Source organism: Thrips palmi, unplaced genomic scaffold (genome assembly GCF_012932325.1).
Source record: "Thrips palmi isolate BJ-2018 unplaced genomic scaffold, TpBJ-2018v1 HiC_scaffold_11, whole genome shotgun sequence".
NCBI classification, from domain to species: domain Eukaryota; kingdom Metazoa; phylum Arthropoda; class Insecta; order Thysanoptera; family Thripidae; genus Thrips; species Thrips palmi.
This window is the reverse complement of record NW_023144622.1, coordinates 2,493,345-2,558,975: the sequence shown is the minus strand read 5'-3', so window position 1 is coordinate 2,558,975 and position 65,631 is coordinate 2,493,345. Positions and strand designations below refer to the sequence as shown.

At 58.3% G+C, this 65,631-nt stretch overlaps 4 protein-coding genes across 6 annotated transcripts in view; 2 read left to right on the top strand and 2 right to left on the bottom strand.

Annotated features, from left to right (window-relative positions):
• Positions 1–28,836: 28,836 nt before the first annotated feature.
• Positions 28,837–40,923, bottom strand: LOC117639266 (mannose-P-dolichol utilization defect 1 protein homolog). The gene is made up of 5 exons (XM_034374768.1): positions 40,824–40,923; positions 40,280–40,345; positions 39,439–39,571; positions 38,442–38,646; positions 28,837–29,885 (listed from the first exon to the last, which is right to left on the bottom strand). Exons 1-5 carry the CDS (start codon positions 40,921–40,923, stop codon positions 29,646–29,648), a joined length of 744 nt encoding a protein of 247 aa, XP_034230659.1. The 3' UTR covers positions 28,837–29,645.
• Positions 40,924–41,076: 153 nt separating this feature from the next.
• LOC117639264 (guanine nucleotide-binding protein G(i) subunit alpha) lies at positions 41,077–45,497 on the top strand. 2 transcript variants are annotated; one of them, XM_034374766.1, is made up of 7 exons: positions 41,077–41,348; positions 41,482–41,726; positions 42,102–42,286; positions 42,376–42,662; positions 42,751–42,845; positions 42,933–43,121; positions 43,231–45,497. In XM_034374766.1, exons 2-7 carry the CDS (start codon positions 41,606–41,608, stop codon positions 43,419–43,421), a joined length of 1,068 nt encoding a protein of 355 aa, XP_034230657.1. In that variant the 5' UTR covers positions 41,077–41,348; positions 41,482–41,605; the 3' UTR covers positions 43,422–45,497. The 2 variants fall into 2 exon arrangements, with proteins under 2 accessions (XP_034230657.1, XP_034230656.1); XM_034374765.1 differs by having other exon boundaries at positions 41,077–41,383.
• LOC117639265 (deubiquitinase OTUD6B) lies at positions 45,172–47,118 on the bottom strand. The gene is made up of 5 exons (XM_034374767.1): positions 46,929–47,118; positions 46,551–46,696; positions 46,200–46,468; positions 45,892–46,117; positions 45,172–45,811 (listed from the first exon to the last, which is right to left on the bottom strand). Exons 1-5 carry the CDS (start codon positions 47,011–47,013, stop codon positions 45,620–45,622), a joined length of 918 nt encoding a protein of 305 aa, XP_034230658.1. The 5' UTR covers positions 47,014–47,118; the 3' UTR covers positions 45,172–45,619.
• A 4,908-nt stretch (positions 47,119–52,026) lies between these two features.
• Positions 52,027–65,631, top strand: part of LOC117639768 (probable G-protein coupled receptor 158) — a 16,692-nt gene continuing 3,087 nt past the window's right edge. The window contains exons 1-12 of one of the 2 annotated variants that reach the window (XM_034375660.1): positions 52,027–52,148; positions 52,761–52,872; positions 53,122–53,258; positions 60,613–60,763; positions 61,622–61,690; positions 61,774–61,883; positions 62,281–62,516; positions 62,618–62,874; positions 63,188–63,355; positions 63,449–63,574; positions 64,094–64,114; positions 65,524–65,631. The exon at positions 65,524–65,631 is cut by the window's right edge and continues 3,087 nt beyond it. In XM_034375660.1, coding sequence (XP_034231551.1) covers positions 52,057–52,148; positions 52,761–52,872; positions 53,122–53,258; positions 60,613–60,763; positions 61,622–61,690; positions 61,774–61,883; positions 62,281–62,516; positions 62,618–62,874; positions 63,188–63,355; positions 63,449–63,574; positions 64,094–64,114; positions 65,524–65,631 — 1,587 coding nt within the window. In that variant the 5' untranslated portion in view covers positions 52,027–52,056. The remainder of the gene's footprint in view (positions 52,149–52,760; positions 52,873–53,121; positions 53,259–60,612; positions 60,764–61,621; positions 61,691–61,773; positions 61,884–62,280; positions 62,517–62,617; positions 62,875–63,187; positions 63,356–63,448; positions 63,575–64,093; positions 64,115–65,523) is intronic. The other variant, XM_034375661.1, reaches the window with a different exon arrangement.

The window sequence follows — 65,631 nt, the reverse complement described above, 5'->3', positions numbered from 1 at the left end:
CGGTCGCAGCCGCGTCCAGGTGCCCCCCCCCCTCCCCGAGCATCCTCTGCGTCGTCGCCGTCCGCACCGTTCTCGCGAACCCCGAGCCGGCTGTCTGTCAGTGCTAATTGCCCGATGAGCTGGAGGCGCTGGCTGGACTGCTGCTGGACCCCTTGCTCGTCGCACTTGTCCGCCTTCTCCGAGTACTGCAGGGCAGTGGCCTACAGTGCCCGGCTCGGTTCCGGCAAGTGCCACTGCCAGCAACCTAACGGCACCGAGTGCAGCACGCTGCCCAGCGTCCGTCTTGTCTCCGTGCTGCCAGTGTGCTGCCACCAGGCGCGACAGGTGTCGACACACGTCAAACGCGCCGAGCACTGCGAAGTGTCTGCGAAGCACGGCCCAGATCTGAGAAGCGGCCGGGTCAGAGCCCTTCCGTTACTCCCAGATGCAGCAGATGCTGTGTCCGAACCACGATGCGTGTCGGACAGGGGAGGCTCTGCTGCTAGCATGCACAGCAAATAAAAACAAAACGATCATAAAGATGAACGCGCGCACGAGGCTTCTGTTTACCTAGTAAACTTATCACGGCCCCATTTTCTTCTTTTTTTTTGTTTCCAGGGTGTGAGTTTGGGCAAGTGAGGTTAAATTGCTGCTGTTTTGTTTTTCCCGGTAACTGGAGCACGCGGGGGCGCGGCGGTGCGCGGCGGGGGCGGGGTGGGGGGGGCGGGCGGGGCGGGGCGGGGCGGGGGGGCGGGGCGGGGCGGGGCGGGGCGGGGCGGGGCGGGGCACGCAGGTCATTGGTGCCCCGGGTGATTGCACCCAGCCATAAATCCGGTACGAGGACACACTGTCCGCCGCCCTTCTCCGCACCGTGCCGCACCGTGCCTCTCCCGTTCGAGACCCCCGTCCGGGACTATACCTGCGGTCCTGCCCCCGTTGCAGCATTACGCGTCATTACAGTGCCGTGGCTGCCGGTGGCTGCAGTGCTTGCAGTGTGTGAAACTCCCGCCACGGAGCCAGCGCGATTGGCGCTATTGGCACCACTGGGTGGCACTGCCAACTTTACAGCCGCCTGTTGAACATCCTCTGCCACCAACGTAAACACGATTGGATGAGTGATAGCTTTCACGCGAGGCGTCCGCGGTGCGACGCGGGGGCTCTTATGAATTCGTGTTCGCTTTTTGGTCGTTCTAGACCAACATTGGCGTGTGCTTTATTTTTGCTCGTCCCCCGCTAATAGTTTGTACTGGGAGCACATGTGCACCCGGCAGCACCAGAGTGCGCCACAAATCAACATGTCACTCATTTATATATCTGTGTTATGTCAATAAATGTAATAAATTACCTTGTTGTAAAATTAGTGACAAGCCGTAAAGCCGGGTGTCCTCCAAGGTCGATTTATAGCACCGGAGAGAGGGAGAGAGAGAGAGAGGCAGAGGAGGGGCGTAGGGAAAATTACCTCACCCAGTCCCAAAGACATACAGTACCGTACACCACTTGCCCAAATTCGACCTCAACCTATTTAAAACGACCGCTAAGTCGAGCACCTATTTGTATCTTTTTCGCGTCTCTCTCTCTCTCTCTCTCTCTCTCTCTCTCTCTCTCTCTCTCTCTCTCTCTCTCTCTCTCTCCGACTTGACTCTGCTGAACTTGGCGGCCGGGGGGCAGCAAAGGGCGGCGGAGGGAATGAATACAAACTCGAGCGGCGCAAAGTTTCGCACTGAGATAGATAATTCCGTGGAATGCAGTGCTGCCGCTGCTGCCTTCCCGCCTTTCTGCCACCGATCGGGAGAAAAGTTTCCTGCAGGATTCATTTCAGCCGGAAGCGAAATTCTTCCCCGTCGCGGAGAGAATGAGTCGCCCATGGTTTTGAGGGAAAAAAAATAGAAAAAGTTTTCTGGGTGATAATAGCGTTTGTAAGCGCCGTGGTTTTCGTACCCACCGGAAGACGCGTGCCAGTGTCCGATTTACTTCAGCAAACCATTTCTTTCATTTATGGATGTGTTTATTTATCTTGGCACGTTTCTCTCCGTGCATTCAGGGGCATTTAGTCGGATTGATGGTTTCATCGTCTCATCGGATCGCCGTGTTTGGAGAGGCTGAGACAATGCCGAGACAAAGGGTCTGTTTGCAGACTGCCACGGTGCGCCACAACATGCCAGCGCCATTCGACACACTCCGGCAACTCAGCGACAAGAAAGCGCGCGAACCCCATTCGACGGTCATCACGGACTCCGGTTTTGAACAAATTCGAACAAAGTTGACGTGTTTGGACTTGTGTGTCCATTTCTTCCCTCTTGCTCCTTTTTTTGCCCCTTTTATATGGGCATACTTGCCTAACTCCCGAGATGCGTCGTCGTGGCCCGGCGTGGCAAAAGGCAAAAACGAGACACGCTTTCGGTGAACCGTGGCCGATGTGATTTCGGGTCCTGGAACGCACGAGGCACAGGGAAGGGACTGTCCTGCCCTTCGGTGATTGACGTGCTGTAAAGATGGCCGAGGAGGGGGGGGGGGGGCATTTTGGAACAGTACAGCCACCCACAACTCATTCAGCGTTCCACGAAAGGCACCCAAACACCGCGGCCCACTCGCGTTCAGACTGAGCTGTTCTCCCTGAATTAGGCAGGACGTTCTGAGAGGAGAAAAAGAAGACTGCCGAACCGAGATGAACAAATTTACATGCAAAAAAAGAAGGGTTTTATTTTACTGCTTTCGATTGTTTTTCTGTGATTGTGACTCATTGACGCTGGCTTAGGATCGTCTCATCGGACCCTTGGCTATGTCGCCCGATTGAGCTCGGTACTCAAGAGAGAGAGAGAGAGAGAGAGAGAGAGAGAGAGAGAGGAGGAGGGGGGGGCACGCTCACACACACCGTGTCAGCTCAGAGGGCCCCAAAGGGGGCTCTAATAAACCAACCTCATTTGTCACCTTCACCTTCACCTGCAGCAGCCCCATGGCAGCGCGCCTGGCACGCCGGCTCCCTGCTCGCCGCCCGCCCCGCCCCGCCCCGCCCCGCCCCGCCCCGCCGCGGCCGAGCCCGTACCGGTCTGATGGGCCCTGCGCGGCCCGGCAGCCAAAGGTGACATCCAAATATTACGTCGACTCGTTTAGGCTGGGCCCTGGCCCGCGCCGCGTCTCGAGCTCGGCCCATATCTCATACCTTTTATGGTAATAATCATGAGCGCTCACACACACACTCACACACGCACACACGTGCGCACGGCGTTAATACATATCCCGGCCAATCACAGTGCAGCGGGCCCGAGTGAAATTCACTGATTACCAGTGCGTAAATCCACGCCTTACTCGTCTGTGCGACAATTATCGCCAACTCGTCGCCCCTCGCGTCACACGGGGCGAGTTTACGGAAAAAAAGGGGTTGCCCGACTTTTATGGCCAGCTGCTGTTTTATAAAGTGCCAGGGCCTCGCCTTTATTCCGAGACCCTCAGGTTAATTATTTTACAGGCCCCACCCGAACAGTGTGTGAGTGGGTGTGTGCGTGCGAGTACATGCGGGGCCAAAAGGGGCCTGACCAATTTTTTCCGTCCGAAATACTATAACGGCGAGGGGTTGCGGCCTTCGGGCCTTCGGGGTGGGTGTCAACCTAACCAACCGGGGAATATATCATGGCGGGGCTGTTTACAAGCTGTCAGGGTGCTTCCCGTCCCTTCCCTTCCCTGCCCGTCCCGCGAGGGCGAAATAATTCGTTCTGCTTTTCGGGAGAAACAAGAGGGACTTCGACGCGGACGTCTTGGACACGCCGACCGTCGTCTAATCGTCGTGCGTCGCCAATCAGGGAATGGACACTGCCAACGAGAGTGGCGCATTGAACTAGAGTCCCAGACGCGTCTCGGACTGGCGCCGGCGGCCAAAACTATAGACGCGTTTTGAGCTCCAGTCGCTCGACAGGACTCGAACCGATCGTGTGCCCCGCCAGTGGATTCCTCGTTCGGAGAGCAATCCATTGGTGGGGTCACACGCTCGCACTGTGCGAAAAAACCACAGTGAATCCCGTTAATTTTTTTGCCGGGATTTAATGTAGGTCAGAACACAGGATTTACCGTGCCTGGCTACAGTATCTACTGTACCTGGTACAGGATATTCCGTACTCCACTCCTGTGGTACAGTAAACCCCGTAGAAAGTACAGTAGATCCTGTTACAAAAGTACAGTAAATCCTGTACTCTGAACTACAGTGACCGCTGTACTAATCACTACAGGATTTACTGTGATTTTTTCCCACAGTGCGGTTCGAGTTCCATTTAGCGACTCTGGAGCTCAAAACGCGCCCGGGATTTTGACCACCTCCCGGTCTTCTGGCCCACTGTGCGTCCGGCCCTAACCTTCAGGGTCGGCTGATGCAACATAACCTCACCAGCGCGCCGCCGGCCCTGCCCCGTTTGTCACCGCAGCGTCCGTGACCTGCAACACTGCATGCCAAGACACTGTCCGGACTCAGGCCGTACAGGTTGGCTTCCCCCGCGTTCCGCGTCCGGGCTCTCGAGTCCCCGTCCAAGTAAGTGTCCAACTCGAACGCGTCATGTTTCGGCGCTCTTCGGCCGGACGCCAAGTCCGCGGCGCTTCCGAGAGCCTCCGGGAGCGACGCCATGGCGCCCATTGGTCGCCTCAAGTCAGCCCAGTAAATCTGCCGATGAAGACGAAGGCGATTGAAAAGAGAGAGACGGAGCTATAGAGGTCAGCGGGGCTGTCCGGCACACTGGCGGTGCACTGGCGGGCCCTCCTGGCGCCGCGCCACCACCATGGCCACCGCGGTGACTACTTGTTTGGACAAAATGCCGGACCATATTTCCTGTCTCCCCTTGGAGAAGGCAGTGGCGCGGGGGAGTTACAGTGTAGTATATCACGCCGCGCTGACATGCCGCGCGGATTGGCTCGCCGCTGCTCGAGTTGAAACCGGAAGCAAAAACCGAACCGATGCGTGCACTGTAAAAACGTATGTTATCACTGCGCTTTGCCGGTCCGGGTCACAGGCTGCCGATGAAGCGGCACGCCCTGGCTGCCTGCCTGGCTGCCTGCCTGCCTGCCTGCCTGCCTGCCTGGCTGCCTGCCTGCCTGGCTGCCTGCCTGCCTGCCTGCCTGCCTGCCTGCCTGGCTGCCTGCCTGGCTGCCTGCCTGCCTGGCTGCCTGCCTGCCTGCCTGGCTGCCTGCCTGCCTGGCCGCTCGGCCGGAAGGATGCGCGCAATAAAACGGACCGATCGCATCCGGAGCGGTGACGACAGCGCAGCCACTGCAACGCCGCCACATTTTCCGCGTTTCCAAACGTCTCCATCGCGACGCCTCTCGGATAGCCGCACAGTGGGCCAGAAGACCGGTGGAGGCGGCCAAAACACTAGACGCGTTTTGAGCTCCAGAGTCGCTAAACAGGCCTCGAACCGAACGTGTGACCCCACCAATGGATTCCTCGTCCGCCAGCAGACACGGCACATGAACCTGCACCGCGATGACTCACCGGGCCCGCTAAGCACACTGCTAAGTGGCCTCCTTCGGGTCGTCCTCGGCCAATAAATTGAATTGTCACAAGCGGGGAAGACAATGCAGGACGGCCGTGTTGAGTCAGGTAGGGGTCAGGTGTCGGCCACGCACGGCCGGCGGGGGCAGCGGGGGCAGCGGGGGCTACCGAGACGTAACCTCACGCGCCATTCAGAGTCACAACAACACAATGGATCCAGTTTTCATTCATTGTCATTCCCTCACAGATTTTAATAATCGCACCGCACAATAAAGCAATCGACACGTTGGGCTGTGTGTGTGTGTGTGTGTGTGTGGCTGTGTGTGGCTGTGTGAGAGTGTGTGATCCTCTTTTAGAAGTCTTGCCGCACGCGTCCAGGCTTTTGTTGGAGGCGCCCAGACATTTAAAAGGCGTGCTTGCTGCTGCTGTTGTTGTCGTCGTCGATACCAAAAAGGGTACTCCCCCACCTGCAGCCCGACGACACCTGCCCCTGCATGCCGTCGACGACGAGCCGCCCTCGCGAGTTGCAACCCAACCAACCCGTTGGCGTCGTACAGACGTGCTGTTTCGAGCTTTCTTATCGTTTTAATGTGGTTTTATTTTTTCCTCCCGGCAAAATTTGCTTTTCCAAAAAGGCCCGCGCCACAGCGCAGGCGACTGCTGTTATCAGCATCAGTGACGTCACGCTGGACTGCGGTTTCAACAACAACAACAACAACAACAACAAGTCGGGCGGCGGCGTCCGGCGGTCTGGTCCCCGGAGGCCCCCGTCCGCGCTGCCGGCTGGTATCGGGTGACCGAGCACACGGACCGTGCGCGGTTCGGAGGTCCGGAGTCACACATGCAGACACACACGCACACACATACGCGCACACACACACACACACACACGTGCGACGCGCGGCACACGCCGAAGGGCCCCACGCGGGGCGACACGCCCCCCAAGCAGCACACAAGAAAACAAACACTCCGCCCATTTTGTGCGGTCGGAACACATATAAGAAACAGGCGAAAAAGTGCCACCACCAACCAGCGCGCGCGCGCCGGCCAGCGTCCATTCATTTGGGGAGGCCCTCCCCCCCCCTCCCTTTTCCCTTTCTCCCCTTCTCCCTTCCCTTCCAGGTACTAACACTGACGGGGGCCTAGCTAGCGTGCGTTAATGGGTGGCCGAGCGACTTCAAAGGCAACCCCGGGGCATTCCCTCGTGTGTGTGTGTGTGTGTGTGTGTGTGTGTGTGTGTGTGTGTGTGTGTGTGTGTGTGCGTGTGCGCGGTCCACTATCAGTGACCTTTGGAGTCCCTTTGGAAAAGTAGTGAGAGGGCCGGACGGCAAAATAAGCCAGAACCAGAGACAAGGTGAAAATTAAATGTCGGCCTGGTCGGCGTGTTGTGCCCCTTGAGAGAGGCAGGAAGGGGCTGCTACGCCACGACGGGAGGGAGAGCAAGAGAGAAATACAGAATCGATTTTTGAGGGCGTGCTGCCTCCTTCTGGAGTATGGAGTCCACACGGGCCGTATCTCTCAAACCCCGCGTGGACTTGTTGGTGGAGTTTGAGGGGTCGTTGCGTGGAGAGTCCGTCTCTCTGTCTCTCTCTTACTCACTCGGTGTGTGTGTGTGTGTGTGTGTGTGGTGTGTGTGTGTGTGTGTGAAAAAGGGCGTGGGAGGGGGGAGACTCGCGCTGATTGGCACGTTCCATTAGCAGGGAACGAAGCTGGCTCTGCGAAAGGGACACGTGAGTGTGATTCCGAATTACGGGAGTGCTCCGTCTCTCTCTCTCTCTCTCTCTCTCGCGCGCACACGAAGCCACGCGCGCTATGGCAGTGTTACAGACACTGTGTAGACAGGCGAGGTGGCCGCCGCCGCGCGCGTCGTGTCTGACGGCTCGGGCCGCCCATGGGCCGCCCCGCCACCATGACCTCTCTATTTGAATATGGTCTTCGTGGTGGAGCGGGGCGGGGCGGGGCGGGCGTCGGCGATGATGTCTGTTAGAGGCACGCCTAGAGGTACCCACACCGCGGGCCACGCGGGCACACTGCCATCAGTCCAGCCTGGCACCGCTCACCGCAACGCTAAGCAACGCAGAGCAACGCGGCCGCCCTGAGTTAGTCACCGATCGAGCCCCGCACCCCACACTGCATCGTAGTCCTGTCAACACACTGTGCCGCGTATAGCATGTAACGCGCAACACTGCAACAAAAAAGTCAACCGCCAAAAAAGGAATAAATATTGTAAGAGTGTGGGTAGACAGGACTGGGCTGTCAACTTTAAAAACCAAATTTGAAGCCGAGACAGTCATCTCTGTCTGTCTGTCTGTCTGTCTGTCTGTCTGTCTGTCTGTCTGTCTGTCTGTCTGTCTGTCTGTCTGTCTCTCTCTCTCTCTCTCTCTCTTCTCTCTCTCTCTCTCCTCTCTCTCTCCTCTCTCTCTCTTTCTCTCTCCTCCCCGCTGCGCGCACGCTGCCGCCGCCTTTCCATTCGTTTCCGAGGGGCGCGAGAATCAATCTGTTTTGAGACTCGAGGCAGATCGGTATCGCCATCGCCTTCACGACTCACTCGCGGCGCGAGGCACTGCTCGGGGGGCGTTGCTCGTCTCTCTGTCTCTCTCGCACTCAGGGGGCGGCCCGTCGCGGAGCGAGAGAGACAGAGCGAGGGCCGCGGACAACCAATAAGGTGCGGCTCGCTGCGGTAACAAATCGGGCGCGCCGCCATCAGGGAAAGGACGCATTTGTCTGTTGTTTCATCCTCTGCGCGCCTCACGATCGTTTATATTTTATTTTATTCTGTTTCTTCTTTTTCTCAGCCGGATGACCACTTTCTTACCGCGTAATGGAGACGCGCACACACTGTGCACTGTACGCCGAGCGGAAGTGAGAAAAAATTGTATCGATAAAAGGTGTGTCATAATGTTTTTTGTCGTTGTCGTTTTTTAAAAAAATTTTTGGAGTCAGTGTTTTTTACCTTGGGCCTTACAAAGCGTAACAAGCCAGCAAATTTTACTTTCGATTTTGGGCTTTAAACGCACACTTGCCGTTTTTAAAAGGCACGTGCCTGCTAAAACGCCAAAAGCGCGTCGTCGTCGGCTGTGTTTCGCAGAGCCTCTTCCCCCGCCGCGCCTCTCTCTCTCTCTCTCTCTCTCTCTCTCTCTCTCTCTCTCTCTCTCTCTCTCTCTCTCTCTCTCTCTCTCTCTCTCTCTCTCCGCGCACCTCGCCGCGGGGCTGTCTTCGTCCCTCGTCAAACACCCCTCTTCCGGGGGGCGCCACCCCCGCCAGCGTGTAAAGGTGGGGCGAGGGTGACTGGGTCTTTCCCCCGGACGGCGCCCCGGGGGGCCCTTGGCGGGCGGGGCCCCCGGGCCCCCGCGGCCCGGGGGGCCCGGACGCTTCCAGAGTCCTGAGTCGCAGAGGGTCGACCGTGTACCCGCCAATGGATGCCCGCGGGATCCGGGGGTTCTGCTTGGGCCCTTTTGCGACCCGGGGCCCGGGGAAGCGGCCGTCGGGCCAGGCGGCAGGCTGCTTCCTTTCTCTCTCGCACTCTTCCGCGACGCGCCGCGAGTGCGAGAGAGACAGAGCGGGGCAGACGGGAGCGGCCTGCTGGGCCTCCGTGTTATTACAGTGAGTGCTGGTTGGCATATTTGAGTGAGGCCAGAGCCACGCCGGCGGGGCCCAGCGCAAGGGTGGCGTGGCACCGCCCTCTTGCAGTGGAGCGGGTCCGAGAGCCACTGAGCCGCCAGGGCTATTCGGCCCCATGGCCCCACACGACCGGCACACTAAGAGACGTTTTCGTCGCTCTGTCCCTCTCGCACTCATGGGGCGTCCCGTTGCAGGTGCGAGAAAGTCAGAGCGACGAGAACGACTCTCGGAATCAGTCTGCAGGGGGCGAGGGCCACACCATCCCCGTCGCGTCACTCTCAAACTGGGGCCGGCAGGACGCCAAAGGCCTCGGCATGGTGGACTCAGTGGACCTAATTGGCGGCTATTCGCTACTTAGTGCATCTAAGTAGACCATCCACTGCAAGTGGGGTGCGAAGAAAACGCGGCCAGAGAGAGAGAGCGAGAGAGAGAGAGAGAGAGAGAGAGAGAGAGAGAGCGAGAGAGAGAGAGAGAGAGAGAGAGAGAGAGAGAGAGAGAGAGAGAGCGGCCGGGGTGTGAAGGGGGCTTTGTGGGGGGGGGGGAGCGGGTGGCCGATGAAAGCCGGGGTGCGCAGCAAGAGCAAGCAGTGTGGGGCGGAGGCGGAGGACAGATCAAAGGAACCTGAAAAGCTGATAAGGTGAAGCGGCAACGTGGCGTCGAAACACAGGGACACTCTGATTCCAAACGGCGCTTCGTCGCTGCGTCTGTCTGTCTCGCACGGCCGCGCCGCGCCCCGTGAGTGCGAGAGAGATGGTGCGGTTCGGCGTCGCCCCGCCGGCCCGCCAAACGTCAAACGCGGGGCGGGGCGGGGCGCCATGGTGGGGACCATGGGGGCGAGGAAGCCACGCCACCGCAACGAGACATCCCCTTTAGGCCCCGTGGGTGCGGATGTCCTCGATGCCGCCGAAGAACGCCCCGAACGCTCCGATTTCCCTCGTCAAAGGTGGCCTGCGCTGTTCCAGACCCGTTTTGCACCGGCGTGTACTCCACGGGCCGGGCCGTCAGGCCGTGGGCCTCTTCGCGCGCGGGGCCCAGCTGAGCAGAAGCAGCCCGGCCAGTGTGGCCATAACCCTCAAGTGCATCCCGCAATTTAGTAGCCAGGTAAATCGTGTTTAAGTACTCCTTAGACTTGGTCACCAGTCGTTACGGCCGGGCCGCCGTTTGCGCGTTCATTTGCATGTGCCGGACCGACCGAGCGTCACACCGCGCCGGACGAACGGACGGACGGACGGACGGAACGCAGAACACCCAGGCGCTAGAAAACGCAGAGAGACATGTTTGGCATTTTTGTGATATTGCCAGGATGAGCGTCTCGGTGCGAGAGCGGTGTGAGCCCAGCAGACTGATTCCGAAGTCGTTTTCGTCGTTCTGTCTGTCTCTCTCGCACTCATAGGGTGTCCCGTACAGGTGCGCGAGAGACAGAGCGACGACTCTCGGAATGAGTCCCGGCGTGAGTCACCAGGCAGGGCTGGAGGGACTGGACTACGCAGCACGGTAGTCGACGAGCGAGTCGCGACGTAAAGAACCTCATCCCACTGAAATAATGGTGTGTAATTCTATACACCGCCACCGTGGCACCGCGGCTGTGGCGTGCACACCGGTTCTAGCGGAGCACTGCCGGCACCGCCAGGGCACCATCGGGGTCGTCCACACCCACCGCGACCGGGCCTCGTCGCACAGTGGGCCAGAAGACCGGTGGAGGCGGCCAAAACTCCAGACGCGTTTTGAGCTCCAGAGTCGCTAAATAGGACTCGAACCCGAACGTGTGACCCCACCAATGGATTGCTCTTCGAACGAGTCCCATTCAGCGACGCTGACCGCCTCCACCGGTCTTCTGGCCCACTGTCCGTCGCTCTGTCTGTGTCGCACTCCTTAGGTGCGCCCAGGAGCGGCGAGCTACAGGAGTCGGCCGCCGGAAAATAAGTTACTATGGTTATTGGATGTGTCGTGGTCGGAGAGGACCGGACCGCAGGCCCACCTTGATTTGCTCCGCGAGCTGTTAGGCCGATTCTGAATTCAGAGTCGTTCTCGTCGCTCTGTCTCTCTCACACTCATGGGGCGTCCCGTATGGGTGCGAGCGAGACAGAGCGACGAAAACGACTCTCGGAATCAGGCTGCTGGTACGCATGCTGCTGGCTGCTCCGCTCCGGCAACCCAGAGCAGCAGGCCCAGGGCAGGCCCAGTCTCGCTCCGGGTCGCCGCGCCGCTGGGCGGGCTTGCCTGGCTTGCCCGGCTTGCCGGAAGCGGGCCGCTGCAGTGTGCCCTCGTCGCTCCGTCCCTCTCGCTCCGCGGCGCGCTGCCGGCGCTGCCCCACGAGTGCCACGAGTGCGAGGGAGACGGAGCGCGTGTTCGAATCGGTGCTGCTCCACGCCTCCCCTTCCGCCAGCAGGGCCAGCAGCCTCGCGGCCCTAGCGGACTCACTCCGAGAGTCGTTTTCGTCGCTCTGTCTCTCTCGCACCTGCACGGGACGCCCTACGAGTGCGAGAGAGACAGAGCGACGAAAACGACTCTCGGAATCAGTCGGCAGCCCGGCGGCCCCGCCCCGGCCTCAATCAGCTGCACTTCTCCAATTTGCAGACATTTGCATCGCAGACACTGTCCCGGCCAGTCTGTCTGTCTGTCTGTCTGTCTGTCTGTCTGTCTGTCTGTCTGTCTGTCCGTCCGTCTGTTTGTCTTCCAGTGCATACCACTAACCACTGGCGCGCGAGCTTTTCGCCCCCCAAGTTCATCGAGGTTGACAAAACGACGCGCGCGCGGCGAGACACACGTACACGCACACGCTCTGGAATTCACTCGCCGGTCGCGCGGCATATTCCCGTCCTACACGCTCGCGCGCACGCACACACACACACACACACCACACACACACACACGGCGCATGACAAACGAGCGCTGGCGGCCCCGGCCGGATTCACACCCGGGCCACCAGGGCCAGCAGGGCCACCGCTGGCGCGGCTTGGCGTTTTGTGCTTATGCTTCGCGAGAGATGCCCCGCTCTCTGAGTAATGCCCGCTAATAACTCATTATCCGGTCCAATTTGTTGTTGTTGATGTTGACGCTTGGCCGGTTCTTGTTGTTGTTGTTGTTGCCAACTGGACTCCAGCATAGCGGTGGAGTACGACAGCGGTGGCATTTTTCCGAGCGCCGGAAAATTCTTTCCTCCTTCGAGATGCGTATCGATTTCTCGCTCTGTTTCGCCGCGGTTTGTGACAGTGTAGTGGGGCGGCGGGGGCGTGGCGCCAGATACAGGGGAAGGGGAGCCAATCCACTCCTCTGGGATCATGAGAGAGAGAGGAGAGAGAGAGAGAGAGAGAGAGAGAGAGAGAGAGAGAGAGAGAGAGAGAGAGAGAGAGAGGAGGAGGAGAGAGGCAGGCCTCCATCCAGGGGAGAAAATTGAGCAGCGGATTTGGAATGAGGGCGAAAGGACGACGGGACAGAGTCAGGCCGCCAGGCCGGGCGGTCGAGCAGTGGACCCTCAACTGGACCGCGTCCTCTAAGGCGGCGAGATGGAGTCGAGATCAGGACTCGGGACTGACGAGACTCAGTGGCAGCCAGCCCCCCGCCGCAGCACCGTCCAAAACAAGTTCAATCCACATTTTCAGTTTACACCTGTGTAGTATTCGCCTTCAAGGTACAACAGCCATATCAGTTCTTGATGTCAAGCACGTCCACTGAGATCTTGCACAGCGCAATGAGGTGTCTCGATTCCAACTTCTTTTCCGTTGCAGGCGTCTACCGCGGCGTTTCGATTTTCGAACCGCCGATGGGATGCGTGTGGCTGTGGCGGTCGGGATGGCGAGGGGCAGGACGAAGAGGACCAGGATGGCGAGGGGCAGGATGACGTGGACCAGGATGGCGACGGACAGGATGCGAGGAGCACGCGCGGCGGCGGCAGGTTGCGGAGATCGCAGCACAGGGGGGCACACTGTGCTGTGCTGCGCACAGCCAGCAGCGGGCGGGGCGCGGCGCGGCGGGGCGCGGCGGGGCGCGGCGGGGCGTGGTGGGGCGGTAGGCGACCCCACTTGTTTCAGCTCATTGGCGCGGGGCAGAGAACACAGGCGGGGAGCTTCCTCTGCTCAGATCAATAACGGAGCCGCCCCGCCCCGCCACGCCCCGCCACGCCCGCCCCGCCTCCCTCCGCGCCCCACCAGCACGCCGTACCCGCACGACGCCATGGGGCCTGCCCGCCCCGCCCCGCCAATCCTGGGGCTGGCAAAGCCCACACCGCCCTGCTGCCTGCCAGCACTGGCAGTGCCCTGGCGACGCCGACCATTTTTTCCCGGCGTGACCGCAGATCGTGACATACCTCCTCGCGCTCCGCGCCGCGCCGCCGCTCCGCCCCGGCCGACGTCGGCGTCCTCGTGGCCGCCTCCACGACGCCATTGTGCACGGCGCGCGGAGCACCGCGGTGCACGGCCAAAAAGAGTGCTTTACTTCCAGCGGCCGAGCCTGCCGGTCGAGGTGCCCGTCGCGGTGCACTCGGCGGCGTCCTGGAGGACGTTGCACCGCCTGACGCTCGGCGCGGAGTTCGGCCAGAGGGAAGGGGCGGCGCCGAGGGTGCGCGTCGGCGGCCTAAGCCCCGGTGAGAGGCTGCTCCGAGAAGCGGCAGCCTCGCTGCGAGAGAGGAAGAGGAAGTCAGGCTCGAGGGGGAGGAGGGGGAGGGGCGAATGCTTCAAGAGGAAGTCCAGGACGAGGGCGAACGGTTTCCAGAAAGAGTTGCCTCCAAGGCACGGCGGGGCGGGGACGCGCCGCGTTGGGCGACACGGGGCAGGGTGCGCGGAGTCGAGGCAGTTTGGATGGCGGTGGATCGTGGAATGCGCGAGTGCATCAAGGTCGGGTAGCAGGCAGAGAGGCGGGGCGGGGCGGGGCGGGGCGGGGCGGGGCGGGGCGGGGCGCGCGGGGCCACCAGGACGGCACAGCCAGCCAGCGACCTCAGACGCACACGTGCCTTGATTGGTGGCTGCGGTTGACGCCGTGTTTGATTTATCGCGCTTGGCCCCTCCCGCCCCCTCCCCACCTCGCCCCCGCCCCCACTCCCGGCCGGAGGCCGCCCTGCGCCCCCGCGGCCCCCGGCGTCACCGCTCGCCGCTCCTAGAAGCCCCCCACCAAACAGCGCTGGTGCTTTCCTCAATGGAATTCGAGATGCGCGATGCGCGTTGCGTTTGATTCATGAGTGTTGGCTTTTGACATCATTACAAGATGCGCGAGGCATTTAAAAAAACGGTGGGCCCGGCGGCCTGGCGGGGCGCCGCGCAGGACGGCTGGAGCAGCGAGCAAGCCGGCTGTTTCGCGTGTCCTGTAATAGGATACTAAAAGGCATGCTGCTGCTGCGACGCACACTGCGACGCACACTGCGACGCACACAGGGGCACCTGGAGGCACGCACGACGCCGAGGTGCGAGGACGTACATGACTCACACGGTCCTTACATCACACATTACTACCTCCCGGTGCCTCCCAGCGCCTTCCAGCGCTTCCAGCGCTTCCAGCGCCTTCCAGCAGGTGCGGCAGCGGGCGCCAAATTTTTGAAAAGAAGCGCAGCGCGCGCGCGTTGCCGCCGCGGTAGGGACTTCAAAGGAAGGAGGCGAAGAGGACGACACCCATACGCATGCCCAGAGGAAGAAGAAAAAGAAGAAGAAGGAGGAGGAGGAGAAGAGGATGGAACAACGGAACCGGAGCGGCAGGAGCGGCCGCCGCTGAAAGCGCCCGAGCGACGGCGAGCCGGGCCCGCTCGACAGGCGTGTCGCTTGGGTTGCCTACCCCCGCACGGCAGGCGCTCCACCGAACGCAGCACGCAGCACGCAGGGGGGTGGCACCCACCACCCACACTCACACGCACACACACACACACACACACAGAGGCACAGACGGCGTCCTCCTTGCCGGATTAGTGCCGCTGGATCGTCATTACCTGCAGCAGCTGGACCGGGTCGCACCGCACGGCGCGGACTATGATTCCGGAGAGCGAGAGAGAGAGAGAGAGAGAGAGAGAGAGAGAGAGAGGGGGGGGGCGGCCAAAACAACCGGGAGGATAGATTGATTGGAAATCCAGCCGAACGTGATTATACGTGTGGCGGTGCGGCGGTGCGACGGGCCGCTGGTCGCTGCTCGCCGTGCTCGGATTGCGATGGGGATTGGCCCATTGGCCCCCCGGGGCGCAAGGCCGGCCCCGAGAGTTACGGCGCGGTAGCGCGGTCCGGAGTCCGGCGTCCGCGGAGGAAGCCTGCGACGAAGCCGACCAGGGTGGAGGGGAGGGGCAGGGCGCCAAGAAGCGGCCAACTGGCCGGCCGGGCGGCCGAGCTGCGCGGGTTCTGCCGTTCTGCCCCTCCGGGCCGGCGTCGGGCCGGCGGATGCCCCGTGGACGATGGACGCCCCCCCGCAGCGGCCACCTCGTAAAAAGCGTGTCCCTTCACACCTCAGGGGCACAGGGTGGCTGCGGCCCTGCGATGCCGACGCCCCGCCCCGCCCCGCCCCCCCGCCCCGCCCCGCCCCGCCCGCCCGCCGCCGCTGCTACCGCGAGTGCGCCGTCATATTACTCATGGGTAATTGCGTGGCTGTTTGGGTGTTCGCCTCGCACCGCCTCGGAGAGCCGACGCGGGTATTTTAGGCCCAAACGGTTCGTGTTTTTATGCTGCCGTTTGCCATCCATTTCGGCAGTGTAAGTGTGTATGCGTTTCAGGTTCGAGATTTCAATTTTATTCGAATGCTCGGTTTTTCTTGAACAAAAACATGACAGGCTAGACCGAGTCAACTGGCAAGCTGCGCCGAATTTAATTAGCAGAACGAAAAAGCGGCTAAAAAGCACCGGTTTCAAAGATTAAATTTTTGGAGATCTTTTTCGCGTGCACAGAGCAGTCAGTGTACGCACGTCATTGAAACGAAATCAGAAAATTCACACCGCCGCCCGAAATTGAAACGCCCCGCCCCGCCCGGCCTGATCAGCTTTGCGCGTGTAAGAGAGCCGATTATGCCGCCGGTGAGTCACAACAACGCACGGCCGGTAAGTTATGCGCCTTACTGCCTCACGGCGTTTTACCCGCGCGTCCCTTCCGATCGTACATTTCTCACTAAATATGAGCGTCTCTATTTTCGAGGCGGCGGCCGCAGCGTCCACGTTGTGAGCGACAAGAAGGCGTGACGCCGGCGCGCGTGGGTCAAAACTGGATAGAAACTAGGAGTCGTTTTAGCGCCCTAAAATTAGACGCAGGAGATAAAGACGACTAGTTTCAGGGCATCCTCTTCCAAAGATGAGTCTATACGAAGTAAATTTACTTGCTGTTGTTGTTGCGGTTGTTGTTGTTGTTGTTTTTGCACCCTCACGTCGCTTTATGGTTTCCGCGTTGCTGGAGATTTCCAGCGAATCGGCCGAGGCAGGCGGCCTAGGCGGCCTAACCTTGCAGCTGCCCGTCGTCGTCGTCTTCGTCGTGGACCCTGCCGGTCCGGGGCGGTCCGGGGCCAGCCAGGCCGTTCGGCGTAGAATCGGCACCGGCCCGCGACACTTACGAATGACAATCAACTTCTCTCCTCGAGTCAGGCCCGGCCCGCCCCGCCCCGCCCCGCCCCGCCCCGCCCAGGGAGCCCCGCGGGGTCCTGCACCTCCGGCAGCTGCACAATGCATGCGGCACAAAGGGCGTGCCTTACCTGGCCGGGCGCAGCGCTGCACAGCGAGGGGTGCTCCTCCCCCGCCCCGCCCCGCCCCGCCCCGCCCCCGCCCTCGGCCAGGTGCTGTTCCATTCTTCGGCATTTTTCGGCCATCACCTTTCACTACCGATCCATGAATGACCGAAGTGACGCTCGCAAAACCTCCGCGCCCTCCTCCCCGCCTACCTGGGCGTCCAGGACGTCCCGGGTGTACCTGGACGGGGTCCTGGACGCTTGATTTATTAGCAGTGGGGGCGTCCCCCGTCGTCCTGCCGGGGCCGCCGTCGACGAGGCCGCGGTGCAGGGGTGGGCCGTCGGCGTGGCCGTCGGCGGGGCCATCGCGGCATCCTGGACGGAGTCAACACGCACCGGGAAGACGGCCGCAACTCGCAGAGCCGCCCGTCGACGTTACCGGACTGTACGCGTCCTTTTTTTGGCGTCGTTGATTTGGGTGCTGCTGGACTATCCGAGCGCAGCGCAGTAAAACTCACACACACGCGGGCACACGCAGACACGTGTGTGTGTGCGCGGCCCGGGGGTCGTATCACAGCATGACAGTGGCGGGTACCACAGGAAGCGGGGAGTCATCGGGGACCTCCTGGGTCATTATGGTGTCATCGTGGTCCTCGCTCCGCATTCGAAAAGAAGGCAAAAGCTCAATGATGTAATTTTTCTTGTTTGAACACATTTATTACACATGATTGTTTGTCGCACTTACACTCTGCATTGATCTAACACACTTTTGTTTCAACTAGTATTTTTTGTTCAAGTTGTAGACATAAATATTTTTTGTTCAAGTTGTAGACATAAATATTTTTTGTTCAAGTTGTTGACGTGATTTTTGTGTTGTTTTCGCTCTTCCAGTTTCGCTGATGGTTGCATCGCGCACCTCGCAGTCCTTCGACCGACGGCCTTCGCCCCTGGAGTTCGAGGAGCCCGGAGGACGGCACCGCGGCCAAGGACGTCATGGGGGCAGCACCGAGCCCCGGGGCCCTGGAGCCCCCAGACTGGGGGGCGTCGTCGGACCGGATGGGGGCGGCGGGGGCGGCGGGGGCAAGGCGGTATATCCCTCTCGTTCCAGCAAGATGGATCGGCTGGAGTCCCGGGGAGGAGGCGAGGAGGCGGACCGCCCGGGTGCAGCGCGGTGCAGCACGGTGCAGCGTGCACCAACAGAATTTCCCGCTCGTTTTTCCCGGGCGTTTTCGGTTGGCACACCTGGAAAAAACGAAACGCTCGTGCCGGGGCCGGGCCGCGACACTGTGACAATGGCGCGGGTGGCGGTCGGTATGGGTAGCTGGGTTTCGACTGGGTGGCGTGAGGGTGGCGGCTAGAACGGCTTGATAGGGTTATGGCCCCTCACAAAACGAACGGCGAGTGGGGGTGTGTTCCAGTGTTGCGCCGCCTGCCCGGCGTTGGTGCATTTGGTGGAGCGCGTCTTCCGGGAAGCAGGACGCACTTCGCCGAGGACGCCGACGACGACGGTCCGCACAAAATATTCCGTGCCGGCCGGGCACTCCTCTCTGTCTGTCTCTCTCGCACCCGCGGCACGGCCTGGACACGCCCCGCGAGTGCGAGAGAGACAGCGTTCATCGGCGTGCCGCCTCTCGCGCCATAATTGCTTCTCCGAACGAGGCGTGGCGCTGGCGCGCTGGCACGCTGCACAGTGGGCCAGGAGGCGGCCAAAACTCTAGACGCGTTTTGAGCTCCAGAGTCGCTAAAAGGGACTCGAACCGAACGTGTGACCCCACCAATGGATTCCTCGTTCGGAGAGCAATCCATTGGTGGGGTCACACGTTCGGTTCGAGTCCCATTTAGCGACTCTGGAGCGCAAAACGCGTCTGGAGTTTTGGCCGCCTCCACCTGTCTTCTGGCCCACTGTGCGCTGGCGCTCGGCGGCACGCTCGGGCCGCTCCTCGCGCACGCACGCACGACGCGCGCACGCACACGCACTATTTCAATTTTACCTGCTCCAAACTACGGGTTAGCTGCTCACTTACGAAATTGAGGCGTCGGCGCGTAGCCCCGGCGGTGCCCTCGTCGCTCTGTCCCTCTCGCACCCGTAAGGGAGGCCCCGTGAGAGCGAGAGAGACAGAACGACTCTTGGAAGCAGCCTGCTGGCACTGCCGGGCATCGGGAACTTAGTTTCCCAAGTAATAGAGCTCAGTGCTCGGCGGAGGGACGGACGCAGTCTTGCCCCTTGCCGGCCCTCTGGCTCTGCTGCTCTGCTGCACGCCCGGAGAGGAGCTGTTCGCTGGGATGTCGAGTGGCGGAACCAACGGGTACCCCGCCGCCCTGGTTCAGACCCCCAAGAAGGCCTCATCGAAGAAAAAAAAATACAGGCCACGAAAAAAAAGTTGGCGAGGTGCGAAAGGGACATGAAACGAAATAAGTGTGAGCCAGTACGTGATATGGACGCTCGCTACGTGCCGCCTGCATGTGTGTGTGTGTGTGTGAGTGTCACACTCGCACGCGTTTGATGGCCCGCACAGAGAGGCCGTTATAACGTGAAGGTGTTCGCGACGGTGCCAACAAAGGCGGCAGAGAGAGACGGACAGACGGCGGGGCGAGGCAGGAGAGTGTGTGTGAGAGAGAGGCAGTCGTCCGAATTGTAAACCGCTTCGCTGTGCCCCGGCCGAGTCGCGTGCCCGTCTGGCTCTGCCCGGAGCTGGGGCCGAGGCCGGGCCCGGGGCGACGCGCTGGCTGGGTTAGGTGAGGTTAGGTTCCAGACAAAGAGCGATGACGATCGGTGGATTTGGAGTCGTGAACCCCGGCCAGGTGCGACTGACGCCTACCGGGCTGAGCTGCCGAACGCTCTGCAGACCGACTCCGGGAGTCCTTTTGGTCGCTCTGTCTCTCTCGCACCGAAGGAATGGGGCCTGCCGCCGCGCGTGTCCACACGTGTGTCACTGACAAAGGCAGAGATTGAGTCAATACGGAGGGAGCGGCGCGTAAATAATTATAGGCAGAGATATCAAATCTGGGAGATGATATCGCTACCCGGAGGCTAGCAGTGGGCTAGCCGCTCTTGTCTCGGCGCGTGGTGTGAGGCCGGCCGGACTGCCCGCAGACTGCGGCGCCGCAGCGCCCCCCGCGGCCGCTCGATAAAGTAATGACAGCCTGACAAACCCTCGAAACGAAACGCATTCCAGCAAGGCACCGCTTTCTGCGAACGCCCTGCCGGCACAGCACGTGTGCAGACCCAAGGATTTTAGCAGATGATGCCTAGAACGATGCAAGACAGTTCGCTTTTGTTCAGCCTTCGCGAGGATTTCGGATTCCGTGGTGCTGCCAAAGTTTTCACCTGGAGCGTCAATCGTCGCGTGCCTCCACTGTAGACTGTAGAGTAGTTGTCGCAGCGAGGCGGTGCACTGGCGACGGCACGGCTACCCCTTCAGCCCCTCAGGTCGCTTTCTCTTTTTCTCTCGCTTTCAGAGCGTTTTTCGCTGCTGGAACGCCCCACCCCGCCCCGCCCCGCCCCGCCCCGCCCCGCCCCACCCCGCCTTCCGAACGGCAGCTCTTTTCTCTTTGCAGCTTTTACGCTTTTAAAGAGACTGCACGGATGTACACAGTGGCGGCCCGCACAAATACTAACGAGTTGAGCCACAACGTTTATTTGTCGACAAAAAAATAATAAAAATCTGCGCTGCTAGGAAAACGGCGCGTCGCGCGTCCCGACGGCCGGGCCCGGCCGGTCGTACGCCGTGAGTCGGTTCTCACAAACCTTTATTTCTTTCTTATTCTCTTACCGCGAAGGACCTTGGTGCGCGTGCTCGGCGGATCGCGGCGCATTTGGCTACGGGGTCACAACGCCGGGCGGGCGGACGCAGCGGCACGCCGGACGAGACGTCGGCCACTCCAGACTGCGCGGTGCCGGCCGGGCCGGACCGCCGGCGACCCCTCACAGGGCAGAAGACGGAGGCGGCCAAAACCTAGACGCGTTTTGAGCTCCAGAGTCGCTAAACAGGACTCGAACTGAACGTGTGACCCCACCAATGGATCCTCTTCGGAAAGAGAATCCATTGGTGGGGTCACACGTTCGGTTCGAGTCCCATTTAGCGACTCTGGAGCTCGTAGCGCGTCAAGCGTTTTGTCCGCCTCCACCGGTCGTCTGGCCCACTGTGCGCCGGTGTCGTTCGTGTCGGTTTCTTCTCTTTCTCTCCCACGGCCGCCCTTCCCCGCCCCGCGTCCAGAATTATACGACTCGTTCGTACCGGAAACGGCGTGCCTGGACGCGAGACGTCTGGCCTAAGCCGCGCCACAGCGCACGCGTTCGACATTTTAGCGATCAAAGAGGAAAACAAGTGGAGGCGGCTCCGACACAATTTTGAGCGGTTAGCAGACGGAGACGCGCGGCTCGGTTTGTTTTAATGTCCGCGTCCGCGGGGGAGGTAAATCCCTGAGTGGCTGACGGGAGAGAGAGGAGGGGGGGGGCTCAAAGCCGCCTGCGCCTTATAAAACAGGACGATAAAGTGCACGGGGATATAATTAGGCTTCTAATTAGTACGTTTACCGCCGCGAGCGCGCCGCTGTCGCCGCCAGGTCGCCGCCAGAGGTCCGCGTCGTCGGCGCTCGGCACGCTCGGCGCCACCACTGCTGGAGGGTGTAGGCGCGGCTGTTCGCACCTCGTGATTTAATGCTCTTGTTACTTGGCACGAGTTACCGGGGTAATTGTGGCCCCGCCTGGCGCCGCCGTGCAGTGGCCTGGCCGCGCCACGACCCACCGCACTCGTTGCGACCCGCGGCGCGGCGGCCGCCTGCCGTGGCCTGCCGCCGGGGTTGTCGTCGACAAGCTGCTGTGCGTGCGGCGCTCGGTGCGGCGCGAGGGTGGCGACGAGTGGGCGGGGTGCCGAGTGTGTGGTGCACCGGCAAGGACAAACAGCGCGCAGTGCCGCGACCGGAGGAGGCGGCCAAAACTCTAGACGCGTTTTGAGCTCCAGAGTCGCTGAATAGGGCACGAACCGAGCGTGTGACCCCACCAATGGATTCCTCGTCAGGAGAGCAATCCTTTGGTGGGGTCACACGTTCAGTTCGAGTCCCATTTAGCGACTCTGGAGCTCATAACGCGTCAAGAGTTTTGTCCGCCTCCACCGGTCGTCTGGCCCACTGTGCACCCCCCTCGCACACGCGCCCCCCTACGGAGAGCCGCGGCTTATCCGCGCCATCAAATTATATTTATGGGGTACCCTGTAGCCTGCAGGGCCTGCAGGGACTGCACGGTGTAGGGGCTCTAAAGCCCGGCCGGGCAGCGCGGCGCAGCGCGCGGCCAGGCCGCCGAGCCGGTCCAGTGTATTTGTCACGAGGATGGCTCTAGTTGCTGCCGGCTGCTCTAATCCCGCTGCTCGCCGCTGCTCCTGTCCCACCTGCTGATGCTGCCCCGCCCCGCTGATCCTGCCCCGCTGATCCTGCCCCCTGATGCTGCCTCGCTGATCCTGCCCCGCTGATCCTGCCCCGCTGATCCTGCCCCCTGATGCTGCCCCGCTGATCCTGCCCCGCTGATCCTGCCCCCTGATGCTGCCCCGCTGATCCTGCCCCGCTGATCCTGCCCCGCTGATCCTGCCCCGCTGATCCTGCCCCGCTGATCCTGCCCCGCTGATCCTGCCCCGCTGATCCTGCCCCGCTGATCCTGCCCCGCTGATCCACCACAGCCGCCTCGCTCGGCACCTTCACAGTGTATTAGTCGGCCGCTCCCGGGGATTTGGGAAACGAATTAGTAAAACACGCAGGCCCCGGTCGGACCCCGTGTGGCGGCTGGCCGCCCCGAGCCGGTCCAGCGCCGTGCCGAGCCGAGCCGAGCCGAGCCGAGCCGAGCCGGCCGGTCCCCCGCCGCGGTAGCACGCGGGATGAAGTACCGGCCAATGTCTTTTACAGCGACGGGCATATGAATGAATGAAATTCCGGCCGCTGTCCTCCGTGGGAGCGGCACTGCCCGGCACGGCCGGTGTCTTGGGGCCTTCCGGTCGGATGACTCACTCCACAGTGGAGTGGACAGCGTCCAGGCCAATCAAACCCTTGCCTGGCGATGGGAATTTCGCCGTGCAGTGCGGCGACGCGGGAGGTTGTTGGCGCCAGTGTTGCCACAGAAACACGTCAGACAAGAGTCGAAAGGGTTGCCGTGCCTAGAAGGCAATTTTCGCACAGTGTGGGCATCTCTGCCTCCTTGTGGCAACCGGTATCGGTGCGAGAGAGGCAGAGCGACGAAAACGACTCTCAGTCTGCAGGCACGGCGGGAGGTTCCGAGTCGAGTCGTTCTGGCCGGCACCGCCCTCTAGTCTCAGCCGAGGGTAATGAGGGCGGTGAGGCGCCCGGGCCACCGCCCTCTACACCCCGATTGGCTGAAACAAACGAAAGAGGGGAAGAAGAGTGTGTGCCCAACGAGCCAATTTATTTGAAATGGCGGGCCGCAGAGAGGGCGGTGGCGCGCGCCGGCGACAGTCTGGACGCGGCAAAGTCTGGAGACGCGCGGCCGAGGCTGCTGTGCTCACACCGTGCTCGCACCGTGCTCACTCCATTCCGGCACCATTAGCACAGGTTGGCCGCCGCGGCATGGCTTGCGGGATGAATTTGCAAACTTTGTTGAGACATTGAAGCATTATGGACTGGGAGGTGCTTTATGCCTGTGTGCATTAGTGTGTGTGTGTGTGTGTGATCCCCATGACACAGCACGCTGCCGCGCTCCGCCCACCACGGCGTGGAGTGCCCCGCCTTTGGCTGCCTTTGGCCCGGACTGCGTCCGAAGCGACGGCGTTCCCGGCGGCGTCCGCTCGGCCTTCTCCGTCGGGGACGCCTCCGAAACAGTCCTGTGGGGCGGTGCCGGCGTAGCCCGGCGGTGGCGCGCACGGTGAGGTTAGGTTCCCACGTCCAAATTAAAATTCATATCGGCGTAACGCATTGTGCACCATCATCATCTCAATAGTATCGACCGCTACACTGTGGGCCGTGGCTCTGTCTCTCTCGCACCCGCACGCCCCAAATGAGTGTGGAGGCAGGGCGGCTGTTCGTCCGCCAGGGTCGACGACGTCGCCGACGACGAGGTCTCGGTGACGACCGCAGTGTCTCAGCAGACTGAGAGTCGTTTTCGTGGCGCTGTCTCTCTCGCACTCAAGGGGCGTCCCGTATAGGTGCGAGAGAGACAGGGCGACGAAAACTACTCTCGGAATCTGAGGCACTGCATGGAGCGGTGTGACACTCGCCGGACAGGGAGATCGCCCTAAAAAAAGCGCGACAGAACCCAGAATGTCACGAAGCAGAGCGGTTGAGATATAAAATGGCTGCATAAACGCCACCATAAACCAAGCGCAAGTCGCCGTGCGAGAGAGAACGCGCCGTGCAATATATGGCCGCTCATTTGTTTCAGGCTTCCGGGCAGGGAGAGAGAGAGAGAGAGAGAGAGAGAGAGAGAGAGAGAGAGAGAGAGAGAGAGAGAGAGAGTACGTAAAGCCCCACCCACGTATTTTTTTTTCTCGCGCGTCTCCTTTCACTAGGAGGAGGCCCTGTCCTAGGTAGGGCCTTCACTTTGTGGCTCGAGGGTGGCCAGAGAGAGAGAGGGAGAGAGAGGAGAGAGATGAGGATGAAACTACGAATGCCTAGAGTCCTAATGCCTAACCTACCCACTCTAGGACTCTTCTAGCCAACGGGTAAGTACCTTCATTGCTAAGCAAAGTTTTTGGCAAATATATGCAAGCTCGGTATTCGAACCCAGGACCTGGGCCTCCGCGCAGCCTGCAGTGCGATGCTGTCCTTCCGGAGGGGTGCTGGAGGGGCTGTAGCACACTGGAAGCCCGCTAGAAGCATCACGCCTGTTGCTGCGTATGCAAATGTGCCCAAACGCAAAACGGGGAAAGGCATTTGTAAAAAAGGGGAAGAAAAAAAGCAGAGAAAATTCCTGTTGAATGTTAGTGAAGTTTTGAGACGGAACTACGCGCGTTTGCTCGGCTTGGCGTCCGAGCAGAGTAGTAGTCAGCCTCGCTGGATTCTCCAGGTCGAGTGGAGAGGGGGGGGGAGAGAGAAAGGATACGGCACGCGCTAATGAGGCGAGAGGAAAGGTGATGATGCTGCACTTGCTGCAACGTCGAACCAAAAAAAAACACAAAAAACTCCTTGTTGCTCTTGTTTCTTTTCCACTACAAAAAAAGGAAGAAGAAGTAGTAGACAGCGCGCCCGTGCTGCGGAGGGTAGGCAGTCCCGCAACACACAAGGCCGTGAGAAAAGAATGGTGACATTTGGTCTCGTGTGACGTGTCCGGCGCGCCACGGACAGAATCCGGGGAGTAGGGGGAGGGGGAGGGAGTGAGGGGAGGAGGGAAAGGGGGGGGGGAGGACAGGAGCGCGCGGTACGCGGGGCCCATAACACTGCGACACCCCGCCGCGGGTTCAGCCGCCGCGGTAGAGGCACTCGATCGGTGTGTGTGTGTGTGCGTGTGTGGGTCTGGAGTCCCATCCTGTCCGCTGGACGATTACGGACGGGGCAGTAAAAATAAAGTACTCGTGTGCCGCGCCACGCTGCGCCACGCCGCGCCGTGACTTGCCCGCGCGCCACCACACAGAAGCACTCGGAGGAGGTGCGTCCTTGGTTCTTGAGACGACGGAGGTCTGTGAGTGTGTGTGCGTGTGTGTTAGAGTGTGCGAGTGCGCCTGTAACGCATTGGCTATGAAGTGGTCATTTGCAGGACTGGCTCGCAGGGCCAGTGCCAACTTTTCACACTCATCCTTCCTTCCCCCTCCCCTATACCCTTTCCTCTCTTCCCATTCATGAAGCCCCCTGCGACAAACTAGAGAATAAATGACTTCGCTTTTATTGTTTTTCGGATATGCGAAAACGATCCTCAATCATGAGGAATCGACTGAACACCGTGAACTGTGCCCCCTTCCCTCCTTTTTTTAACGGCGAGTGTACGGTGGGGGTGACTTCATTGACGGGAGCCTATCCGGGCCGCAGGGCTTCCACTACGCGCACACACACACACACCGCGTCATAAGGCTGTCAGGAAGTGTGGATTTGTGGAGCGTTTCGCACGCTGCGGCAATAAAGGGTTGGAATTCAGTGAGCTGTGACGCCGTGGGTGGCGCCCCCTCTTCCCCCACCCTCTCTTAAAAACACACCCTCTCACCCCAGCCTCCGACGCGCGGCAGCAAGCCGCAACAACCCTAATCCGAGACGCACCGACCGACCGCCAGTCATTCTTCATGGACTCCTCCGCGATTCCTCGCGTAGAACGCGGCTTTTCAGCACCTAGAGTGCAGGGCGAAAAAAAAGAACAGTTGAAATGCAGCCGTGCAAACTGCCTCGAGACATCCTGAAAACGAAAACAAGATTTGGAAAGAATCTCCTCCTGCTCGCGCTGCTCCGGTGCAGGCCTCTCTCCCATCCCGCCCTCAGTTGTGCCCAATTTGCTGAGCCACACGTGGTCGGAATATCGCGCCAAGAGCCCGCCAGGTGGCGGCAGTCGAATGGGGCAGCCGAGTGAGGCGGTCGAATGGGGCAGCAGACGACGCGATGCGACGCCCAGGGAAGGGAAGGGGCACTTTGCGGCGGACGTGACACGGGGAGAAAAATCTCAGGACTCCGAGGGATGCCTTCGTCTCTCTCGCGCGCACGGCGTGTCCACTCGGGTGCGAGAGAGTCGGAGCGAAGAAGGCCACCGCCCGAAAACAGCCCCCCAGCGCGCTCCGCGCCTTTTCTCTTTACCCCGTTTTATTTGTACCTCCGGTATTTTATTTTTGTGTGCCTCGGCTTCGTAAGGGAGGAAAACACGCATGCTCTTCGGAGGGTCTCACAGAAAGAAGAACGACTGATAAAAATTTGTCGCGCCAAACAAAAAGTTCACGTCATTCAATTAAATTTCGTATTTTTGCAGAAACTCAAGCTAGTTCAGAACCTACGAGGCTTTTCCGCAAAATAAATAAATTAAGAAAAATAAAAAATTTGAAATTTTTAAGTGTTTGAACGCGAAAACATGAAAATCTGTTTTTACCCGACTTCTGTCCGCAATATTTCTCATGTTGTCGGCTTGATTTTGACAGTGAGGGCGGGGCGGGGCAAGCAGGATGCCTGCAGGCCGCGCCACGCCGCAGCCATAGCCCTTCCCTTCCGTCACGCTCCAAATCGCTGCCAAAAACTTCATACAGCACTCTGCACTCTGAGACCCTTAATTAATGAAATTATCGGAAGGAGGGTTCCGCGGCTCTCTGGGGCCGCCGGGGCCCTGGCCTGTGCCAGTGGGCGGGGCCGGCGGGGCTGGCGGGGGCGCCGTGGCGGAGTCGCCGGGACGGGGCGTGTCCCGCCACACCCCGCCCCCGCCCCCAATGCTGTCCCTGCTTGCCATTTTAATTGTGCAAAGAAAACTTTCTAATTACAAACTTTTCTGATTAATCACAGTAATTCATTACTGCCACGGGAAAATAATAAAGTTGTGCCCCCCAAAAGAAAGGGATGTGTTGAGTGAGGTGCGCTGCGCGACGCTGCGCGACGCTGCGCCCTGGTGGCCTCGAGCTTTGGGCTTCGCCTGGTTTTGCCTTGCCCGACGTCGCGTCGGCCTGGCCCCGCCTGGCCTGGCCGGAAGGAATCGCCCGAAGCGCGTCAAGTTGAATATTTAACTGGTTCGGCGTTAAAGGCAACGGAGGCCTCGCGTGGCTACCTCCGCCTTCCCTCTCGGACTCCCTTCGTCCACACCCCACGGCCCCACAACATCGCCAACTTTTAAATGTGAAAAAGTCCCTGGGAAGAAAAGCCCTACTTTCCTCTCTAAGGATTCGACGCAGACACAAAAAAATGTATTGAAACAAAAACTCCCTTTTCCGCCTGAGTGACTAGCTAGCGTCTCTGATGATTAAAAATTTCGCGTCGCGCTCGCCGGCCGGGACAGAAGCCATTACGGGACCGAATCTGAGAAGAACAAAAAAAAAATACAAAAGGCCACGCGATTTCGTCGAGAAAAAAAAAGATCAAAGAAAGAAAAAAAACCACTATTTTTGGCATGCGCAGGTTTTGCTATATTTTTTACTCACTTGGATCGAAGAAAACGTGAACGAAAGTCGGGCCAAACAGAGTGACGAGACACGCGTTTCGTTTCGACAGAGCCATATCGATATATCGATACCGCCGTAATCACGGCTCCGATTCCTCGAAGCGAAAGGACCGCCCTCATCAAGGATGTGCGGAGCAGTGCGGAGTGTGCCCACATTGTCTGCAGCCAGTCGCTGGTGTCTCCGCGGCCCGATTGGATTGGATCATCCCCATAAAGCCGAAAGCCCGGCGAGAGCCCGGCGAAAGCCCCTGGAAGGCCGGTGAGCTTTCCCGCCGAGTGCACCTGGACGGGGCACTCCACATTTTGAGGTTAGGTGGCACGTGAGTAGGCAGTAGATGCGGGGCACGCAATTTAGACTGGCTGGAGTGTTGAGGGATTCCACGGACGTACACAATGATTTGACCGGCCAATCCGACCATTCCCTCGCTGTAACTTGGCCGCCACTTTGGACCTAAGAACCCCCGACATCGAATCCCACTTGAGGGGAAAGAGATCCCCATAAAACAGGAACTCGCACCGCGAGCAAGTATAGAGGCAAAAAAACACGGCGATGATCGGACAGGAGAGAGTACGAGAGAGATAGAAAACGGGGCGGGGGAGGAAAAAGATTTAGCGCGACAGAGAGGGAGAGAGTGGGGACTCGGATTAAGAAAGAGATTTGTCGGTGGTGGGGGATGCGCGGGCAAAGAGATTGGGGTCTGTGATTGATTAATCGCCTTATACGTTGCCCGCGATTGAGGCCATCACGGTTTTTTCCCGTTTTTTATTGCTCGAGTGGTCCGGGCCGCCCGGGGGTGGGCGCCATATTGCAGCACTTACTTCTGTTATGCATTCATGAGGCGGGACGGGACGCAAGGCGGGCACGGCCTAGAGGATGTCATGTCGCGGGGGGCGATTCCTGATTCCGCACCGCGTCCATGCCGGCCGAGTTCCTCCAGCCACACACTCCCCTCGATGATATCGTCCTTTTTCATTTCCTCCTGTGGAGGTTTCCATCTCGTCGTCAATTCACTGGTGGTCGCGGTGAACAGAGAGGCACTGTGAGGAAGCGCGCGGGGTTTTCGTAGGTGAACAGGCTCCTTTTTGGTTACATTTCAGAGAGTTTGTTTTAGAAAAGGTGGGTTTTATTCTTTTTTTCTGTTTCATCTCCTCGCGGCTCCTATACTATCTCCGAGTCAGGCAGACGATCGCACCTTCAGTCGGCAAAATATGTCGGATTATCACAGAACACATTCTCATATAATAACAATGGTACTATTCGTTATAATATACAGTACATGCCGCTGCCTAAAAAGCCTCACTAAACATTTTAGAGATCGACAGACTTCACTTTGACGGAAGACCAGAATATCATTAAAGTAAAAATCATCACTAGGCTAAAAATTCATCCAGGGGAATGTGGACACAGGTATATTACATAGAGAGAGAAGTCCATCCTATGAATATTACTATACAGCGATCGGCTAATAAATATCGTTTCGACTCGAACTACTCTGAGCGACGGCGCCCTCCAACTCCCTCGACTGTTGGCATGGAAGTGGCCGGCGCGCTTCCCGAAGGCACTCACGGCGAAAAGGAAATAACGCCAGAGAGGTCCTTCCGCCCAAACTTGTTAATCTCAAAGCTACTGAGAGCTTCGGCCCGTTTTGTACAAACTCCGAGCGCCACTCCCGGCTTATTTCCTGCCGCCGAAAGCGAGGGATGGGGCGGGGGTTGCCGCGTCCATAGACACTAAGCGAACGGCTTGAGTAGCAGCCCAGCAAGGCCAGCCGTCGAGGGGCAGCTAGAACAGTCTGGAAGTTAGTACGACGGAGACTAATCAAAACCTAAAAGAAACCTATTGCTTACACATCACACCTGGGTCTTGCAAACCCAGCAAATTCATCGACTCTTCGTCATCACTGTTCACGCTTAGTTCTTCTTGACCTTCTTCTTCTTGTCCTTGTCGGCGTTCCAGTAGTAGAAGAGCTGCGCTGCGGTGATGGCGTTGAGCGTGGCGGCCACCATGTAGGTGAACACGAGCAGCGCGTCGCCCGTCTCCTTCTGCGAGGTGAAGATGCGCGCCAGCGAGCCGGCCAGCAGCATGAGCACCGTGGCGGCGGACAGCTGCCCCGTGGAGCCGTTCTGGTAGTTGCTGCGGATCTGGATCGTCTGGAACAACACACGTCAGTCAGTCTCCACGCACAGTGGGCCAGAAGACCGATGGAGGCGGCCAAAATTCTAAACGCGTTTGTTTCGTGTCCGATTTAGCGAATCTAGAGCTCATAACGCGTCTCGAGTTGGTGGAAACCGAAGTTCCAGAGGTTCCAGAGGTTAGGTTCCTCTCCAGGCTCCTTCAGGCTGTTCCCCGAGCCACCTGTAATGATATGATGACCGTCACAGCGGGCCGGGTGCCGACCACGCCGGCGTGCCGGCTGGGATCGAGCAAATTGAAAATTACGACTGACGAGTCGGCCAAAAGCTGCGCTTCCCGCCCCGCCGCCCCGCCCTCATCACGGACACGCACGCAAACGCACGCACACACGCGCGCAGACACGCACACACACAGCCACAGGGGGCATACGACCTCACGGTCGGGAGCACCTGACCTTAACGTGCCGCTCCAAGTGATTTCGATATTCACTCTGCAAACTGAAATGTGTGCATGGCACGCTCTATTTGGAGCATGCCATGAAGCACGCTTTAATTTGGAGCGTGCTTGGCAGGCACGCTTTAAATTAGAGTGTGCTTACCAGGCACGCTCTAAACTAAAGCGTGCCTGCCAGGCACGCTCTATTTTAAAGCGTGCTTAGCAAGCTCACTCCAAACTACAGCGAGGACGGCAACCACAATCCTGAATGCTCGTAATGGCTTTAACTTTTTAATATTTACTAAATATGTACTAATGCAAGGTTTCCATTTTATACTTTAAAGAAGCAAGCATTTCAAGTCTAGTGCTCAGATGTATTTTACGTCAACAAAGCTTCTCCGCTATTTTTACAACTATTGATGTATAAAATGGCACCGGTGCGTGTTAGACCTGGGAGGTTTCTTAACCATGGACGAATCAATTAAAACATTTCTCATCCAGAAAGACACATACAGTGTATGTTCGACATGACACTAGTTACTCACTCTTTTGACTGCCCAACAATCCATAGCAAAGTCACCTAGCCCTGTTGCTGGGTGGTGAAGGTTGAGGCTGCAGTCACTCGGAAGGAAGACATACTCGGGGTAAACGAGCTCCATACGTTTATCTAGCCCTTCCAGTCTCATCGTTTTCAATAACTGCGTGCCATAACACAACGCCACCACAAATCTTCAGAACAACGAAAACAAACTACACTTTTGGCGTCAAGGTTGCCATTTTGAATTTTGGACTTTTGATAGCGCACTTGTCGTCTGCTTGGGAAGCACTTGTTTTTCCGAGGTGCCAACCTACACATGATTTCAAAAACGATGGGTGTGGATTTCTTAATTGAAAGGTATTGAGTGGCAAAAATCATAATCGAATTTTATTCTACTTCGTGTACCTGTGTCGGGAATGTTTCTTTATAAAAAGACCGAAAATTAGAGTTCAGTTTGCGAGCCGTCTGGCGCATACGTGTTGCAGCAATTTCTCATACGAGTGCTTATGAAAAACTCCCGACTGCACAGACGCGTTGTGTTGTGTTTCAAATTCAAAATGGCAGCTGTGACGCCTGAAATGTGAAATTTGTTTCGTTGTGCTGGCGATTTGTGGTGGCGTTGTGTTATGGCACGCAGTTATTGAAAACGATGAGACTGGAAGGGCTAGATAAACGTATGGAGCTCGTTTACCCCGAGTATGTCTTCCTTCCGAGTGACTGCAGCCTCAACCTTCACCACCCAGCAACAGGGCTAGGTGACTTTGCTATGGATTGTTGGGCAGTCAAAAGAGTGAGTAACTAGTGTCATGTCGAACATACACTGTATGTGTCTTTCTGGATGAGAAATGTTTTAATTGATTCGTCCATGGTTAAGAAACCTCCCAGGTCTAACACGCACCGGTGCCATTTTATACATCAATAGTTGTAAAAATAGCGGAGAAGCTTTGTTGACGTAAAATACATCTGAGCACTAGACTTGAAATGCTTGCTTCTTTAAAGTATAAAATGGAAACCTTGCATTAGTACATATTTAGTAAATATTAAAAAGTTAAAGCCATTACGAGCATTCAGGATTGTGGTTGCCGCCCTCGCTGTAGTTTGGAGTGAGCTTGCTAAGCACGCTTTAAAATAGAGCGTGCCTGGCAGGCACGCTTTAGTTTAGAGCGTGCCTGGTAAGCACACTCTAATTTAAAGCGTGCCTGCCAAGCACGCTCCAAATTAAAGCGTGCTTCATGGCATGCTCCAAATAGAGCGTGCCATGCACACATTTCAGTTTGCAGAGCAGATTAATCCTCATCGCAGTTTGCTTCGGTAAGTCTAATCGATCTTTTGAAGTTGCCTTTTTTTTACCGCGTTTGAAACCGTCTTTAGTGCTCGGGGCACTGCAACAAAGTATCGACTTGGCCCCCCAGGCGACCAGCCGGCCCGAAGGCCCCGAAAAGGCTCCGAACGAAAGCCGACGAGGCCCAAAGCACGAAAAAGAGAGAAATGGCCCCGGTGAGACGCAAACTGAAAACGTCAGAAAAATGCCACTCCGATTCGGGACCTCGTCCGCGAGCCTCCACAATCCCGAACACAAATTGCTCCTCGGACGCGAGGCTACCGGGAGTCTGTCTAGCCGCTTGGCCCCCGGCACTCCGCTGGCGTGTGGAGCCGGCTGAAGACTGATGCCGAGAGTCGTTTTCGTCGCTCTGTCTCCCTCGCACCTACACGGGGCGCCCTACGAGTGCGAGAGACACAGAGCGCCGAAAACGACTGCCGGAATCAGAGCAGACCACGACGACCTGAGCCGCCTAATTAATGTCACTAATTGACACGGAACGAGGCTCAAAGTGAGCGGGCCTGCCTGCAGCCGATCAGGTGGCGCTCGCTACACCGTTACACAACTGCAGCCATTATCACCAAACCATTCAGGGAACGTACACTAATAGGCCGTAGGCCGCAGGGCCGCCACACCGCAAGCAAACGGCTTACAGTGGAGGGGCGCCAGGGCAGCGCCAGCGATCGCCCGCCATTTTTACGGCGGCAACTTTGAGGTGTCGGTCGGTTGGGGCGGCCGGAGGGGTAGTATCAGCCAGGACGGAGCCAGGGGGTGGCCGGCCAGAGAGAGAGAGGGGGAAGGGGAGACTGGTGGCAGGACGTGGTAATGGCCAGGGTAATTAGGCCGGGAGGTAATGAATTGCAGATTGAAGACGCGCTAAAAGGAGGTATAATTAGCAGCGTAAAGACATTAAAGCGCCGGAACGGGACGGAACGGGACGGACCGCCTGGGAAGGGAGGCCAAGGGAGGCCAAGGGAGGTTAGGGGGAAGCAATCACGGCCAGCCAGCCAGAGCTGCAGCCACCCCTTCCGCCTTGAGGCCTTCAGGCCTTCAGCAGACAGCCTTCTTTCTCCAACCCCAGCGGCTGAATGCGAAAGGCGAGGGGCAGCCCCGGCGCAGCCATGAAGCAGCCAGCAGCAGACTGATTCCGAGAGTCGTTTTCGTCGCTCTGCCTCTCTCGCACCTGCACGGGACGCCCCGTGAGTGCGAGAGAGACAGACCAATGAGTCAGCAGCAGCCCCTAGCTTGAGTCGGTCGCTCGCACAGACATCGCCGTCCACAGACATCGCCGGTCCGGCAGATGCGACGAGGTGCCCGCGGCGAGCTTGCGTCGCTCATTCTTCGCGTTGCGCCCCCCCGGGGTCGACGCATGGCCGCCCAAGTGTGCCCCCTGTCTTCCCCTCGCCATCGCCCGGGCGCCCCGCCGAGGCAGGTCGAGGCAAGAGGCAGCCGCGGCAAAAGAGCGGTATAGAGCTTTTCACGACTGATGATACACCGAAAGCTTTCGAGCCCTGCGCACAGCGGGGGCGCGGAGCGCGCCGCAGAGCGGGCGCGCGCAGGGCGGGCGAGAGAGAGAGGAGCATGGGCAAAAGAAGGGGCAGAGACTGTACACACTCGAGAGAATCCGAGAAGGAGCAAGAGAGCCCGAGATGGAGCAGCTGACGAGCACCGTTTCGCGTCGCGACGGGAGAGCGCGAGAGGGGGAGAGAGAGAGCGAGAGAGAGAGAGAGAGAGAGAGAGAGGAGAGAGAGAGAGAGGGAGAGAGAGAGAGACGAGAGAGAGAGACGAGAGAGAGAGAGAGAGAGAGAGAGAGAGAGAGAGAGAGAGAGAGCGCCGGAGCACTGTTTGCGCGCGCTGCTCCACCCCCGTGGCCGAGACACCACCGCAAGGTGCAATCCGTTGGACGCGTTCCGCTCGGCCGCGCCAGCAGACGGATTCTCTCTCTGTCCGGGGCGTCCCGTGCGGGTGCGAGAGAGACAGACTCTCGGAATCAGAGAGCCGGCCAGCTAGAGGGCACCGAGGCGGCCTCTGCTTCACTTTGGTGCACGGAAAGGTGCGGGGCGAACTAATTCAATTTTCCCGCGCTGGTCGCGTTTTGACTGGCCCCTGTGATCAGCAGGCCGATTCCGGAAGGGGCTCCGACGCTCTGTCTCTCTCGCGCGCTCGGGGGGCGTCCTATGAGTGCGAGAGAGACAGAGCGAGGCAGCCGGACCGGGCAGGGCCTGGGCGGAGCGCCCGAGGGGCTGGCCGAGATGCCCCGCGGACATCTTCACACGCTGTGCGCGCCGTAAGCCTTGGGCCTGTAGCCTTGGGCCTGTAACCGTGGACCGGCCGGGCCGCCACTTACATTCGCATCAATCAAAATCAATTAATCGGCCCGGCGGCACGCACGCACGCACGCACCGAGGACGGCGAGGACCTTGTCGGGGACGCCGCCGAAATTGTCTTAAACGCGCACGGCGCACCGAGGGCCCCAGCCAAAAGCAGCTATTTAGGCGGGCCGGGCGGGTCCGGGCACGCCGACAAAGAGGGCAGAGAGCTCCCGAGCAGACCGAGCAGTGGGGTTGCACGCCGAACACGCGAACCAGGCCTAGCGCCTGCACACGCACCGCCCGCCGCCCCACCCCGCCCCGCCCCCCCCCGCCCCGCCCCGCCCCGCCCGCCCGCCCCGCCCGGCGAGGTGTGCCCGGCAACACCTGCAGGTGGTGTCCGCCCTGCCCCGCCCTGCCCGGTCGACGCGCGGCGTCGCGTGGCCAACACGCGCATCCATGTCCAGCTCGCCATTTTCCTTTGTTTTTGCATAATTAAAACCAAGGCATATGTCCTTGGCTTGACAGCGGTTTTGCGTTATTTCTTTTCTTGGGCTAGAGTATTTATAAAATAAAACATAAACTCTGTGCTTTTATTGAAAACAGTTTGATCTAGTTTTTTTTTAAATTTACATCGTGTTTTTTTTTTTAAGCCATGGGCTACTTCTGCCGCGCTCCGCTCGGCTCCGGCCCAGAGCGCCACCTGTCTCAATGTCAAATAACCAGGCCTCCGTCACACACACGCACACACTCACACACAGACAGAGCGCGCGCGCATTTGTGTGTGTGTGCGTCCTCCAGCCGGATCAGTGTACATATCATGCAAAAACAATGAGACCGTGACCAGTACCTCGGCGGCGGGCGGTGGCGGCGCGTGGCGTGGCTGGTGACCCCGCCGCCGCGGTCCGCGCGCTGACGTGACAGCTGCCACACACACACACACACACACATATACAGCGAGTCCAGCGCTGCTCCAGCCAGCGAGGCATTCCCCCCCCCCTTCTTTTCCAAAAATAATGCGACCAATTCACAGGTGAGCCCTGTCTGAGGGGACAGCGGAGCAGCAGTCTCCGGAGGAAGGTGGCCTTTCCGAATCCTTGCCCGCGGCTGGTGCCGCCCCGCCCCGCCCCGCCCCGCGGGTCAGGGCGTGCGTGCGTCGACCGGGCCGCCAGCCCGCCGGGTCAGGCTAATGACTTGGCTTCCGGTACTCACCTAGTTTACATACACGCGGTGCATGCGAGCAAGCCGCAGAGGCCGGCGCGGAAGACAGGCGGAATGCGACCAAAACGCGCCCGCGTCGCACAGTGGGCCAGAAGACTGGTGGAGGCGGCCGAAATTCTAGACGCGCGTTTTGAGCTGTAAAGTCGCTGAACAGGACTCGAACCGAACGTGTGACCCCACCGATGGATTGCTCTCCGGACGAGGAATCCGTTGGCGGGGTCACACGTTCGGTTCGAGTCCCGTTTAGCGACTCTGGAGCTCAAAACGCGTCTAGAGTTTTGGCCAACTCCACCGGTTTTCTGGCGGCCCTGGTGGGTTCCAACTTCGTTCCAACAAACACCCCACTGCGCCCTGTACTGCTGCGCCCTGCTGGCCGCGAACCTCGCGGCGAACCTCCACGTCGACCGTCACGGAAGCCAAACACGACGCCAAAGAGCTGGAGAGGTCGTTTGCTTGCAGTGCAGGCAACGCGGGCAAACCAGGCCCAAGCCTGTGTTTTCCGCAAAAGAGTTCCCGACGCTGCCTTTCATACTTTCATCGTCCCTGGGAAGGTAACGGCAAAGGCTAGAAGCGGCCGCGTCTCACTCCGTCTCACGCAGCGCCGCGCAGCGTGTGTGTGACAAAGACAATGCGAGTCCAGGCCGGCCAGCCACCTGGGCGGCGTTCGCGGCGTTCCCGTGACCCCGCGGACCCTAGGGACCCCGCCCTGGGGCCCAGGGGACCCCACGAGGGGCTCGCCGACCGTTCGCTCATAAATGACCGTCATTTGTCGCGAGCGAACGCAACATTCCGCCGAACGGGATCGGAACGACGACCACGACGTGGAGGACGGCGTTGCGAACGCCGTTGAGGACGCCGTTGAGGACGCGAGGACGCCGTTGAGGACCACGAGCGAGGCCGTTGAGGACGCCGTTGAGGACGCCGTTGAGGACGCCGTTGAGGACGCCGTTGAGGACGCCGTGAAACGACAAGGCACTCAACCACACGCAGCAAAACCACACTGAAAGGGAAGGACCAGCTTGCGCCAAAGCGATCCACGACCCAGCGAGCATGCACATGAAGCGCTGCTTGATACACATTAAACGGTGCTTAACTCTTCAATATACATTTTTTTTGTCATTGGCGTTGATCAGCGCGCCCCGTCCTGCACGCCGCTCGCCCACCTGTTGTCGGCGGTCTCCACTCCAGGTGCATGCGTGTGAGATGGGGCTACCACCACCAAACCGGGGCGGGGCGGGGCGGGGCGGGGCGGGGCGGCCTCCTCAAAGCCGCATTGTCTGTGTATACGGTACTCGCCGCAACGAGCGCGGGGCACCGCGCAGGTGGTTATCCCCGCAGCCCCGCGGCCCCGCCCGGTCAGCTGTCAATAAGCCTTTGCTTTTTCCTCGCTCCCCCCGCGCGGAGCTTCGCGGAGCTTCCAGTGGTGGAGTGGAGGTCAAGTCGGTCAAGTCCGCGAGGCGCGCGGTGGCGCGCGAAGGCGGCCGAACTAAGTGGCGATTTGCGGCGAAAGGCACCTGTTGTGCCAACAACGCCGGCAAGAACAAGGGCGCTTGGACCGGCACACTGCCGTCAACATTTTCTGCGTCATGAAACAAACCAATAATTACGATTCCGCGCCATTGCCTCTGGAGGCAGGCCGAGGCGGGCCGGCTCTCCCCCACGCGCCCCGCGGCCGCCTGTTAGGCCAGGAACGTGCAGTTGGGCTAATAAAGCACATATGCTCGGCAGCCCTCATCTGCTTGGGGAGGCACGGCCGTGGCACGGCCTGGGAGAGGCCCGGCCGCAGAGCCACTCGGCAAGCTGACTTTTTGGGGGAGGCTCCGCGCCCCGCGCTCCGCCCCGAAGAAGAAATGGCCGCGAACGGCATGGCCGGCTGCTCCTCCTCAGTCGGGGTAAACTTTTCAGGCGCCCCTCTTCAGTCACCACAAAAATTGGCAACCCTTTCGACACGGGCGCTTCGCGCGCGGCCGTCGGCAGTCTTGTGTGTACGAGAACGCGAACGCCCTATACTGGGCGCGGCGCCGCATCGTTTTCGTCGCTCTCTCTCTCTCTCTCTCTCTCTCTCTCTCTCTCTCTCTCTCTCTCTCTCTCTCTCTCTCTCTCTCTCTCTCTCTCTCTCTCTCCTCTCGCACCTACACGGAACGCCCCATGAGTATGAGAGAGACAGAGCGATGAAAACGGAATCAGTCTGCCGGGCGGGCCGCGGAATCCGGCGCGGTCTACGACGCCGCCCTGACCTATGGCAACGCGGCGATCGTCCGCCGCCGGCCCCGCCCGGCCCCGCCGATGCCATGAAGGGCTTTGTCCTCAACACCTGACGGACTGACCCGCCGCCGTCACACCTACGCCGGCCACGCCATGGCCACGCCGCCAGGCTGGCCCATGGGCTGGCCAGGGTGGGGGTGACCGTCCAGGAGGGGGTGGGGAGGGGGAGGGGGAGGGGCTGCCCTGTCAAAACGGGGCACTTCCCGTCGTGAAACAATAACGCAGCGCGACAAAAGACGACAACAGGTGTGTGTTGCGTTGCGTTCCGCCACGCCCCGTCCAAGGGGTCGTGCACAAATTACGTAATAAAAGGGCTGGGGGTGGCCGCCTTTGGCCCTAGCGGCCCTGCGGGCCCTTGCCTCCGGCCGCGGCACAGCGCTGCACTCGGCCAAACTTTTAAAAACTTTGGACCTCGATGACGACGGCCGCGACCGCCATCGCCGAGGCCGGCCGAGGCCCCCTCCAGCAGCGCGGCCTTGCTCACCTTGCCGAGGATCACGACGGGCACACACATGCTCTGCAGGAAGGTGAGCACGGGCATGGGGGTGTAGCCGCTCAGCAGGGCGCCCAGGATGGCGACGTACACGGCGGAGAAGGTGACGGCGCCGGCGGGGCGGCCGCCGAAGTGGAGCACCAGGGCGGCGATGACGGCCGTCTGCACCACCAGGAACATGCCCTCGCCCCAGGCGCTGCAACAGACAAGGTGGACGACGGATGGACGCGGTTCCAGCGTGCGTGTTTATTTGGCCGCAAGAGTCGCTTCGTCGCTCTGTCTCTCTCGCACCCCTACGGAAAGCCCCGTGAGTGCGAAAGAGCCAGAGCGACGAAAACGACTCTCGGAATCGGTGTGCAGGGTGCTGCTGTGCGCGAGGCTGCGCGAGGCTGCGCGTGCCACGTGGGGTCGCGACAAGTCGCGCGCGTGCGCGGCCGCCACTACACTACACTGCAAGTTGTACACGGCGCCTCGGGCCCTGGAGGGCGGAACGCACAGCCCGCGCCGAGAGCCCCGTCTTCGTCTCCTTGTTCGACACATGTTGGACCCCACCTTGCCGCGCTTGCCGCGGAGCACGGCGGAGGCGGCCGCGCCCCTCGAGTGCCGTCCGCCCTTCTAAACGCCGTCCTCGTCCTCCCCGTGCCGTGCGTGTTTGCCCTCCACACCGCCTCCCCGGGGCGGCCCGGGGCGCGAAGGGGTAGGCGTGGCAACGGAAGTAGTTGCCTGCGACGCTCCGACTTGAAACACATGCCGTCGTCGCCGAGGTGAGAGGGAGAAGGGGGAGGGGGAGGGCGAGGGCGCGGCGGACACCGCGACCACACACGCTCCCTCCGCCCCGCCCCGTCGGCGACGTGACCCACGCCTGGCTGGCCAGGCCACCTGTCCACACGCCGCAGACTGATTCCGAGAGTCGTTTTCGTCACGCTGTCTCTGTCGCACCCGTGCGGGACGCCCCATGAGTGCGAGAGAGACAGCCAGTCGGTCTCACCTGAAGGGGTACTTGAGGACGAAGCTGTAGGCGACGTTGGCGGTGATGGCGGACAAGTCCAGCAGCACGCCAGCCAGGCTGATGCCCTCGCCGCTGCGCGCGTTCCAGATCTTGAGTATTTGAGGCACTTTCACTGCGAGCAGATGCGGGCGTTAGTCAAGAAAGGTGTACAAAGGGCATCAGGGCGTCGCTACCCCGCGATTCGCAGAGCAACGCGTTCCCTCTCTTTTCTCCGATAAATTGACGGTGAGGGGCGGGGGAGGGGCAACCAGGATAAGCCGTCACTTGGCGACGAAAGACGCGACGCGCTCCGGTTTTAACGTTGAGCGCCGCAAACGCGGCACATGGGGTATTGACGCGTTCAAACTGTCAAGCCAACGGCCGCGGCGCGGCGGCGGGGAAGTGTCAATTTCCCGCGCTGGAGCGAGAGCGCGCGCCACCTGGCGGCCAGAAGGGCAACCCGCCTCGCGACGCGCGGGGTATCGCCGCGCCGCGGCACCAGCACGGAGTAGAGAAGCAACGCCCGCGCTGCGTCCGTTCCGTTTTCCGTTCCCGTGGCGGTTAATCCGAGGCTTGCAGCAATCCTTGATGCTTTCAGCACCTCAAGTGGTTGTTGGCCAACATTCGAGTCGGAAGCGAAACTTCCTGCCGGCTGGCCCCACGAAACAAGTCCCACAGGGTCCAACGGTCATTGGCTGCAGAGGACTGATTTTCCCACCATAAAGCATACCTGCCATTAATTTCTTCGCTAAGTCCATTTAAGGTTCAACCGTGAAAATTTGATATCACTGTCGTGAAGCACGACAGGGTCCTAAGGTCTTAGATGTGGTGATCAACTTACCCATCACGGATCCCATAATGATGCCATATCCTAGACCTTTGCTGAGGGCCGCTTCTAAACAGGGAACTAGAAAACAGACAGTCAAGGTATTAGAAACTTGTGTATTTAATCAGTCAATTCAATAATTTGTTGAGTACCGCTAAGAACTAATGGACACTGAGCATTTGATCTGTCAGCGAGTTCACATTCCAAGTTGTTTCGGTAAAAGGTGCAAAATATGTACTGAGGTATGTACTATTGATAGAAGGGTTCAATCATAAAAATCTTCATTCACAGATACACCTCTCCCCCATATTGCAGATGATTTGGCAGCAAAGGGTCGAAGTTCGTCACTCTGTATGACATTTTACGGAATAAAGGGAGAAGTGAAATTGATTTTCCACTGGAATTTGATGAATTATAACTTTGGCAGAGGGATATTATTTTTCTGTTTGAAAGTAGAGACAGTCGAATGGAAGGCAGCAGTTAAAACAAACAAGACACATAACCTGGCCGGACTCTTGCGGTGGTAAACAAATGAGAGAAAAGGAATGGTCACACTTACCGTCTAGGAAGTTATAGTTGACAAAGAACTCGTCGAAGCATTGTGGTGTCAGGACCAGGAGACAAGCACTCCTAAAGTAAGTGGTCACGTTCATTGCCATTTTCGCTGATGTGTCAGAAGGTTCAAATAAACCACGTCTTCTTGATCTTGATGTGATTCGTGGAGGAAAGGGGCAGTCGGCAGTCGCTTCGCGAGCAGAAAGGCAAGATGAGGCGGGGGGGGGGGGGGGGGGGGGCGGTGGCGGAAAGTTGCCGTGGAGCGGACGACGGTTAGGTTACTAAGCCTTCTGGATTCTTTCGCGTGTTTCACGCTCCATCCACGACGTGGCTCTATCGACGTATTTACCGAAACATTGAATTTTTCGTGACCTAAATGAGTCTGAAGCGATAAGTTTTGAAGGTAGATCACTAGAGGGATGACAAACGTAGGCTTGGGTGATCGTCGGATATTTATTCCACTTCTCCACAGTTGGTAGCGTCGCCTGTTTTTTTCAGCGTAGCGTTGTCAACAGTGAGCCTGGTAAAGGTAAAGCAAGTTTGGTCGACAATTTACGTTTAGCTGTGTGTACTCGTCCTATTTTTGTCCGAAGTTTCAACAGGAAAATACTCGCCGCTTCGCGCACCGCGCACCTCGTTCTGAGACCTGTGTTCCTTTTCAGGCGGCGCGGCCTACTGAAGCGCTGAAGCAGAGGAAGCCTCTCCAGTGTGGGGGTACCTGGGCGGAGGCACTGACACTGGACAAGGGTCCTAGCAACAAGTAGGTTCTTGAACCTTTCCGTCAACATGGGATGCGCAGTAAGTTCAGCCGGCGAGAAGGAGGCCGCCGAGAGGTCCAAGAAGATCGACAAGGACCTGCGGATGGACGGGGAGCGCGCCGCCAGAGAAGTCAAACTGCTGCTCTTGGGTGAGTGAAAGCTAAGTCAGGGGACTGCACTAGTTGTTGACCACCCTGTCTGTGTCACTTTTTGCGGCTTTTCATGAACTTTGTGTATTTATGTCGCTGTTGATGAGACTGTTTTGAACTGGTTGAGTCTATCTTGCTGTGGCTTAGTCAGTTGAACTGAGTTACTCATTATTTTTCTGAACTGTGCGTTGACGACACCAATCTGAATCTGGCGTTGCAACGGCCTTGTTTATGTTGTGTTTTGCTCTCTTTAGAGGCAGTGTGCATTCACATTTAATATAAATTTCCTCGTATATGTTCAATGTGACCATCCTATATCACAATAACTCATGTTTATTTTTTTGAAGCTAACTTTCCTGATTTGCTTTGTTTTAGGAGCGGGAGAGTCAGGAAAAAGTACGATTGTTAAGCAAATGAAGATCATTCATGAGACAGGATATTCAATAGAAGAATGTGAACAATATCGTCCAGTGGTCTACAGCAACACTATCCAAAGTTTAATGGCTATAATCCGAGCCATGGGACAGCTACGCATTGACTTTGCTGATCCAGGGAGAACTGTGAGTCTCCTCAAATTAATTATTTTCTTTATTACTAATTCTATGCAATTTCGATCTCTTAATATTCCTTTTTGTTTCTGTTACTTTAGGAACTGGCTCGACAGTTTTTCACACTTGCAAGTGAAGCTGGAGAAGGGGAATTGACACCTGAATTGGTATTGCTGATGAAACGTTTGTGGCAAGACGCTGGTGTCCAGTTATGCTTTTCACGTTCAAGAGAATACCAATTAAACGACTCTGCTGCTTACTACCTCAATGCACTAGATCGCATTTCATTGCCGAGCTATGTGCCTACCCAGCAAGATGTTTTGCGCACAAGAGTGAAGACCACTGGTATTGTGGAAACTCACTTTTCTTTCAAGGGACTTCATTTCAAGTGAGTTTAGAGTTACTCTTCTCCCAGCTACCTCTATTCCAAAGATTGTGGCATATGATTCATTAACTGTGTCACATTTACTTTCTAGAATGTTTGATGTTGGTGGTCAACGATCAGAGAGAAAGAAGTGGATTCATTGCTTTGAAGGGGTTACAGCCATTATTTTCTGTGTTGCCCTGTCAGGTTAGTTTTTCCTCCCAGCTATACTTCTGCTTTACATTGGTAAATTGCCAAACTTTTTCCTTCATTGCTTTTTTTTTTTTTTTGTAGGGTATGATCTTGTTTTGGCTGAGGATGAGGAAATGAACCGCATGATTGAGTCAATGAAACTGTTCGATTCAATCTGCAACAGTAAATGGTTTGTTGAAACCTCTATCATCCTTTTCCTCAACAAGAAAGATTTGTTTGAAGATAAGATTGACAAGAGCCCTCTCACTATTTGTTTCCCTGAGTACTCTGGTAAGTTTATAGACTTTTACCTCTTCTTTGTTGCAGCTTATTGTATCTCTTTTAGGATTGTATCAAGTTATCTGCATATACTAAATGATTTTCTTTGATTCTTAAATAGGATCAGACACGTATGAAGAGGCTGCTGCTTACATCCAAATGAAGTTTGAGAATCTCAACAAGAAAAAGGATCAGAAAGAAATTTATACACATTTCACCTGTGCTACTGATACTAGCAACATCCAATTTGTTTTTGATGCTGTAACTGATGTCATTATCAAGAACAATCTGAAAGATTGTGGTCTCTTCTAGTTCATTCAATGTAAGTGCAAACCCAGCACCAAGTTTTTGGCAGCAGCTGTCTACATTTGTCAAATATTTTTTTGCTGTATTCCCTGTTTGCATGTTATTTATTCTAGTGAAAACTTGTGTGCATTCTGTGTTTCTTTATCGGGCTCACTTTAAGAGACACATTATGAGATCAATCTATGCTTTGGTTGCCTTGACTTCTGCAGTTTTGATCTTTTGTACATATAGATAGCTTTAACAAAAGACGAGTTCATACTTTTAATGCACAGTATGCAAAGATGTTTTAATTGTGACAATGTTCTGATTTGATCTAGTAAGTCTGAAAAGAGTTTTTGTACATACCATGTGTCAATTTTTGACATTTTGCACACCTTTGGTGCAGTACTTTTATGCTTGAGTATTCCAATTTAGCAGACTTAAGTTTTACTACAAAGCTTACAGCACATTCTCATTACTTCTAAGACAGCCTTTTCTGTTTGTACCAGGTTATATTTTAATTTAAGCTCTCTTATTCACTGTGTCACCTGGTGTGATTAGAAGGCAAAAGCAAACTGACAATTCTTTTGACAATTTCATAACCTGTTCACTGTTCACTCTATTTTATAATTGCCTTAAGTGACAAATTTGAGCATTAGTTGTTAGTCAGCCTTCTATTTTTTATATCTTTGTACAAATTTAGTTTTATTTATAGTTGTTTGTGATCACATAACCATGTTGTTGGTGATGTTCCAAATTCACTTCACTCATTGTTCCTGCATCTGGTATGAATTTATTTTTCTTATTGATGTATTTCAGCAGGACTGTCTAATCTATTTTTCTCTACAACAGATTTTAAAGTTTTATATATAATGTAAGGTTCAAATGAAAAGTCAGTATTATTTTTTTTCATCACCCTTGCATTGAAATTATAGACTGCATTTACTGAGACATTATAAGCCAGCACTTTGCCAAAAATAATCAAAAACCTATGTGCTATTTTCTTGCCATTTTTGATAACCTATATTTATTGTACTTGTAAAAGTTGGTGGGTTTAATTTTTAAATGGCAATGTATGTACAGTATATGACAAGATTCTTTGCTTTTTAGCCAAGGATCTTGCTGTGGGCCATGTTAAACATTGCTGTTTTTTCTTAGTTAATTTGAATTGCAGTATCACTTTTACAGGATGGATGATAACTGTTTAACATGCTCTTATATTTCAAAATCTTGTAACAGTTTTATGCCGACTGGAAGCATATGTCTGTGCCATAGCATTTTGCTCACTTGGCTCTGGAAGTAGTGTATTTATTCTTATTGAATTTATCTCTAAGAGACTTGGCTCACATATGTGATGTGTGAATTTCATAGTTTGTATTGTTGATCTGATATTTTCATTCATGTCGTTTTCACTGACATGCTCTTTTTAATTGTACAATTTTTTTCTTATATGTGACCATATTCTCTGTATTGCATATTGCACAAGGAAATAGTTTCCCACTTCTTTCTTTTCTTTTGGTGTGCCATTCATGTCTTACAAGTTTTTTTAATGAACAAGCGATAGCCATAACATTATTATTTTATTTGGTACTATTTATGGTTGCATTTTCTATGAACATTCGTCTGAAACATTCTTTATTTTGTACACATTTTTATTTAAGTATGCATTTCTTGTATCATAAGGGTAGGGTACCCTTCTCATGTTTCGTTTACATTGATTTTTTGTCTGATGATCACAATGTGATAAACAGTAAAAGTGGATCTCATTTAGTAACTACTTTCAAGAGAAGTTGAATCTCAAATAGTAATTACTTTTAAGAGATCTGTTTCAGAATTGCTTGTTGTCCCTTTAGCTTACAGATGACTTTAGCTTAAGATTCTGGGATGAGAGAGATGCTGAGCATTTGACGCTAAGGAGCCAATGACCACTTCAATTTTATCATTCCTCACTAGTTTAGTAGAAAATTCAAACAAATACTAATTTGTTTCAACTTTATCAGCCCATAGTTCCTACTATGTGGATTTAATCCTTGACAATTGTTCCATATGTAACACTATTTTTGTAAAAATTTATTGAAAATAAAGGCCATTTTCTTTGACTAACTGATGTATGATAATTATTCTTTTGACATTCCTACGAACTTGGCACAGGGTTTCTTCAAATTTATTAAGTTAAATTTTTTTGATAAATTCACACATTGTAGTTGCTTGACGGTAGAAACAAATTAACTTTCTTGTTCATCTTCAACATAGGGAGCTACAGAGTTGTAGTGTTCACCTAGTCTGTACAAATACCGATGGAAGGTTACAATTAATGGTTTCTTTGAGGCCAGATATTGCTCACCAATGGTCATGGGAGGGCCTTCTGCTTGAACCACTTCAATTGGGTACTTCAAGGCATCAGAAAGAGCTCTCAGCTGAAAAATCAAAATTGATATGGACATTTTTAATACACAAACAAAGAGTTAAATAAAAATTTAAATCAAAACCAACTTACCTCAATCTGACCACCCCAAGCAGTTGTCTTTTCAACCTTCTTACAGTAGGCTTCAAATTCAGTTTCCGACATGGGATCACCAGTATCCTGGTTACACAAAAATGGAAGGAAATCGTCTCTGTTGAGTCGTAGATGGTTAGCAGTCAGCTTCCTTAAAGCTTTGTAGTCAGAATCAACTACTGGTGCTGCAGCTTCTTTCAGTTGGTGTTCTACTGCACTGTACAAGCTGGAAGGAATGAAAGAAAACTGAAAACAAGTCTTTGAATCCGCAGTCTACAAAGCAAATGATAACTTTCTAATAAGTGTACCAATTTCCATCTGCAATAATTCCGTGAATTGCCAGGCCTCGTTCACGAAGCCTTTCAACAATAGCAACCATTTCCTTGTGTCTAGGACCTAACAAATTTTCGCTTTCCTGCTCCTGAATGCGCGCGTTTCGTTCTCTCCCAGCTGTTGCTTTCTTTTGCCTCCTTTTTTCAGCTTTAGACACTCGCGCAACAGGGGCTGCAACATTATCCTGGGTTTCTTCTAGCGACTTCTCATCATTTGCAACTGATTCAACATTATCAAGTGATTTCTGTAAATAACAATCATGATAAGTACATTGTATAACCACATATCAAAAATTGTGACACATTTTCAGAAGGAAAAGAACAGACCGTTGGAGAATTTAGATTGAAATTTTCCTCTTCCTCTTTCTGCCGCTTGTCTAAATCAGCCTCTAACTGTGCTATCTCCTCTTGAACTTCTTTCTTCTTTTTCTTGTCACCCTTGGTCACCGATTTTTTGAGTGATTGTATTTTGGCTGTAAGCAAGAAAAATTAGTTAAATGCGTGAAAGATGTACAATACTGCCAGACGATGCAAACTTTTCAAATTGGATCAGGCACTTGACAATACTTAAGTCATCCATATTTTATCCCAAGAAATTTTGATCGAATGTCAAAACAAACTTTAATACCGTATAATTTGATTTTTATTTAAATTAGTTCAGACAATCTGGGGGGTTAGCGGTCACCACAGAGTGCATTTCTTTACCTTGAAGCGCTTTTCTCTCTTGCCTGAACTTTTTCTCAAGCTCTTCAATACTATCGGGATCGGTTGCTTCAATTTCATCGGACATGATCACTTCCTATCAATTTTGAATCGCACAAAACACCGGCTCTGCTCTTTCTGCTCGATGTGTTGTGGTTGTTGTGCCAGTGTGTGCGTGTGTGTGTGTGTGTGTGTGGATTCGCTCTGCGAATAGTAGCGGTGCGTGCATATAGTAACAGGGGGCTGACTTCCTGAAAATAACCGGTGTCAAGGCTGGTTTGTACTAGACGGAGCAATTTGGACCCGCCTGTAAAAGGAAAATTGTCGCGATTCTCCAGATTGTCGTCTTACAGAGCACCGAAGAAAACAAAAACATCCCCAAAAAACGAACAATAAAAGGAAATTAAGAAGCAAGCAGTGGCGTGCCGCGTGCCCTCGTCCGTCGAGGTCTTCCCCGGCAACTAGCCGGAGCAAGAAAAGCCCTCTCGGCACGCCGGCGCCGTTCCAACTTATTTTTTCTTCCCCCGGCCAAACTTTAACCATTTAGCGTGTCCTCCGCGAAGGGAATGAGGAGAGGAACACCTCTGGAGCCGACACTGGAAAAACATCGGCCCTCTCCTCTCCTTTCGGCGCGGGGGCGGCGGCGCCGGACCGGCCGCGAGGTCTGGCCTCTGGCAGGCTCTGGCGGCATCACCATGACGTCACTCGCATTCGCTGGCCAAGTCGTCCCCCGCCCCGCCACGCCCCGCCACGCCCCGCCACGCCCCGCCCGGGAACATCCCTCTACACCCCAGCCAAGACTCAAGGCGGCGAGGCCGGGCGGGGCCGGGCGAGGCGGCCGTGCAGGGCCGGGCCATGGCCAGGCCAGGGGCAGCAGGCAGCTTGGGGCGCGGGACTGCGTGGTGGACTGCGTGGTCCAAAGTGGGGGGGCGTGGCGGGAGGGGGCGGGGAAGGGGGCGAGCCGCTGGTCCCCGGGGCCGGGGAGGGGGGAGGGGAGGGGATGGGGAAATATATGGGATTGGGGTGGGAGACAGCAGACCGGAGCGGGGCGCGGAGGGCGGAGGGGAAGAAGGTCGTTTCAGGGTGGTGGCTCGCTGGGGGGCGGGGTGAGGGGTGGGGGGGGGCCAGCAGCGCCAGCCAGCCCTGGAGCCTCGCCGGGGGGGGGGCGGGAGGGGCGTTGGGGGGGGGGCGTTGTGCCCCTCGGCTCGGCTCGGCTCGGTTCGGGTCTGTGTTGGGCTGGCTGAGGGCGTGTGGCGTGTTGGGCTGGGCTGGCTGGGTAGGGTCCCCGGGCTGGGGGCGCGATAGGGTGGGGTCTTAGCGGGTTAGTACGCTGGGCCGGGGGTGGGGCGGTGAAGGGCGGAAGGGACAGGCCACAGGCCAGCAGGCCGCCAGCGGGCCAGCCACAGCCAGTGTCCGCGCGGCGGCCTGGCGGGGAGCTCCAAGAGCTCGAACCTCGTGCGCCTCGTGCCTGGTGGCGTGCTGGCAGCGTGCTGCCGAGCGGAGCGTGCGCCGGAGTGCTGCCGAGCGGCGCCGTGCCGTGCCGTGCCGTGCCGCGTGCTGGGCGCTAGCGTGCGCGGCGCGTGCCTGCCATTGCTTGCCATGCGCCGCGGCCTGACCCCCGCCGTGCCGGGGCCTCGGCCTCGCGGTCCCCGCGGTGCGCCGAGCGTCGCAGTGAGCGTGTCGTCGGCGTGCGCGTCGCGGGCCGCGGCCGCGAGCCAGCAATGAGTGGCGGTCCATCCCCGGCCAGCCGTCGGACGGAACATGTGAAGTGAACAGGTGAGCAGTGGGTGCAATGCGGCGCGGAGCCGGATCGGGTGGCAGGCCACTGGCAGGCCACTGGCAGCCACCGCCCCCGTGCCAACCCGTTCCGTCCGTCCCGTGCCGTCCGTTCCGCCCGCCCCATTCATGCTCCCCCACATTATCCCCGCAAATGAGCCAGCGGCTCAGCCAGTGCTCAGCCACTCCACCGTGCCGCCCGCCCTCCGCCGGGCCGCCTCGCCGGGGGATTACTTTTACACGCCTTTTTTTCGTCGCCACTTTTTTTTTTCGTGCGTTTCCTCGCGTGTTGGCCATAAGCGCTGTGTGGTGTGCTGCGCGGCGCTGTGCCTCTCGGCGTGCAGGCCGTGCAGGCCGTGCGGCCGCAACATGGGGCGCCAGGATGGGTGGCGAAGGCTCCACCCCCTCGGGGCTGCAGGGGGAGGGGGAGGCGGTCGTCATCACGATGGTCATTTGTCGAATGGGTTGTCCCTGAGGGCAGCGCGGCCCGGGAAAGAAATTATGACTTGTCTTGGCCGTTAGTTTTATCGGGCTCGATGGCGCGCCGGACAGCCGGAACTCTTTTTCGATTTGAAAAAAAAAACTCGAAAAACGAGGAAAACAAAGTCGGCGCTGCGCTGTTTGCCGGCCGAAGTGACGAGGCGGAATAAATTAGTGACCGGAAAATGTTTCCCCCGGGGGGAGTGTGATTTGCCGCCGCTTTTTCTTGGATTACAGCTTTTATTTTTCATTTATTCTGGTCAAGTTTTATTTTTCCTTCCCCTTTTCTCTTCGCCTCCCCTCTCTTCCTCCAGCCAGCATGCGGTCCGTGCGGTCGTGGGCGAGGCCGCTCGCCGGGCTCGCGGTCTTCCGCAATTTGCATGCCTCTAAATTTGGGAATCCGAACAGCGCTGTGGGTTTCCTCCCTCCCTCCGAGGGGCCGCACAGTGGGCCAGAAGACCGGCGGAGGCGGTCAAAATTCTAGACGAGTTTTGAGCTCCAGAGTCGCTTAACAGTACTCGAACCGAGCGTGCGACCCCACCAACGGATTCCGCGTTCGCAGAGCAATCCATTGGTGGGGTCACACGTTCGGTTCGAGTCCCATTCAGCGACTCTGGGGCTCAAAACGCGTCCGGGATTTTGACCGGCTCCACCGGTCCTCTGGCCCACTGTCGGCCAGCGGGGAGCGTGGCGGGTGCCCGTCGAGGAAAAGGAGGGCGAGCACGAGCAGGAAGGAAGTACGAGCTGGAAACGCCGCCGCCGTCGAGTCAACGTCGCCAGCCCCGCCTGCACCGCCAGCACGGCCAATCCCATTTCCTAATTCCTAATGGCGCGGCATCGCGACAACTTTGTATACCTCCACTCTCCCTGCCGACATTAACTCTATTACCCAGATTCACTTATCGGGGAGCGAGAGGGTCCCGGTCCCGTGCCGTTCCCGTGCCGTTCCCGCTCCGCAGCGCCCCAGCCGCGCCCCAATTCCGCCGCTCTGTGTTTTTCAATACTGTGCTCCAGCAGCTCCAGCGACTTCTGCCCGCTGGAGAATCCGTCAGAGAGCGCCAGGCTCTTCGTTTCGCCCCGGATCTGGAATCTCGAGCCTGGAGTCTGGAATCTGGAGTCTGGAATCTGGACTCTGGAGTCTAAAGTCTGGTGTCTAGAGTTTGGAGTCCGGAGCGGCAGGCCGGGGCACGCTTTGAGGACCCGGCTCTTGAAACAATCACATTTCCATGCCGACGAGATGAGATAGGAGTGGTCCCTTTCCAGGGTGCATGCGGGCAGGCGGACAGGCGGGCAGGCGGGCAGGCGACGCTGGAAAAAGGATTGACAGGCCAGACCTACGGGCGGAGAAGAGAGAGAGAGAGAGAGAGAGAGAGAGAGAGAGAGAGAGAGAGAGAGAGGGAGAGAGAGAGCGAAAGTAAAACGGGGGCGGACAGGGGGCTGCGGGGAGGGGGGAGGCGTGTCGCATGGGGGATGAACCAGCTTCCCAGGCTGTGTGAGGCCGCCAGGACAGGCGAGGATGGGGAGAGAGAGAGAGAGAGAGAGAGAGAGAGAGAGAGAGAGAGAGAGGCGAGGACAGGCGAGGTTCGAGAATAGCACGTGCCGCCCGGCGCGGCTCGGCGCGGCTCGGCGCCTTGTGCCCACGCAAGTCCTAAAAGCAATTCAGGGGAGAGGGGCGCCAGGAAAAGAAGGGAAAGACGGAAAGGAAGGACGAGCAACAAGGTTAGCCGCGACCGGAAACTGGGAGAGCGTCGCGACGCGTCGATGCCGTCAAGCTCGGCTGGCGCATGGCATGGCTGGCACGCCGCGCGACGCGTCAGCAGACCCATGCCGAACCACTGCTTCGTCGCGCTGTCTCTCTCGCACTCATGGGGCAGTCCGCAAGAGTGCGAGAGAGACAGACGAAACGAAGCAGCGTTTGGAGTCTGCCGGAGTCGCGTCGGCCGTCGGAGCGCCTGCCAAGTGCGGAGTAGGCAACCCGTCGGCGCGCGCGCGGGGCGGGCGGCCTACCCGTCGCGCTGCAGGGGCCCCGCCTTGCCGCGCCGCTTCGCACACCGCAACTCCTAATGCTTTTGCTTCTTGCTGTGCAGGGATCGGGATGTGCCGGTCCCAAGCGACCCGGATGTTGCTGCCCGCCGTCCTGCTGTGGCTGGGGGCGGCGGGGGCGGGCGCCGGAGACGGAGGCGGGGGCGGGGGCGGCACCCTCAGCCTCTTGGAGTGCCCGGAGGTCCGGCGGTCGCCGCCCCTCTCCGCCCCCGGGCCCAACCTGCTGGCGGAGTCCTGGCCGCCCGGGGTGAGGACGGCCCTCGCCGCGGCGCGCGGCCTCTGGGTGCCGGCCAAGGCCTCCGGCGGCGTGGCCGAGGCCGAGCACTGGGGCCGGCTGGGCCGCGGCCTCCTCGACGCGCACCGCCCCGCCGAGGCCGTCGCCGTGCAGACCCCCAGCATGCGGCTGCTCGTGTACCGGAGGTGAGTACAGAAGGACCTCGGTTTTGGAGCTCCGGAGCCGGTGTGACCGAACGTGTGACCCCACCAATGGATTGCTCTCCGAACGAGGGATGGTGGGGTCACACGTTCGGTTCGAGTTCTGCTTGGCGACTGTGGAGCTCGAAACGCGTCCAGAGTTTTGGCCGCCTGCGCCGGTCTTCTGGCCCACTGTGACGTGCGCGCGTGTTCCAGGCCCGACGGACTGCGCACGCTGGTGGACAAGGCCGCCGCCGCGGTGGGCGCCCACGGCTACTGGAGCACTCTGGACGAGTACGCGCGCCGGCGCCAGCACAGCTTCGGCGTGGCGGGCATGGCGGGCATGGCGGGCATGGCCTCCAGCGCTGGCTCGGGCGGCGGCGCCATGGTGGGGGGCGGCGCGCTGTCCAGGGCCGAAATGCCCGCGCAGCTGTGGCCGCACCCCTTCTACGACTGCAGCATGGGCGTGTGGCTGTTCGCGCCCAGCGCCAGCATCCACAGCCACAACAAGTGAGTGGAGCCGAGCCTCGAGCAGAGCCTCGAGCGAGGCGAGTGGAGTGGAGAGGTCCGTCGTCCACTCTTCTTGTTCCTCCCGGCGATTACCCCACGAGCAGGCGGGAATGGAGTCCTGGCTTCTCAGTTTTTGCTAGTTTCTGCTCCTGAGGGCACGTGCTTAAGAGACCGAACAGCAAACAGACAAACGCAACAAAAAAAATGGCCGAAAGGAGAAAACGGACAACAAAAAAACAGACACAGGAAAAAAAGACGGATGAAAATGAAACAACCGACAACAGGAAAACAGACGCTTAAAAGATTTTGTCTGAGGAAAAATAATTAATTGAGACAAAAGCAGGCACGGTCAGAACAACAAGTGAGCGCACCTCAGACAGTGCTCAGCGCAATGCGGACGAGTGCCTGCTCGAGGCGCGGGGCGCGCGGGGTCTGCTTTTCAAAGGGGGAGCCGAGCGCGGCCGAGCGCGGCCGAGCCAATCGGGGCCGAGTGCGAGGACGAGGACGACGCCGAGGCCGTGTTCGAGTCCCACGCGCATGTCCCATGTGCATGCATGCATTTGAAGCGCTCGCAGTGTGGGCGCCGCCTAATCCGCCGTGTCGTTGTTGCAGCACCCTGGCCGGCGTCTTCTTCAACATCGCGCAGGCCGAGGTGGACCCGTGCGACCGGACCTGGGGCGCGCTGCTGTATGGCGGCCACCGCTGCGACCCCAACACCACCGTGGTGAGCGTCATGGCCTCACGGCAGACTCATTTTGAGAGTCGCCTACGTCGCTCTGTCTCTCTTACACCTCTAGGGCACGCCCCATGAGTGCGAGAGAGCCAGAGTGACAAAAACGACTCTCGGAATCAGTCCGCTGGGCGTCCGTGGGATTGATTTTCTGTCACCCTGGCCGATGGTGACGATGTTGATGTCGACGCGCCCCGCGGGGTTGACGCCCGACTGTGTTTGACGTCGTCCTTCTGCCCGCAGTGCATGGCCGTGCACCTGGGCCACGGCGCGCGCCGGATGTCCTACAGGTGCCAGTGCAGCTACGGGTTCGGGCCGGTGACGCTGCCCGCGGGGTCGCCGCCCCTCAACGACTCCTACGTCGAGCCGCCGCAGTTCTCGTGAGTGAAAAGCAAAGCAAGACATTCCGTCGAGTCCTCGTTTCGGCCAGATCGGAATCTCGGCGCGGCATTCCATTCCGGTCCCGGGTCTGCCGGTATTTTCAGGGTGGCGTACACTGCACTTGTTGCATCGGTACGCACCCTGCTGCTCTGCCTGCCGCCTTTGTGGCGGGCCGTGCCGAGCCGCGCCGTGCCGAGAGACTTCCGGTTCCTCTTCCTCCAGGCCCAGCAGGGCGTCCTGCCCGCCCCGCCCCGCCCCGCCCCGCCCCGCCCGTCGCGCCCCGTGCACAATGCTTGCCTTTCAGCAGTATAATGTCGACAAACTGCAAACAGCCGCCCTGCGGTCCCCGCCCGGTCCCCGTTCGGCCCCCTCGGGGCTCAGGTTGGGGGCGGTGCGTAAAGCCGCTGGCTGCCGCCGCGCAGCCTGATTCCGAGGTCGTTTTGGTCGCTCTGTCTCTCTCGCACCTACAGGGGACGCTCCATGAGTGCGAGGGAGACAGAGCGACGGAGACGGCTCTCGGCATCAGCCTGCTGACGGTGACGGAGCGCCGGGCGGAGCGTGACGACCTGACGGCCTCCCTTCCCCCTTTCCCTTCCCCTGCTTGCCCCACGGTGATCGAGAGCTCCAGGTCGTCGGTCTCCGGCCTGGGAGGGAGGCCGGGCCGGCCGGCCAGGCTTTCACACCTTGTGTTTCCCACAGGCGGAACTGATGACCTAAAAATTTTGCATCGGGGAATAATAAAAACAATACAAAAAGCCGGCGATGTTCGCAATGTGCGGCTGCTGGCTTGCGCCCGGCCAGGCACCTCCAGCCCCAGTCCATTCCGCGGCTTTCTCTCTCTCTCTCTCTCTCTCTCTCTCTCTCTCTCTCTCTCTCTCTCTCTCTCTCTCTCTCTCTCTCTCTCTCTCTCTCTCTCTCTCTCTCTCTCTCTCACGCAGAGAGGTGTTCATAAAACATTGCTGCCGGGCAAGCAGAGGCAAGCAGAGGCAAGCCTAGAGGCAAGACTGGAGGCACGCCCGCGGGACGGTGCGGCCTTCAGGCTGATTCCGAACACTGCTCTCGTCGCTCTGTCTCTCTCGCACTCATGGGGCGTCCCGTACGGGTGCGAGCGAGACAGCCACAAAAGCAGTGCTCGGAAGCGGCCTGCTGGAGGAAGGGTGCCGACTGCCGCACTGCCGCATTCGCAAAGAAACTAAGTTGCATTTTGGCGCCTTTGAGGAGAGCCGAGCCGCCCGTGCCGGCCAGCCCTCCTTTCAGAGGTGCCGACCGGCAAACTCTCGATGTTGTGCGAGCCACCGCCGCCACCACCAATCCCGTAGCCCAGCCGGCAATACATTTCGAAATTAAGTTTGCTTTTATTTTTAATAAGCTGTCAAATTTTTATTTAAAAAAAAAACTTTATTTTTTAATAGAAAAAGAGGTAGGGTGTTAGGAATCGCGGCGGCGTGCTCCGCGCTCCGCGCCCCGCCTGTCTCGGCTCACCAGCCCCGATCCCTTTAATTATGCCATCTCTTTTTAGTGCACAAGCCGGCCTGACGGCCGGCAGACTGATTCCGAGAGTCGTTTTAGTCGGGTCGTCTCTCTCGCACTCCTGGGGCGTCCCTTGTTGGTGCGAGAGAGACAGAGCGACGAAAACGGCTCTCAGGAATCAGTCTGCTGACGGCCTGACGGCCTGACGGCCGGACGGCCCCAGTCATCCACCGCGAGTTTTAATGCCGTTTGGAGAGCGGTAAATCCCACCTCTCACTGGGGAGGGGGAGGGGGGGGGAGGGGCCACGACCTCTCCTATCCAAAGTGCCCGACACGCCATTCCGGCGGCTTGAAAAGCTGTCCAAACCGGCCACCCTCACACTCCGCCATGCCCTCGTTTTTTTTCTCACCCCTTTCTCTCCTTCGTCTTCTTCTTCTCCTTCTCCTTTTTTTCGGAGCATCTGGTAGCGCTGTGCGTACCACGCCGTGTGAAATGACGTCCCAGGCAGCGCGCTCGCTCCAAGTTTTTGATTTTAATCGTAACTTGCCCAAGTTTCTTCTTTTTTCTTTCCCTTTTTTATCTTGTTACGGCTCGACTGTTCCCGAACTGGGCGACAGGGGGTGGGTACGGCCGGCGGTTGCATTCTGGACAGGGTGAGGCACCCGGACAGCAGCGCCGGACGAAGGACAGAGAAGGATGGGAAAGGGCAGCGGCGCACAGTGGGCCAGACAAGGACACAGCTGGACGGCATTTGCAGCCATAGCGGCGATCGCACGCCCTGAATAAAATAGCGCATTGATCCGCGGCGTCGTCCCGACGGGGCGAGACACTCAGGCAGGGCCGCCGCACTGCAAGCACTGCACTGCGAGCGCACAGTGGGCCAGAAGACCGGTGGAGGCGGTCGAAATCCCGGACGCGTTTTCAGCTCCAGAGTCGCTTAGCACGACTCGAACCGAACGTGTGACCCCACCAATGGATTGCTCTCCGGACGAAGAATCCATTGGTGAGGCACACGGCAGGTTCGAGTCCTGTTAAGCGACTGTAGAGCTCAAAACGCGTCTGGAGTTTTGGCCCCACGTCCGACCCAACAGGTCCGGCCAACGCCCGCGTGAAATCGAGACGCGATTCGAAAAACTGGCGCCACAATGAAGAAGGCGGCGGCGTTTCTTCATTTAAAAGCAATCAGTTTCCCTTCCACCCCTTAGCGCCATTAACCGTGTGGCACGGCACGGCCAACACAATTTGAGCGCGCCACGCCAGAGCGGCCCGGCGGCGGGGCCCAGTTGGCGGGTGACGGAAAACCTCTGCTCCCCCTGCTGCTCATTCTGTCCCCCCCCCCTCCCCAGCGTGTCGCCGTGTCGTCGATGTGCCGAAATGGATCATCTCTGCCACCACCGCCGCGCCGTCTTTTTGCTTTGTGCACAAGTAGCTGTTCTTTTCGCCAGACGGCGGCAGGGGGGGGGGGGGGGGCGTGTGGCCTGGCTGCCTCTGGCGGCGTGGTCGAGGGCCTGCCCTTGCCCTTCCCGCCGGCCTTCCCCGCCAACCCTAATGAGTCCCTTTTTAAGCCGCGGCGTAACTTCCGTATTATGTCTGCCTTGTGTCCTCCTTGTCCTTGGTGTTTGCAGAGCTCCCCCCCCCCTCTCTCTCCGTCTGCAGCCCGCTGAAGGGAGCCTCATCAAAGCAGCTGTTTTGTCCGGGGGCCATTGAGTCCCCGGATGGCGGAGGTACCGCGGCGGGGGCTCCGTGATGTGATACCGTCCACAAACCAGAAAAAAAAGGAACTCTCTCAGAAAACGCAACAAAAACAACTTTGCTGCTGACAGAAACCTAACAAATTTGCGAGAGAAAAAAAGAAACATACGCAGAAATAATGTCGGAGTTTATGAAGTCTGGGAATGAAAGCGATACAGCGAGCTGCTATTTTCTCGCTCGCCTCTGCGGGAGAGGTGTCGTTGCGTGATGGTTGTGACGGCGGTGTGAGGCTGTACACTGTGGAGGGAAGGGGTTGGGAGGGGGAGGGGAGGCCCTCGATAGGGTGGCACACGCCGGGGGAGCGCGACGGTGTGGAGCCCGTCGGGCCGTCACGCATCACGCAGGGTGGACGGACGGACGGACGGACGGACACACGGACAATTTGGCAGCGGAAGGGCAGAAGCCAGCAGGAGCCCTGGGCCTGGGCCTGGGCCCTCGGTGAAGCAGCGCGCCAGTCCACCGCAAAGTGGTCTGCTGCTGCCAGGCCACTGCCAGGCCAAGCCAGCAGACCGGAGTCGTCTTCGTCGCTCTGTCTCTCTCGCACTCACGGGGCGTCCCGTAAAGGTGCGAGAGAGACAGAGCGACGAAGACGACTCTCGGAATCAGTCTACTGGCCGTGTCCGTCCCGTCGGCCGGCCCCTGCAAAAGCCGGCCCTGAATTTTTTAACGAGTTTTTCGAACTTGTTGCGTTGCGCGCGGGCCGGATTTGAGCGCAATTTTCTTGGCGGCGCTTCGCTTGGCTTCGCTTCACAAAGCACTACTTCTTCTTCTCCTCCTGCTTCGCCTCCTGCTCCGTCGAGAGTTCCGCGCGGCGAAAGTCGACCTGGGCGCAACCTCTCTTTATAGAGCAACTTTTGCCCGCTTCTGGTCGCGCGTGCGCCGCGAGCGCGGCGTACACGTATTGGGAGCAATTTTCTTATTGACCGTTTCCAGACTAACTTTATTAAGAGTGTAGCCCCGAGGCAAACTCGTGTGTTCGCGTCGGCCGCGCACCGCCGCACCGCCTTCAAACTATACTGGCCCATCGCCATCCTCCCCCCTCCCCTTTCCCCCTCCCTCTTTGCAAACTCGCATCATATCATTAAAACTTGCACAGCCGGCCTGGAACACCGAGTGCAAAGGGCCGTGTTGAGGGCTGGACCAGGCCGCCCAGGGCTCGCCTGCAGCGCCCAGGGCCCGGGGCCGAGGGGAAGGGCATCACTGCGCGGTTACAGGTGACTGGCTGGTACGCAAAGGGCCCCGTCCCCGCCCCTTCCCTCCTCCCTGTCCTCGTCGTGCCCCTGCACACTGATTTCGAGAGTCGTCTTCGTCGCTCTGTCTCTCTCGCACCTATACGGGACGCCCCATGAGTGCGAGAGAGACAGAGCGACGAAAACGACTCTCGGAATCGGTGTGCCGGGCGTGGCTGCTTCCGGTGTTCCGGTACCAGACGAGGTGCGAGCAGCTCAAAGTGGTTTCTGGTGAGAAGAACTCCAAGGGGGTTGCCTGCCTTGCCTGGCGTTGCCTTGCCGAGCCGAGCCGAGCCGAGCCGAGCCGAGCCGAGCCGAGCCGAGCCGAGCCGAGCCGAGCCGAGCCGAGCCGAGCCGAGCCGAGCCGAGCCGAGAGCGGGCGTGCCAGCCCGGCACCGAGCGCGAGCCGAGCCGACGAGCCGAGCGGGTGCCACCGGGCATCCGAGCGCGCTTCGTCTCCCTCGCTCCCGCGCGCTCTCGCCGCGCTCTCTCGCTCTCTCTCGCTCTCTCTCGCTCTCTCTCGCTCTCGCTGGCCATCAGATCGGCGTGACAGAGCGACGGTCTCGCGGCGATCAGGCGCGGCCACGCAGTGCCACGCACCTCGCAAATGCAATAACGGAAAGAGCAAAAAACAAAAACAAAACCAAAAAAACACAAACCGATGAAACCTTGTCTCGCTGGTGCGTCCATGCGTCTGTCCCGAAGGCCGAGTGCGGTAGAACCATCAATCTGGAACGGAATATTAGCAGACGTTCATTTATTCAACGGTTTTTTTTTTGTAACAAAAAAATGAGAGGAACGTGGCAGCCGCAGCCTTACCGCAGAAAAAAAGGGGGCTCTTTTGCCCCCTTCCCCCCGCCACACACACACGCGCACTCACACACACACGACGGGGCGCGTCATTAAGGGGCCGGGGCACAAGAGACTTAAGATTGCGCTGTTGGACGAGCCGTAAGGCCTTGCCCACACAAAGCGGGCGCTACTACTGTTAGCCCCAAGAGGACGTGTGTGCTCGCGTGCGCAACACACACACACACACACACACTCGTCAGTGGGGTCGGCCCATCAGGATAAATAAAGCGCTTTCCGCGCGCTTTGGCGTCCGCGTGGCGCCGTGCCGCGGGCCGCTGGCGGGCCAAGCCACGCCGCGTGCTGTCGGCGTCAGCCCAGTGGCCCCGCGGCACGGCGGCCCGGCGGAGGTCTCAACTCTGAAATAATGGAATCGAAATCCGATCCCGAAGTATTCCAGGGCATCGATATGTCGTGCTGTGGTGGAGCCTGGTGGACCGCGAGTTCGTCTCTCTCTCTCTCTCTCTCTCCTCCCGCCCAGCATCCCAAACTTGACAGGCAGGGGTAGGGGCAGGCAAGGCACGCAGCACACGTGCAATGACGGGATTTACTTTTAATTGCGTTATTAAAATTCCCTCGGCACTCCTGTGCGCTGTGCGCGTGCCCGTGTGTGCGTGTGTGTGTGAGAGAGCGCGCGCGTTTGCGTGCGTGTGGTGGAACGAGGGGGAGAAAGAGGGGAAAAGGGGGCGAGGTGCGAAAGACGTTCCTCCAGTACTTTAGAACGGCGCACAGCGTCCCGTGCGTGACAGTCGGTCATCGAGCGCTACTCCCCTCTCTCTCCCTCTCCTTCCCCCACCCCCACCCCCGCTCTGCAAACAAGCCCAGTCATCCCGCTCCGTCGCGCCTCTCTCTCCCTCACTCCTCACTCCGCCGCCTCCAGCGGGGCTGGGGCCGCTGGGGCGGCCGGGGCGGCTGGGCTCCAGTCGGATGCATCCAGCTGTAAGTCTGTCTGCCGGTCTGCCAGCTCGGCCTGCCCGTCCCACCGTCTCTCTCTCTATCTACGTGCCTGCCAGTCTGCCAGCGTGCTGCCAGCGTGCTGCCAGCCCCGTCCGTCCCGCTTGCTTGCCTGCCAGCGGCCATTATGTCGTGCCATGTCGATAGAGTGTGACAGCAAAGACAGTGACACACCTCCCCACACCTCACCCCACCTCCCGACACCTCCCCACGCCTACCTTGCCCCCGCCCCCGCCCCCGCCCCCGCCCCCAGGACACCCAGGACGTGCGAGGTCCTTCCAGGCCACCTCCCGCCGCACACACACGTGGTGTCCTCGGTGTCCTTGGGCCTGCCGAGCGATTCAGGAGAACGATTTGTCGCTCTGTTTCTCTCACACTCTCGCGGGCAGCCCCGTGAGTGCGACAGAGACAGAGCGACGATAGGACGACTCTTCTGAATCGCTTGGCAGGGTCGGCCTGCTGGGAGGAGCGCCAGCGGCAGAGCGATGAGACGAGAGCAGCGGAAACCCGACCGAAAGCAAAGAAAACGCGATACCTCATCTCGATCAGGGCGCCACCGGTCGCTCTGTCTCTCTCGCACCGCGACGCACCGCGACGCGGCGCACCTTGAGTGCGAGAGAGACGGGGTGACGAAGCGACACCGGGCCGTCCTGGGCGCGAGGCTCATAGCCAGCCGTGCTCCGTCAGCTGGTGGTTGCTTAGAGTGGCGTGGCGTGGTGTGGCGCGTGGCGCACGGTGGCCGAGGGCCCTCCACAGCGGGGGCGGGGCGGGGGGCGGGGCGGGGGGCGGGGCGGGGCGGGGCGGGGCGGGGCGGGGCGGGCTGCTGGCGAGATGAGGGTGCTCCGGCTGGATAAGAGAGCACCTGCCTTGGGCGGCCAGGCCCTGGCCTGCCCTGGCCCCACACCGTAACGACAGCCGAGTGGCCGCCGCCCCGCCCCGCCCCGCCGCCAAGACAAAGTAGGCGAGGCAGGCCAAGTAGGCCGCGAAGCAATTAGAGCGGTTGCCAGTCCGCGATCGGGAAGGGGAAGGGGAGAGTGTTTCTCAAGATTTTACAACATCGGCCCTGTCAATTAATAAAAGCATTTTGTAAACTTGCAGGTGCGCGCCGTGCCCGCCGGACCAGCCGCGCTGCGGCATGGCCAACGCCTGGGAGAAGGGCGTGCGGACGGGCCTCAAGGTGGCGCAGGGCGTCGTCATGGCCATCGTCCTGCTCCTGGGCCTCGTCGTCTTCAAGAAGAGAAAGTGCAAGGTGAGCAGCAGTCCCTTTCTCTGTCTCTCTCGCACTCCAGCGCCGCCCCGTGAGGCCTTGAGGGTGCGAGAGAGACAGACTGAAGAAAGCACAGTTCGCGCTGCAGCGCGGCGGCAGCGGAACGAAAGAGAGAGACGACTCCGCGGGGCCGCCGTGGCCGTGGTGGTGCGGCTCGAGCGCCTGTGAAGCCCGGGGTAGGCAACCCGGCCACCCGCCTGCGCGGCGGGCCGGCCTAGCCAGCGCGTTGCAGGCGCCCGGCCAGCGCAGGTCCGCCCTCGCTCCGTCTCTCTCGCGCACACGCTACGCGGTGAGAGTGCGTGAGAGACAGAGCCTGCAGCCGCTGGTGCTGCGGGGCGCGGCGCCGCGTCGCCAAACGCCAGCGAGGAAGGAAGCCGCCACATGCTCAGCGAACGTCTCTGTCTCTCTCCCACTCACGGGGCGCTCCGCGCGGTTCAGCGTGGTTCCGCGTGGGTGCGAGAGAGACAGAGCGACGGAACGCTGTGCGGACTCGGTGCGCTGCGGCGAGGCAAAATTAGACGCGGCGGATAGGAATAGCGGCGCGTCGCCGCGTCAACCAAGGTGCCGACAGAGGTGCCGACGCGCCCCCCTCCCCCTCCCCCTTTCCGTCTCCGCTCCAGTCCCAGACTACGCGCCCAAGTTTGCGAGCGGCGCTGGGGAGAGTTCTGAACTGTGAATCGGCGCGGAAGCGGCGCCATATGCCCACCGTGAAGGAGGCCTCGGGGAGGCCGGGGGGTGGGGGGGGGGGACTCGGGGAGAGAGAGGAGCGAGTTTAATTGCATTTTAATCATTTTGAGAGGTCCCCGACTAACAAGGCGGGCTTTCCCTGTCGACCTCTAGATCGTCTCCTCCAGCATGTGGATGATGCTGGAGACGCTTCTTCTGGGGGCGCTGCTCCTGCAGACAGCGGTGAGTGAGCCAAGAATAAAGAAGCAAATGGAGTTTGTGTGCGGGAGTTTCACAGTGGGGTGACCGCGGCCTTTGCTGCACAGGTCGTGCTGCGCTTCGTGGAGCCCAGCCTGTGGGTGTGCCTGCTGGAACCCTGGTGCCGCGAGATGGGCTTCGTCGTCTGCTACGGCTCCATCATCCTCAAGCTGTACAGGTACAGCAGAGTCACACAGTGGGCCAGAAGGCGGTGCTGGCGGCCAAAGACGCGTTATGAGCTCTAGAGTCGCTACATAGGACTCGTACCGAAAGTGCGACCCCACCAATGGACCCCTTGTCCGGAGAGCAATCCGTTGGTGGGGTCACACGTTCGGTTCGAGTCCCATTCAGCGTCACTGGAGCTCGAAGCGCGTTCGGGATTTTGACCGCCTCCACCGGTCCTCTGGCTGGCGCACTGTGCCCTGCCGAGCTTTTGGTCGTTTCGTCACTCTGTCTCTGTCGCACTGCCGGGGCTGTCCAGAGGGGTGCGAGAGAGACGGAGCGACAAAACACGCTTCTGAACCGCTCAAGCCATCAACGACACGAGAAACAAAGAGTGAGTGTTTGAACCCCAGGATCCTGGTGGAGTTCCGCACCCGCAAGGCGCACCGCTGGGTGCTCAAGGACCGCGACCTGCTGCGCCACCTCGGCGCCATGGTGCTGGCCGTGTTCGCGTACCTGGCCGCGCTCACAGCCGCCTCGCTGCACTTCTACAACGAGGGCTTCCAGCTGCTCGACACCGTCACCACGGACGACGGCATGGTGTACCCGCACTGCAAGACGTTCTGGTGGGACTGGGTCACGCAGGCAGGTCAGTCCGCGGAGTGGCGTCCACCAGTCTTCTGGCCCACTGTGCGGCTCGCAAAGCTGCCGACTCTTTTTTCATTCTCTGAACTACTTTTTCAATTTCAGCGGAGGTGGTGAGCTTGCTGGTGGGGCTGCACCTGGCCTACGTGTCTCGCTCCTTCCGCACGCAGTTCAACGAGCGTGGCTTCCTGTGCGCCGCCCTGGTGGTGGAGCTGGTGGTGAGCAGCAGCCTGTACGTGGTGCAGGCCCTGCGCGTCGCCACCCGCACCGCCAACCTGTCCCCCACCACCATGCTCGTCACGCACTTCGTTCGCGAGCAGCTGTCCGTCACCGTCGTGCTGTGCCTCATCTTCCTGCCCGTGGTGCGTCCAGGGTCGAGGCGCAGTGGGCCAGAAGACCGGTGGGAGCGGTCAAAATCCCTGACGGGTTTTTAGCTCCAGAGTCGCTAAGTGGTGCTCAAAACTGGACTTGTGACCCCACCAATGGATTGCTCTCCGAACGAGCAATCCATTGGTGGGGTCGCACGTTTGGTACGGGTTCTGTTTCGCGACTCTGGACCTCAAAACGCATCTCGAGTTTTGTCCGCCTGCGCCGGTCCTCTAGCCGCCACTGTGCACGAGGGTTCGAGCCCCACCGAGAAAGGCTGTTTTTGTTAACTCCCCTGTGTTTGCTCAGCTCTGGCTGGCGAGAAGACAGCCGGCGGCGCGCAGCCTGCTGCCCACACTGGACAACCTGAGCAAGCCCGCCGACGGTGCGGGGGCGGCCACCGCCACGGGGTTCCACTCCAGCGACGTGGACGTGACGGAGGTCACCCTCAAGGACATGAACCCGGACGACATCCGGGTAGGTCCGCACGTGTAGCGAAGCGCGCTGCTCTCATGTCGTCGTCTGAAAAACTTTTCGTTTCGAAACTTGTCTCATATCCAATTGTGACAGGCCGAGCTGAAGCGCCTCTACACGCAGCTCGAGATCCTCCGCAACAAGAACATGAGGCACAACAACCCCCACATCTCGAAGCGCCGCGGCGGCAGGAAGGTGGCGCACAGAAGATTCTCGCTCCAGGTAACCGCGTAGTGGCACAGCGTCAACGCTGGGGCGGCGAGGCCCCTAGGCCTTGGCTCACGCCTTGGCTCACGCCTTGGCTCACGCCTTGGCTCACGCCTTGGCTCACGCCTTGGCTCACGCCTTGGCTCACGCCTTGGCTCACGCCTTGGCTCACGCCTTGGCTCACGCCTTGGCTCACGCCTTGGCTCACGCCTTGGCTCACGCTCCGGCGCTCTGGTTAGCCGGAGAGTCGGGGCCCGGGGGGCAGAGGGCCGCAGACGAGGGTACTACACTGTGCGCACCGACACCACACCACCACAGCGGGAGACACTCCGCAGGCCACTTGCGCAAAACCGATTTTTGGTTTCCTTTGTTGTCCAAGTTTTTGCTAATTTTGGAGGAACACGTTCTGTGATTGCGAAGACAAACGACACACTGGAGGCAGTGGCGGGCAGTGCCGCCCCGAGGGCCTCAGAAGGCGCTTACGGATTGCCAACTTACGCACTGTTTCTATTCCGCACGCCGGGCGCGCCGCAGAAGAGGGGGAGCAGGGAGAAGGTGAGTCGCGGAGCGGCGCGGAGCGAGAGCGCTTTCGAGCGCTTTCGAGCGCTTCCGAGCGCTGCCGACGCACGCACGGCGCGCTTTTCGCTTTCGGCATGCTTACGGAGCTTTCCGTTGTGTTGTCGACCCGCCACCGCATCTTCCGAGGTGTCTCCACTGAGCGGCACCAAGAACCACTTGTTCATATTTTGTCAAAATCGGAAGATCGTGATTTTTTATGGCAATGCGGTGGTCGGGCTTTCTTCCTTTTTTCGTAGCCGGAGTGACACAGTTTGCTAGTTGTTTGTTTTTTGTTGTTTTTGTCTTGTGGAGCGCACCGACTGCACCGTTTGCAACTCACTGGCCTTGGGTCTCAACCTGTGAGGCCGCGGGCGCGCCACCATTTGCAGCTTTCTCAATGCAATTTCTTTTCAACCTGTTTTTTGTTTGCACTTTTGTTTGGAGTTTTGCATTTGCTGCCTGTTATTTTGTGCCACTGCTGCTGCTGCTACTGCTTGGGGAATTTCTGGCTTGGAATTTCAAAATCTCACCATATAAATCAAAATTTTTATTCAATTATAAAACGATAAGAAACAAGCTAAATCTCAACTAACACACAATACGACAATGTTTTTTAAAAACCTAAAACTTTACTGAATGCAAACATGTAAAAACAGTGTGTGGGTTCACTGGCCCACCTAAATGGACACAGAAACTGACACGTCACACGGACACTTGTGTCCTAAAACAAACCTAAACGTCGGTGATTTTAATTAAGACTTTGGTGTTTATTAAAACTCTTTAAATAAGATGGCCCATGGCCTGAAAAGATAAGTTGTCGGGACGACAGTGGTTCTGGGCGCTGCCAGCAGGGTTCGGCGCGTCGAGCCTGTGGGAGTCTGCATCGCCTGCTTGCAGGTTGCTTGCAGGGTGTGGGCCTCGCGCGGGTGCATTTTCAGTGCTCGGGCAAAACGCCTTTCGCAAAATAACCTCAGAATGGCGCTCAAATCATCTAAATGGAGGCGTAAAAGACTAACAGTGAAACTAAATATTCGTCTTGGGGTCTTCTCTTCTCTCTCCTGTCCGAATCCTTCCTCTTCCTCCTTGCCACCTTGCTGGAACGAGTCTGAATCCGCTTCTGAATTCCTAGAAAAGGCAGAAAAAAAGTTTCTTTACCCGTAAATGCCTTAATAAACTTTGCTTGTGTGGTAGATTGACTGTCCTAGAATCGTGCCAGCCGAAGCCGCGCAAGGCGGCTCACGGAGATCCCAACGAACCCGCACTTTCCAAAATGAAATGAAAAAAAAAAGGCCGCGGCGTGGCGTTTTGAACCCACGACCTTCCGGTCAGCGGTCACCCCCCTTGTGACCACGGCCACGCGGAGCGTGCAGCATGGGAGTGCATCCGGGCGCGTTGACTTGTTGCAGGCGCTGCACCACCGCCACATGCGGAGCTCGGCGCGCCACCACACGGACGTGGAGGTGACGGAGGCGGAGGGCTCGCGCACCCCCGAGGACTCGGTGTGCTCGCAGGAG

What these genes read in the sequence shown, in the direction of transcription:
- LOC117639265 (XM_034374767.1), bottom strand. Translation starts at nt 47,013, where the DNA reads ATGTCCGATGAAATTGAAGCAACCGATCCCGATAGTATTGAAGAGCTT. An exon ending in ATTATTGCAGATGGAAATTG is followed by an intron (nt 46,118 to 46,199) that starts GTACACTTATTA and finishes CATTCCTTCCAG; the next exon opens with CTTGTACAGTGCAGTAGAAC. An exon ending in CTTGGGGTGGTCAGATTGAG is followed by an intron (nt 45,812 to 45,891) that starts GTAAGTTGGTTT and finishes TTGATTTTTCAG; the next exon opens with CTGAGAGCTCTTTCTGATGC.
- LOC117639266 (XM_034374768.1), bottom strand. Translation starts at nt 40,923, where the DNA reads ATGGCAATGAACGTGACCACTTACTTTAGGAGTGCTTGTCTCCTGGTC. An exon ending in CATTATGGGATCCGTGATGG is followed by an intron (nt 39,572 to 40,279) that starts GTAAGTTGATCA and finishes ATCTGCTCGCAG; the next exon opens with TGAAAGTGCCTCAAATACTC. An exon ending in GTCCTCAAGTACCCCTTCAG is followed by an intron (nt 38,647 to 39,438) that starts GTGAGACCGACT and finishes TGTCTGTTGCAG; the next exon opens with CGCCTGGGGCGAGGGCATGT.
- LOC117639264 (XM_034374766.1), top strand. Translation starts at nt 41,606, where the DNA reads ATGGGATGCGCAGTAAGTTCAGCCGGCGAGAAGGAGGCCGCCGAGAGG. An exon ending in AGTCAAACTGCTGCTCTTGG is followed by an intron (nt 41,727 to 42,101) that starts GTGAGTGAAAGC and finishes GCTTTGTTTTAG; the next exon opens with GAGCGGGAGAGTCAGGAAAA. An exon ending in TTGTTTCCCTGAGTACTCTG is followed by an intron (nt 43,122 to 43,230) that starts GTAAGTTTATAG and finishes ATTCTTAAATAG; the next exon opens with GATCAGACACGTATGAAGAG.